Here is a 72,089-nt window from a genome sequence, read left to right as displayed (position 1 = left end):
CTTCTCATAGAGGTCATGCCACTTCCGCTGCCTAGGAGCTGGCCGGTTGCCTCCAGCAGGCCAAACACCCGTCCTGGCATATGTCACCCGTCCTGGCATATGTCCTAAGCCTGGCCATCCACTCATTGTCTCCGATAGCCTTGTGGCTCTTGGGCTTAGTACTCATCTAAAGACAACAAGGTCATGGACAACAATAAAAAAAAACACTGAGCATGCAATAATGAACAACAAGCTGTGACACTGCTGCAATAAATAAACACTTAATATGCCACTACATGTTACACTACGTACATGTAATATAAAGAACACATGATCCTGGTTTTTCATTCAAAAACGTCAGAAAAACGTGACTAGCGGTACGCTATTCAGCGAGCATTAGCGATTGTTAGCTATTCTGACAGAAGTTGGTGTTGTACAGCGAAAAGTAATATGCTTCACAACACGGGCATGTTGGAATAAACAGAAAATGCCTTCTAACTGTAATACATATTTTCAGTATTTACGATGATAGTGTCTTATCTCGTTATAACGTGATAGCGTTAAAACAAGATAGTGTCTTATTACATTATAACATAACGTGATAAGACACTGTGACGTTACAACGTGATAAGACACTATAGTAGTAAAACACCTATTTTGCATCTTTCTTTACTTACTTTTTTAGGTGTGTTTAATCCTTCGTGAGAATGAATGACTGGCTTTGACTCCGCTTTGACCCGAACCGTGAGGTATGGGCTCGCTACGTCATCCAATGTAGAATGGAAATGCGCGCCGCCATTGGCGCTGTCGAGCGTCGTCGCGCCGCGCGATTGGATGAAATCCAATCTTACATTGGACGGCGGCGTACGCGATAGGCCGAGGAGATTGGAATTGGACAGACTGTCGTGAGCCAGGTAGCGCCACAGAGACCTCGTGTCCGCCTGATGATGATACACTTGACCTGTACTTCCAGCATGAGCCTGTACCTGAACTTCCCGCATGCACCGAAAACCATGGTGCGACCGAGCGCCCTGATGGATACAGCAGAGTGGCGCAGCGGAAGCGTGCTGGGCCCATAACCCAGAGGTCGATGGATCGAAACCATCCTCTGCTAACGAGCACATCTTTAGGTTTCTGTCAAGTTTTATGCCGTCCTCTTCTAAGAAGCACAATCACTTTTTGACAAACTGCCAGAAGCTGCAGGAGGATCCTGGAAGTGCAGGTCAAGTATATCATCGCCACACTTACTCACATACAATGTGGCTGAGCACTTGGCTGAAATCCTGACACCACGGGTGGGAGACACACTACATCACTTCAAGCTGGAAAAACCTTCCCTTAACAGAGGTGGTGGACTCAGACATCATCTTTCTACAACATACAATGCAGCTTCCATCCATTCCCAGGAACTTTCACTCCAAGTCACATGTTCACAGCAAGAACAATGGGCTGTCCACCAGTCCCCCTCCTGTAATCTCAGACCCCGCTTACACATACACAGTATTTTGAAAAACGGGGACTTTTCCCTTCGTTCCTGCCTTTCATTTGCACATAACTGGAGTTTTTGCCTCTGAAAACGAATCTTTCCAAAAAACTCTGGCAAAAGTGGAGATTTTGGAAAACGGCGTATTCGCGTTTCAATGTGAACTGACAAAAACGGCAGTCGGCGCGTCAGTTGGTGCGACCTTTTTTTCTGTAGTACGGCTGCCAGAGTAGGCTGTAGTCTAGTAATGGAAGCATTCCGGGTAGCGTTTGCATTCCTCTTGGTGTCAGCACTTTTTACGTGTTTGCATTTGCAAATGCAGCTCCTCTTACTGTGTAGAGGAGCAGAGACATGTTAGGTCTCCAGGCTCAGCAACTTTGGATCAACTTTTGACTCAAATTGCCAGACTGCGACGAGGCTTCAGATTGGCCTGCACGGCTTTCTCCTTCTTCCTACACTGCCATTCACAGGCTCGGCGTGGTCGTGATCACTCTTGGGGACGCATTTATGCGTGGTAATGTTAACGGAAACTTTTTTGAAGACGATGATGTGTGCACGATGTTGTTTTGGAAAACGGAGGGAAGGAAATATTCGTTTTTCAAAATACCCGGCTATGTGTAAACGGGGTCTCATAGTCGTTAGCCAGTCGTTGGACACACCACACACAGCCAGTCAGACCGACGCTGGTAAGTATGAGGTAATTAGAGCCATTGTTTTATGAGTTCCACACAGACCCACCCACTGAGGTCCTCCACCACACAAACCTGCATTTACAGTACCAGGGGCACGAGGATTTTCCCAGTCCGCTTTGCTTGGTTTAGCCCGGGGAGGGGTGCTTAAGTGTGGGTGAACAGGTTGTAGCGGTGCGCAAGGTTGTGGTAGGGTTAGATGCCGGAAAGATGACAGGTATCAGTTAACTAACAGGTTACATCTTTAAACAGGAAGCGATGTCACAGGGACACTGGGCTGTGACGACTTAAGCGAGACACAGGCTGAGAATGAGGAAGAGCAGTTGTTCTCAGCTCTCAGTTATCTCTATCTCTGTGTTTTCATGTACAGATCACTGCGACAAAAGCTACCCGCCCAGCGTGGGGCTCGAACCCACGACTTTGCTTTAGAAAATACGCTCAGACTGCAGGTCTTAATGGCCAAATCGGATTTTTTTGGTGAGATCCGATTTTTTTTTTTGGCCTTTACAAAATAATATGCGACTGCTACCACTCTCCTGTGACACGGTTACCATTGTAACCTATAGTTACACAAGGTTGCCCTGGTGACCTAAATTGACACAAGGTTGCCAGGGTAACCTACAGAATATAGAATACTGTGATCAAAGTCAGAATATGATGAAATTCAGAATTCTGGGGTCAAAGTCGGTATTCTGAGATGAAAACAGAATTTCGAGGTCAAAGTCGGTATTCTGAACAAACAACAAACAATGAGTAACCACCGGGAGTATATCAATAATTAATTGTTTTAATGTATGAGTTATGTTTAATAAATGCTTTTCTCATGATGGATTAAGTACTTATTCATGGTTAATTAGGACTTAAAAAGATGTAGCTATTATAAAGTGCATTCACCCCATTTTTTTCATTTATACCATCTAACTATATAACTCTTCTGTTATTGTAAGTTCTTTTGGTGAAAGATTATTTTTTCCTTTGTTGTTGAATCCATCCATCCATCCATTATGTGAACCTGCTCTGTCCTGCAGTGCTGCCCTTGCAGCAATCACACTGATCAGTTACAGCTGTTTCTAACGTTGCATGTGAGGCGAATGTGACAACCTCTACACTCCGGCCATGGGGGCCGGAGCCTATCCCAGCTATCTACCGCTGAGAGGCAGGGTACACCCTGGACAGGTCACCAGCGGGTGTGGCCTCATGCTTTATGAATGTGTCATCATTAAAAAAGGTACGCGCATCTTTGAGCGTCCCTGGGTGGGCTCGAACCACCAACCTTTCGGTTAACAGCCGAACGCGCTGGCCGATTGCGCCACAGAGACCTCGTGTCCGCCTGATGATGATACACTTGACCTGTACTTCCAGCATGAGCCTGTACCTGAACTTCCCGCATGCACCGAAAACCATGGTGCGACCGAGCGCCCTGATGGATACAGCAGAGTGGCGCAGCGGAAGCGTGCTGGGCCCATAACCCAGAGGTCGATGGATCGAAACCATCCTCTGCTAACGAGCACATCTTTAGGTTTCTGTCAAGTTTTATGCCGTCCTCTTCTAAGAAGCACAATCACTTTTTGACAAACTGCCAGAAGCTGCAGGAGGATCCTGGAAGTGCAGGTCAAGTATATCATCGCCACACTTACTCACATACAATGTGGCTGAGCACTTGGCTGAAATCCTGACACCACGGGTGGGAGACACACTACATCACTTCAAGCTGGAAAAACCTTCCCTTAACAGAGGTGGTGGACTCAGACATCATCTTTCTACAACATACAATGCAGCTTCCATCCATTCCCAGGAACTTTCACTCCAAGTCACATGTTCACAGCAAGAACAATGGGCTGTCCACCAGTCCCCCTCCTGTAATCTCAGACCCCGCTTACACATACACAGTATTTTGAAAAACGGGGACTTTTCCCTTCGTTCCTGCCTTTCATTTGCACATAACTGGAGTTTTTGCCTCTGAAAACGAATCTTTCCAAAAAACTCTGGCAAAAGTGGAGATTTTGGAAAACGGCGTATTCGCGTTTCAATGTGAACTGACAAAAACGGCAGTCGGCGCGTCAGTTGGTGCGACCTTTTTTTCTGTAGTACGGCTGCCAGAGTAGGCTGTAGTCTAGTAATGGAAGCATTCCGGGTAGCGTTTGCATTCCTCTTGGTGTCAGCACTTTTTACGTGTTTGCATTTGCAAATGCAGCTCCTCTTACTGTGTAGAGGAGCAGAGACATGTTAGGTCTCCAGGCTCAGCAACTTTGGATCAACTTTTGACTCAAATTGCCAGACTGCGACGAGGCTTCAGATTGGCCTGCACGGCTTTCTCCTTCTTCCTACACTGCCATTCACAGGCTCGGCGTGGTCGTGATCACTCTTGGGGACGCATTTATGCGTGGTAATGTTAACGGAAACTTTTTTGAAGACGATGATGTGTGCACGATGTTGTTTTGGAAAACGGAGGGAAGGAAATATTCGTTTTTCAAAATACCCGGCTATGTGTAAACGGGGTCTCATAGTCGTTAGCCAGTCGTTGGACACACCACACACAGCCAGTCAGACCGACGCTGGTAAGTATGAGGTAATTAGAGCCATTGTTTTATGAGTTCCACACAGACCCACCCACTGAGGTCCTCCACCACACAAACCTGCATTTACAGTACCAGGGGCACGAGGATTTTCCCAGTCCGCTTTGCTTGGTTTAGCCCGGGGAGGGGTGCTTAAGTGTGGGTGAACAGGTTGTAGCGGTGCGCAAGGTTGTGGTAGGGTTAGATGCCGGAAAGATGACAGGTATCAGTTAACTAACAGGTTACATCTTTAAACAGGAAGCGATGTCACAGGGACACTGGGCTGTGACGACTTAAGCGAGACACAGGCTGAGAATGAGGAAGAGCAGTTGTTCTCAGCTCTCAGTTATCTCTATCTCTGTGTTTTCATGTACAGATCACTGCGACAAAAGCTACCCGCCCAGCGTGGGGCTCGAACCCACGACTTTGCTTTAGAAAATACGCTCAGACTGCAGGTCTTAATGGCCAAATCGGATTTTTTTGGTGAGATCCGATTTTTTTTTTTGGCCTTTACAAAATAATATGCGACTGCTACCACTCTCCTGTGACACGGTTACCATTGTAACCTATAGTTACACAAGGTTGCCCTGGTGACCTAAATTGACACAAGGTTGCCAGGGTAACCTACAGAATATAGAATACTGTGATCAAAGTCAGAATATGATGAAATTCAGAATTCTGGGGTCAAAGTCGGTATTCTGAGATGAAAACAGAATTTCGAGGTCAAAGTCGGTATTCTGAACAAACAACAAACAATGAGTAACCACCGGGAGTATATCAATAATTAATTGTTTTAATGTATGAGTTATGTTTAATAAATGCTTTTCTCATGATGGATTAAGTACTTATTCATGGTTAATTAGGACTTAAAAAGATGTAGCTATTATAAAGTGCATTCACCCCATTTTTTTCATTTATACCATCTAACTATATAACTCTTCTGTTATTGTAAGTTCTTTTGGTGAAAGATTATTTTTTCCTTTGTTGTTGAATCCATCCATCCATCCATTATGTGAACCTGCTCTGTCCTGCAGTGCTGCCCTTGCAGCAATCACACTGATCAGTTACAGCTGTTTCTAACGTTGCATGTGAGGCGAATGTGACAACCTCTACACTCCGGCCATGGGGGCCGGAGCCTATCCCAGCTATCTACCGCTGAGAGGCAGGGTACACCCTGGACAGGTCACCAGCGGGTGTGGCCTCATGCTTTATGAATGTGTCATCATTAAAAAAGGTACGCGCATCTTTGAGCGTCCCTGGGTGGGCTCGAACCACCAACCTTTCGGTTAACAGCCGAACGCGCTGGCCGATTGCGCCAAAGCTGGGGAACAATAGTCTGTCATGGGGGGGGAAGAAAGGAAAGAAGGGGGGAAGAAGGGGGAAGAAGGGGGAAGAGGGAAAAAGAAGGAAAAAATGAGGAAAAAATGAGGAAAAAGAAGGAAGAAGAGGAGAAAAATGAGAAAAAACGTGAGAGAAGGGAAGAGATGATTTTTATTTGGACATAAATGATTTTAAACCTGTTTTTCATTTTTATATTAATTTATGCTTCGACCCCAAGGTTCCCGGTTCGAGTCCCACAAACGCCAAATGTTAATGCATTAGATTTGGACTGATTTAAAAAAATGTGTAACTGGACATCACTTTAACACCGATTTTGCCGATTTATTAACCTTACGTTACTAATATATTGATATTTTTATGTCTGCATTTGTGGTGTGTGGTGAGATCCATCATCGCCCTCTACACGCCCACACAACAGCATTAAGCAAAGACTTCTCATGTACACAGCACTTAACAGACTCTAATCTCAACACAAAAACACACAGAAAACAATACATTACTCACTTTACCAAACTTTATTTATAGATGTCACAAGCATTTTACAGAGTAATAAATTATTATTTACAATTATTTACAAAAATAGGTCTGGCACAGTGCTGAGAGTATTTGTCCGAGTCCGGGTTATCTATGCCTCTCTCATATTATTTTTTTTGTTTCATGTTCTCCAGCCACTGCTCTTTTGGGACAGTCTCTACTTTCGGGCAGTAGACTGTCCCCTTGTACTGGCTGTGCCCCGTTTCTGCTGTTCTGTACTGTCCACACTTCTTACACGTGTTGTGCAGTACTTTACGCTGCAGTGTACGTGCAGGAGCAGCAGGAGTCACAGGGGCAGGAGGAGGACAGGCTGCGAAGGGGTTGACACCCAGGGCCTGTGGGGCAGCAATGATCACAGGCACCTGAGACCTCACTGGAGCCAGCATCACCAGCTGAGGGGCAAAGGAAGGGGATGGAGCAGGGAAGAGCTGGCGCTGGAAACGTGGCCTATCGGCCACAGGAGTTGCAGCAGCAGGTACCTTCCTCTTTACCTTTGCTGTGCCCACAGTGCTGCTAGGCAGGTGGTACTGATGAGCTGGGCCAGGGTGGGGGGGTGCAGATGCTGGGGGCACATTTGCATGGGGCAGAGGGTCAGCTGCCACAGACAAACGACTGGGGAGGTCCAGCCCCTGCATCAGTACCATACTGTCCTGCCTCTTCACCCTCTTGTTGTGCCACTGCACCAGAGTAGTGTGGTTAATGTCCACCAGCTGCATACTTGTCTGCTGCATGATAGCCCCATTACACAATATAAGCTGCCTTACTTTACGGTAATCCTCCAAGATGAGGTCCCATCTGGAAAATGTGCTTGTCCCCCTTTTCTTGGGACTACGGTGGATAGCACAGAGCCTAATGAAAATAATTTCCACTAGACGACAGCAATCTGGCCACTGAGCCAGTGGTGCAGTGGTGGTGAGCGCTTGTCGCTTCAAACTCTCCACCCCGGGTGTAAAGTCCTGTCTCTTCTTTGGCGACCTAAACCTGCCTGTATTCAGCCTGCTCTGGTGCCTGGCAGCAAACACCACCCTTTGCTTGTCGTAGTCCAGAAGGTTCTGCCACAACGCAACAATGGTGCTGACCTGAGAGAGAGCAGAATGACAACACAGGCACATGAGAAAAGAAAATATAAGTGTGGACATGTATGACAGGCGCAGAAGCACACACAAACATCTGACCTGCTGACTAGTGAGGGCTAGAGAGGACTGCTTCCTCAGCTCCACCAGATACTCTGCCAAGCTGTCAACCCTGTCTATGCCTGGCACACCAGCATCATCCACAGCCTGGGGGAAAAACAGAGATGAGAAATTTAAGAACCCAGAAAGCACAAATCACAGAATAATTTTTGTTAATAACAACTAATATTACTACATGTCAATGTGCTTTTACATACCGCAGATGCTGAGGATACATCAGGCCGTGGCATGGAGGTGGTAGGCTGGGATGAGATGGCAGTGGGCTGGGCAGCAGGCTGGGAGGACACATCCAGTGAGGAGGCGGCAGCAGGCTGGGAGGACACATCCAGTGGGGAGGCGGCAGCAGGCTGGGAGGACACATCCAGTGGGGAGGCGGCAGCAGGCTGGGAGGACACATCCAGTGAGGAGGCGGCAGCAGGCTGGGAGGACACATCCAGTGGGGAGGCGGCAGCAGGCTGGGAGGACACATCCAGTGAGGAGGCGGCAGCAGGCTGGGAGGACACATCCAGTGAGGAGGCGGCAGCAGGCTGGGAGGACACATCCAGTGGGGAGGCGGCAGCAGGCTGGGAGGACACATCCAGTGGGGAGGCGGCAGCAGGCTGGGAGGACACATCCAGTGAGGAGGCGGCAGCAGGCTGGGTGGAAAAACTCTGGCCATCAAAGAGACTCAACACAGTTAAATCAGATGTATCTCCAGGTGGATCTTCCTCAAAGCACTCATCTTCTTCCTCGCCCTCGTCCAAATCCTCCAGCATGTCCTCTGTCTCCTCTGAGTCAGGGTTGATCTGCAGGGGCTGTCCAGTCTGACTCAGCAGGTAGTCAACACCAAGCAGCTCTCCTATGGGAAAGACGAGTGGACACATGCATATGTGCACATACAGACACAAGCACGTCAGTTACTACAACAGTTTGCTAAACAAAAGTTGACAAAAGTGAAAGCCAACTAAACAAAAATAATATGTAGTCAAATAGCATACCAGTGTATTTGGAAGGGGGCCTGAAGGTTGACACAAAAGCCCGGCCAAACACCTTCATGCTGTTGGTGTTGACACAGTGCACCACATCCCCAGAGTAGGTCAAAAGAGACGATGGTCTGCTAGTGACTGCCGCAGCTGCCCGATCCTGATTCCATCTGTTTAGGCCTTCTAGGAGGTACAGCTGGAAATTCAGTGCATTTGCACTAGTACCTAGGAATACCAATTATGCTATCTTTTTGCCTACCTCATGATTACCAATGTTCTGTATTTTGATGCACTTTACATGTACACTGTGGCAATGCTTAATAAAACAAAATTTAAAAAAAAATATCTGTTTTTAGCTTTTTACATAGGAAAGACACCAACCTGGAATGAACCTGTTCAGGTGGCAATGAAAAGATTCCAGGGATGTGGACCCTCTGGCACAGCGATACCTGGTCAAGACCACACCGCCCTTTGTGGTGGTGCCTGTCTCTGTGTAGAGCTGCATCCCAGGAACATCCTGGATGCACTTCACATGGCGCTTTTGCACACACCAGATATGCTCCATGCGCACCTGGTCCAGTAGTGGCACGCCCATGAGATCCCGCCCCTTTGCGCCTCCTAGCTCCTGCAGCAGCCGCTCAATAAGCCCGATGGTAACTTCCTCACTGCGTGTCCTCCTGCGGCAGTACTGGCTTAGCTCTTTCTTACTGATCCTGGCATCCACCTGGGCATCAGTAAGAAGTAGTCCACTCTCCTGGTGAAGCTGCCCTCTCTTTGCCTGCCGCAACAGAGTGAGGTCACCTGCATCCCACTCAAAAATGCAAGCTGATAAGCAGCCCATGAAGGTTGGGTAGAGGGGATGGGCGTCTGTTGTACAGCCAACAGCCAGCCTCCTCATAAAATGCCAAATGTCCAGCCGTATGTGGAGGTCTGGCCACCCCCCAAACCTACTCTGTAGCTTGCTCGTCCCCTCATTCACACAGCAACCACAGTCCACATAAAGTAACACAGGGGGTGCTACTGCTGCCTGGGAATAGCGGGCCATCACACCAGCTACCATCCTGTCCAGGCCTGGACCCTCCTGCACGGTTAGCACACTGTTAAGTATTTGGCCAACTTCATTTCCAATGGAGGTCAACCAGAGACCGGTTCCCCTGCCATAGCCAGCCAGCTTTTTTGTGATCTGAAATTTGACAACAGTAATGTTGAAAATTCAGCAATTTGTACAAACATGTATATGAAATAAGTAATCTGAACTTTTAGTTATTTTACTTCAAAATGTTTTGATAGACCAAATTTGAAGAATATCACATTACATGGGTTACATGTCTATCAGCTACAGATTATTACCTTTTTGGTTGAATCCATTTTTAATATGGAGCCAAACGTTGAAGTGATGCTGGCCTTGATGTGGTCCAGGCGAGAGAGGATGTCCCTGCCATACACGGACAGCAACCAGCGACTGCTTGGCACATCAATGGGATCTGGGGGCTCCTGGCACACCACAGGGAAGAGGCTTGGCCGATCCACAAAATCAGCACACTCACCCAGATAATGTGCCAACCTGGACAACCATTCCTCCCCATGATTCTCTTTGAGCTGTTTGACCACGCGTGCTGGACTGTTGCCAAGAGTGCGGTCACGCAACAGCCGAATCACACGGATGTCACAGGAATACCTGAAAATGCATATTATTGCTGTGGTTAATTACACATTAATAAAAAAGTAATTTAGGTACTTTAAGTCTTGTGGGGACTGTGTCTTTGTGTGTGTGTGTGTGTGTGTGTGTGCTTGAGAGATGTGTGTGTCCCATACACACGAGTGTAATTACCATAATAGCAACAAAAGTGTCATAGTGGGGGATTGTATGTGGCTGTATATTAGGGCTATACATGTGTAAGTGTCATAGTGATGGGCTGGGGGCTTATGTGAGCATATGTGTCACCATCTTTGAATACTGTTGTACTCACTTGCAGGTCAGGATCAGCCGGAACATCTTCTGATGTGGCACATCTAACTGGTTCCGGACAGTCTGGCTGGTCGACAGGTAATTTAGAGAACACACAGTGCACCTGAGTGTCTCTGTTATCAACAGGTAATACCTGTCAATGTCCAGGACCTTACGAGCCCGTTTATGGACACCGGCCCCTGTCAGCTGCTTCCCACAGCGAGGACAGTTCACCCTCACCTTCCACAGGTGGTATGGCATCCAGACCATCAGCCGATGGGTGAAGAAGCGGTCTGGTGTTGGGGCTTGATGGTAGATTAAGGCTGGGACAGGAGGCTCATACCACAGCTTTAAATCTGGCCTCAGTTTACCAGAGTGAAAAAGGGTGCTGGAAATCCACCTCTGGTCCTGGACAGGGATGGTTTTCTTCATTTCTCCTGGCAACCAAAATGAAGCTGGAGCTCCAGCAGAAGCTGACTGAAGCCCTTCTGACTCGGTCTATTTAAAAGGCAACCACAAAATATTAAGATAAGCTACAGAAGGTACTACCGAACCAATGAATAAAAACTGTTGTACTTACAAGGGGTACTGCCATGGTGGTGTTCACAGCAGGGCCGAGACTCCTTTTGGTAGACGTGCTCACAGAGGATGGAGAGGGACAGGTGGCCCTCATAGAGGAAGGAGTGGGACAGGTAGACCTCACAGGAGAGGGAGCGGTAGACCTCACAGAGGATGGAGAGGGACAGGTAGACCTCACAGAGGATGGAGAGGGACAGGTAGACCTCACAGAGGATGGAGAGGGACAGGTAGACCTCACAGAGGATGGAGAGGGACAGGTAGACCTCACAGAGGATGGAGAGGGACAGGTAGACCTCACAGAGGATGGAGAGGGAGAGGTAGACCTCACAGAGGATGGAGAGGGGCTGGGTGTCTTCCTAGTCACTAAGTTGGGCTTTAATTCAGCAGAGTGCACCCCACCAAAACGTGATTTAGTGAACTGAAGAGAAAAAATGTTCATTTTAATGATGGAACAAATTAAAAATACCAATACAAAAGCATTCATATTCACCATTGCCAAACTTGGAGGGGGCCGCAGGAATGACCGTGGGGCAGCAGCTGTTGTACCAGGGTCTGAGGAGGAGGCCATAGACTGCTGGGCTGCAGCAGGGGACTGAGTGGCAGGCTGGTACAGCAATATGATAGGACACGTGATGTAACAGACACAGCATTGCAGTAGACATGTTACACAGGATTAATCAGAAAGCAATCTCACCTTAGTAGTGTGGAATCCACAGTTACAGGCCACAGACTCTCCAAAGAGACTGGTCTGCCCACGGACCTGCATGGGGCATTTCTCAATCTAAAGGATTGGAAATCACATCATCATTTAACCTCAATAATCTTGTAGTTTATTCTATTGTGTTATTTTCATAAAGAGTATTTTTGATGTTTTCTGTGTGTATTGGAAGTAATTGTCACGCATCACATCTGGGAGACAGTTAACAATAGGCAGGATAAGCAACACCTCCTCAACCACTAGGGGTAGGAAATAGGCCCAGGTTTCTAGACGCTTTGTGACAGCATAACAAAGGAATGTATATTGGCTTGATCAATGGGGGTAGACAACAAAAGGTTAGCATATGGTGATCAAGGCAGATTCTTCATCCATTTACCACATTACCTTCTCATAGAGGTCATGCCACTTCCGCTGCCTAGGAGCTGGCCGGTTGCCTCCAGCAGGCCAAACACCCGTCCTGGCATATGTCCTAAGCCTGGCCATCCACTCATTGTCTCCGATAGCCTTGTGGCTCTTGGGCTTAGTACTCATCTAAAGACAACAAGGTCATGGACAACAATAAAAAAAAACACTGAGCATGCAATAATGAACAACAAGCTGTGACACTGCTGCAATAAATAAACACTTAATATGCCACTACATGTTACACTACGTACGTGTAATATAAAGAACACATGATCCTGGTTTTTCATTCAAAAACGTCAGAAAAACGTGACTAGCGGTACGCTATTCAGCGAGCATTAGCGATTGTTAGCTATTCTGACAGAAGTTGGTGTTGTACAGCGAAAAGTAATATGCTTCACAACACGGGCATGTTGGAATAAACAGAAAATGCCTTCTAACTGTAATACATATTTTCAGTATTTACGATGATAGTGTCTTATCTCGTTATAACGTGATAGCGTTAAAACAAGATAGTGTCTTATTACATTATAACATAACGTGATAAGACACTGTGACGTTACAACGTGATAAGACACTATAGTAGTAAAACACCTATTTTGCATCTTTCTTTACTTACTTTTTTAGGTGTGTTTAATCCTTCGTGAGAATGAATGACTGGCTTTGACTCCGCTTTGACCCGAACCGTGAGGTATGGGCTCGCTACGTCATCCAATGTAGAATGGAAATGCGCGCCGCCATTGGCGCTGTCGAGCGTCGTCGCGCCGCGCGATTGGATGAAATCCAATCTTACATTGGACGGCGGCGTACGCGATAGGCCGAGGAGATTGGAATTGGACAGACTGTCGTGAGCCAGGTAGCGCCACAGAGACCTCGTGTCCGCCTGATGATGATACACTTGACCTGTACTTCCAGCATGAGCCTGTACCTGAACTTCCCGCATGCACCGAAAACCATGGTGCGACCGAGCGCCCTGATGGATACAGCAGAGTGGCGCAGCGGAAGCGTGCTGGGCCCATAACCCAGAGGTCGATGGATCGAAACCATCCTCTGCTAACGAGCACATCTTTAGGTTTCTGTCAAGTTTTATGCCGTCCTCTTCTAAGAAGCACAATCACTTTTTGACAAACTGCCAGAAGCTGCAGGAGGATCCTGGAAGTGCAGGTCAAGTATATCATCGCCACACTTACTCACATACAATGTGGCTGAGCACTTGGCTGAAATCCTGACACCACGGGTGGGAGACACACTACATCACTTCAAGCTGGAAAAACCTTCCCTTAACAGAGGTGGTGGACTCAGACATCATCTTTCTACAACATACAATGCAGCTTCCATCCATTCCCAGGAACTTTCACTCCAAGTCACATGTTCACAGCAAGAACAATGGGCTGTCCACCAGTCCCCCTCCTGTAATCTCAGACCCCGCTTACACATACACAGTATTTTGAAAAACGGGGACTTTTCCCTTCGTTCCTGCCTTTCATTTGCACATAACTGGAGTTTTTGCCTCTGAAAACGAATCTTTCCAAAAAACTCTGGCAAAAGTGGAGATTTTGGAAAACGGCGTATTCGCGTTTCAATGTGAACTGACAAAAGCGGCAGTCGGCGCGTCAGTTGGTGCGACCTTTTTTTCTGTAGTACGGCTGCCAGAGTAGGCTGTAGTCTAGTAATGGAAGCATTCCGGGTAGCGTTTGCATTCCTCTTGGTGTCAGCACTTTTTACGTGTTTGCATTTGCAAATGCAGCTCCTCTTACTGTGTAGAGGAGCAGAGACATGTTAGGTCTCCAGGCTCAGCAACTTTGGATCAACTTTTGACTCAAATTGCCAGACTGCGACGAGGCTTCAGATTGGCCTGCACGGCTTTCTCCTTCTTCCTACACTGCCATTCACAGGCTCGGCGTGGTCGTGATCACTCTTGGGGACGCATTTATGCGTGGTAATGTTAACGGAAACTTTTTTGAAGACGATGATGTGTGCACGATGTTGTTTTGGAAAACGGAGGGAAGGAAATATTCGTTTTTCAAAATACCCGGCTATGTGTAAACGGGGTCTCATAGTCGTTAGCCAGTCGTTGGACACACCACACACAGCCAGTCAGACCGACGCTGGTAAGTATGAGGTAATTAGAGCCATTGTTTTATGAGTTCCACACAGACCCACCCACTGAGGTCCTCCACCACACAAACCTGCATTTACAGTACCAGGGGCACGAGGATTTTCCCAGTCCGCTTTGCTTGGTTTAGCCCGGGGAGGGGTGCTTAAGTGTGGGTGAACAGGTTGTAGCGGTGCGCAAGGTTGTGGTAGGGTTAGATGCCGGAAAGATGACAGGTATCAGTTAACTAACAGGTTACATCTTTAAACAGGAAGCGATGTCACAGGGACACTGGGCTGTGACGACTTAAGCGAGACACAGGCTGAGAATGAGGAAGAGCAGTTGTTCTCAGCTCTCAGTTATCTCTATCTCTGTGTTTTCATGTACAGATCACTGCGACAAAAGCTACCCGCCCAGCGTGGGGCTCGAACCCACGACTTTGCTTTAGAAAATACGCTCAGACTGCAGGTCTTAATGGCCAAATCGGATTTTTTTGGTGAGATCCGATTTTTTTTTTTGGCCTTTACAAAATAATATGCGACTGCTACCACTCTCCTGTGACACGGTTACCATTGTAACCTATAGTTACACAAGGTTGCCCTGGTGACCTAAATTGACACAAGGTTGCCAGGGTAACCTACAGAATATAGAATACTGTGATCAAAGTCAGAATATGATGAAATTCAGAATTCTGGGGTCAAAGTCGGTATTCTGAGATGAAAACAGAATTTCGAGGTCAAAGTCGGTATTCTGAACAAACAACAAACAATGAGTAACCACCGGGAGTATATCAATAATTAATTGTTTTAATGTATGAGTTATGTTTAATAAATGCTTTTCTCATGATGGATTAAGTACTTATTCATGGTTAATTAGGACTTAAAAAGATGTAGCTATTATAAAGTGCATTCACCCCATTTTTTTCATTTATACCATCTAACTATATAACTCTTCTGTTATTGTAAGTTCTTTTGGTGAAAGATTATTTTTTCCTTTGTTGTTGAATCCATCCATCCATCCATTATGTGAACCTGCTCTGTCCTGCAGTGCTGCCCTTGCAGCAATCACACTGATCAGTTACAGCTGTTTCTAACGTTGCATGTGAGGCGAATGTGACAACCTCTACACTCCGGCCATGGGGGCCGGAGCCTATCCCAGCTATCTACCGCTGAGAGGCAGGGTACACCCTGGACAGGTCACCAGCGGGTGTGGCCTCATGCTTTATGAATGTGTCATCATTAAAAAAGGTACGCGCATCTTTGAGCGTCCCTGGGTGGGCTCGAACCACCAACCTTTCGGTTAACAGCCGAACGCGCTGGCCGATTGCGCCAAAGCTGGGGAACAATAGTCTGTCATGGGGGGGGAAGAAAGGAAAGAAGGGGGGAAGAAGGGGGAAGAAGGGGGAAGAGGGAAAAAGAAGGAAAAAATGAGGAAAAAATGAGGAAAAAGAAGGAAGAAGAGGAGAAAAATGAGAAAAAACGTGAGAGAAGGGAAGAGATGATTTTTATTTGGACATAAATGATTTTAAACCTGTTTTTCATTTTTATATTAATTTATGCTTCGACCCCAAGGTTCCCGGTTCGAGTCCCACAAACGCCAAATGTTAATGCATTAGATTTGGACTGATTTAAAAAAATGTGTAACTGGACATCACTTTAACACCGATTTTGCCGATTTATTAACCTTACGTTACTAATATATTGATATTTTTATGTCTGCATTTGTGGTGTGTGGTGAGATCCATCATCGCCCTCTACACGCCCACACAACAGCATTAAGCAAAGACTTCTCATGTACACAGCACTTAACAGACTCTAATCTCAACACAAAAACACACAGAAAACAATACATTACTCACTTTACCAAACTTTATTTATAGATGTCACAAGCATTTTACAGAGTAATAAATTATTATCTACAATTATTTACAAAAATAGGTCTGGCACAGTGCTGAGAGTATTTGTCCGAGTCCGGGTTATCTATGCCTCTCTCATATTATTTTTTTTGTTTCATGTTCTCCAGCCACTGCTCTTTTGGGACAGTCTCTACTTTCGGGCAGTAGACTGTCCCCTTGTACTGGCTGTGCCCCGTTTCTGCTGTTCTGTACTGTCCACACTTCTTACACGTGTTGTGCAGTACTTTACGCTGCAGTGTACGTGCAGGAGCAGCAGGAGTCACAGGGGCAGGAGGAGGACAGGCTGCGAAGGGGTTGACACCCAGGGCCTGTGGGGCAGCAATGATCACAGGCACCTGAGACCTCACTGGAGCCAGCATCACCAGCTGAGGGGCAAAGGAAGGGGATGGAGCAGGGAAGAGCTGGCGCTGGAAACGTGGCCTATCGGCCACAGGAGTTGCAGCAGCAGGTACCTTCCTCTTTACCTTTGCTGTGCCCACAGTGCTGCTAGGCAGGTGGTACTGATGAGCTGGGCCAGGGTGGGGGGGTGCAGATGCTGGGGGCACATTTGCATGGGGCAGAGGGTCAGCTGCCACAGACAAACGACTGGGGAGGTCCAGCCCCTGCATCAGTACCATACTGTCCTGCCTCTTCACCCTCTTGTTGTGCCACTGCACCAGAGTAGTGTGGTTAATGTCCACCAGCTGCATACTTGTCTGCTGCATGATAGCCCCATTACACAATATAAGCTGCCTTACTTTACGGTAATCCTCCAAGATGAGGTCCCATCTGGAAAATGTGCTTGTCCCCCTTTTCTTGGGACTACGGTGGATAGCACAGAGCCTAATGAAAATAATTTCCACTAGACGACAGCAATCTGGCCACTGAGCCAGTGGTGCAGTGGTGGTGAGCGCTTGTCGCTTCAAACTCTCCACCCCGGGTGTAAAGTCCTGTCTCTTCTTTGGCGACCTAAACCTGCCTGTATTCAGCCTGCTCTGGTGCCTGGCAGCAAACACCACCCTTTGCTTGTCGTAGTCCAGAAGGTTCTGCCACAACGCAACAATGGTGCTGACCTGAGAGAGAGCAGAATGACAACACAGGCACATGAGAAAAGAAAATATAAGTGTGGACATGTATGACAGGCGCAGAAGCACACACAAACATCTGACCTGCTGACTAGTGAGGGCTAGAGAGGACTGCTTCCTCAGCTCCACCAGATACTCTGCCAAGCTGTCAACCCTGTCTATGCCTGGCACACCAGCATCATCCACAGCCTGGGGGAAAAACAGAGATGAGAAATTTAAGAACCCAGAAAGCACAAATCACAGAATAATTTTTGTTAATAACAACTAATATTACTACATGTCAATGTGCTTTTACATACCGCAGATGCTGAGGATACATCAGGCCGTGGCATGGAGGTGGTAGGCTGGGATGAGATGGCAGTGGGCTGGGCAGCAGGCTGGGAGGACACATCCAGTGAGGAGGCGGCAGCAGGCTGGGAGGACACATCCAGTGGGGAGGCGGCAGCAGGCTGGGAGGACACATCCAGTGGGGAGGCGGCAGCAGGCTGGGAGGACACATCCAGTGAGGAGGCGGCAGCAGGCTGGGAGGACACATCCAGTGGGGAGGCGGCAGCAGGCTGGGAGGACACATCCAGTGAGGAGGCGGCAGCAGGCTGGGAGGACACATCCAGTGAGGAGGCGGCAGCAGGCTGGGAGGACACATCCAGTGGGGAGGCGGCAGCAGGCTGGGAGGACACATCCAGTGGGGAGGCGGCAGCAGGCTGGGAGGACACATCCAGTGAGGAGGCGGCAGCAGGCTGGGTGGAAAAACTCTGGCCATCAAAGAGACTCAACACAGTTAAATCAGATGTATCTCCAGGTGGATCTTCCTCAAAGCACTCATCTTCTTCCTCGCCCTCGTCCAAATCCTCCAGCATGTCCTCTGTCTCCTCTGAGTCAGGGTTGATCTGCAGGGGCTGTCCAGTCTGACTCAGCAGGTAGTCAACACCAAGCAGCTCTCCTATGGGAAAGACGAGTGGACACATGCATATGTGCACATACAGACACAAGCACGTCAGTTACTACAACAGTTTGCTAAACAAAAGTTGACAAAAGTGAAAGCCAACTAAACAAAAATAATATGTAGTCAAATAGCATACCAGTGTATTTGGAAGGGGGCCTGAAGGTTGACACAAAAGCCCGGCCAAACACCTTCATGCTGTTGGTGTTGACACAGTGCACCACATCCCCAGAGTAGGTCAAAAGAGACGATGGTCTGCTAGTGACTGCCGCAGCTGCCCGATCCTGATTCCATCTGTTTAGGCCTTCTAGGAGGTACAGCTGGAAATTCAGTGCATTTGCACTAGTACCTTTAGTACCTTTTTGCCTACCTCATGATTACCAATGTTCTGTATTTTGATGCACTTTACATGTACACTGTGGCAATGCTTAATAAAACAAAATTTAAAAAAAAATATCTGTTTTTAGCTTTTTACATAGGAAAGACACCAACCTGGAATGAACCTGTTCAGGTGGCAATGAAAAGATTCCAGGGATGTGGACCCTCTGGCACAGCGATACCTGGTCAAGACCACACCGCCCTTTGTGGTGGTGCCTGTCTCTGTGTAGAGCTGCATCCCAGGAACATCCTGGATGCACTTCACATGGCGCTTTTGCACACACCAGATATGCTCCATGCGCACCTGGTCCAGTAGTGGCACGCCCATGAGATCCCGCCCCTTTGCGCCTCCTAGCTCCTGCAGCAGCCGCTCAATAAGCCCGATGGTAACTTCCTCACTGCGTGTCCTCCTGCGGCAGTACTGGCTTAGCTCTTTCTTACTGATCCTGGCATCCACCTGGGCATCAGTAAGAAGTAGTCCACTCTCCTGGTGAAGCTGCCCTCTCTTTGCCTGCCGCAACAGAGTGAGGTCACCTGCATCCCACTCAAAAATGCAAGCTGATAAGCAGCCCATGAAGGTTGGGTAGAGGGGATGGGCGTCTGTTGTACAGCCAACAGCCAGCCTCCTCATAAAATGCCAAATGTCCAGCCGTATGTGGAGGTCTGGCCACCCCCCAAACCTACTCTGTAGCTTGCTCGTCCCCTCATTCACACAGCAACCACAGTCCACATAAAGTAACACAGGGGGTGCTACTGCTGCCTGGGAATAGCGGGCCATCACACCAGCTACCATCCTGTCCAGGCCTGGACCCTCCTGCACGGTTAGCACACTGTTAAGTATTTGGCCAACTTCATTTCCAATGGAGGTCAACCAGAGACCGGTTCCCCTGCCATAGCCAGCCAGCTTTTTTGTGATCTGAAATTTGACAACAGTAATGTTGAAAATTCAGCAATTTGTACAAACATGTATATGAAATAAGTAATCTGAACTTTTAGTTATTTTACTTCAAAATGTTTTGATAGACAAAATTTGAAGAATATCACATTACATGGGTTACATGTCTATCAGCTACAGATTATTACCTTTTTGGTTGAATCCATTTTTAATATGGAGCCAAACGTTGAAGTGATGCTGGCCTTGATGTGGTCCAGGCGAGAGAGGATGTCCCTGCCATACACGGACAGCAACCAGCGACTGCTTGGCACATCAATGGGATCTGGGGGCTCCTGGCACACCACAGGGAAGAGGCTTGGCCGATCCACAAAATCAGCACACTCACCCAGATAATGTGCCAACCTGGACAACCATTCCTCCCCATGATTCTCTTTGAGCTGTTTGACCACGCGTGCTGGACTGTTGCCAAGAGTGCGGTCACGCAACAGCCGAATCACACGGATGTCACAGGAATACCTGAAAATGCATATTATTGCTGTGGTTAATTACACATTAATAAAAAAGTAATTTAGGTACTTTAAGTCTTGTGGGGACTGTGTCTTTGTGTGTGTGTGTGTGTGTGTGTGTGCTTGAGAGATGTGTGTGTCCCATACACACGAGTGTAATTACCATAATAGCAACAAAAGTGTCATAGTGGGGGATTGTATGTGGCTGTATATTAGGGCTATACATGTGTAAGTGTCATAGTGATGGGCTGGGGGCTTATGTGAGCATATGTGTCACCATCTTTGAATACTGTTGTACTCACTTGCAGGTCAGGATCAGCCGGAACATCTTCTGATGTGGCACATCTAACTGGTTCCGGACAGTCTGGCTGGTCGACAGGTAATTTAGAGAACACACAGTGCACCTGAGTGTCTCTGTTATCAACAGGTAATACCTGTCAATGTCCAGGACCTTACGAGCCCGTTTATGGACACCGGCCCCTGTCAGCTGCTTCCCACAGCGAGGACAGTTCACCCTCACCTTCCACAGGTGGTATGGCATCCAGACCATCAGCCGATGGGTGAAGAAGCGGTCTGGTGTTGGGGCTTGATGGTAGATTAAGGCTGGGACAGGAGGCTCATACCACAGCTTTAAATCTGGCCTCAGTTTACCAGAGTGAAAAAGGGTGCTGGAAATCCACCTCTGGTCCTGGACAGGGATGGTTTTCTTCATTTCTCCTGGCAACCAAAATGAAGCTGGAGCTCCAGCAGAAGCTGACTGAAGCCCTTCTGACTCGGTCTATTTAAAAGGCAACCACAAAATATTAAGATAAGCTACAGAAGGTACTACCGAACCAATGAATAAAAACTGTTGTACTTACAAGGGGTACTGCCATGGTGGTGTTCACAGCAGGGCCGAGACTCCTTTTGGTAGACGTGCTCACAGAGGATGGAGAGGGACAGGTGGCCCTCATAGAGGAAGGAGTGGGACAGGTAGACCTCACAGGAGAGGGAGCGGTAGACCTCACAGAGGATGGAGAGGGACAGGTAGACCTCACAGAGGATGGAGAGGGACAGGTAGACCTCACAGAGGATGGAGAGGGACAGGTAGACCTCACAGAGGATGGAGAGGGACAGGTAGACCTCACAGAGGATGGAGAGGGACAGGTAGACCTCACAGAGGATGGAGAGGGACAGGTAGACCTCACAGAGGATGGAGAGGGACAGGTAGACCTCACAGAGGATGGAGAGGGAGAGGTAGACCTCACAGAGGATGGAGAGGGGCTGGGTGTCTTCCTAGTCACTAAGTTGGGCTTTAATTCAGCAGAGTGCACCCCACCAAAACGTGATTTAGTGAACTGAAGAGAAAAAATGTTCATTTTAATGATGGAACAAATTAAAAATACCAATACAAAAGCATTCATATTCACCATTGCCAAACTTGGAGGGGGCCGCAGGAATGACCGTGGGGCAGCAGCTGTTGTACCAGGGTCTGAGGAGGAGGCCATAGACTGCTGGGCTGCAGCAGGGGACTGAGTGGCAGGCTGGTACAGCAATATGATAGGACACGTGATGTAACAGACACAGCATTGCAGTAGACATGTTACACAGGATTAATCAGAAAGCAATCTCACCTTAGTAGTGTGGAATCCACAGTTACAGGCCACAGACTCTCCAAAGAGACTGGTCTGCCCACGGACCTGCATGGGGCATTTCTCAATCTAAAGGATTGGAAATCACATCATCATTTAACCTCAATAATCTTGTAGTTTATTCTATTGTGTTATTTTCATAAAGAGTATTTTTGATGTTTTCTGTGTGTATTGGAAGTAATTGTCACGCATCACATCTGGGAGACAGTTAACAATAGGCAGGATAAGCAACACCTCCTCAACCACTAGGGGTAGGAAATAGGCCCAGGTTTCTAGACGCTTTGTGACAGCATAACAAAGGAATGTATATTGGCTTGATCAATGGGGGTAGACAACAAAAGGTTAGCATATGGTGATCAAGGCAGATTCTTCATCCATTTACCACATTACCTTCTCATAGAGGTCATGCCACTTCCGCTGCCTAGGAGCTGGCCGGTTGCCTCCAGCAGGCCAAACACCCGTCCTGGCATATGTCCTAAGCCTGGCCATCCACTCATTGTCTCCGATAGCCTTGTGGCTCTTGGGCTTAGTACTCATCTAAAGACAACAAGGTCATGGACAACAATAAAAAAAAACACTGAGCATGCAATAATGAACAACAAGCTGTGACACTGCTGCAATAAATAAACACTTAATATGCCACTACATGTTACACTACGTACGTGTAATATAAAGAACACATGATCCTGGTTTTTCATTCAAAAACGTCAGAAAAACGTGACTAGCGGTACGCTATTCAGCGAGCATTAGCGATTGTTAGCTATTCTGACAGAAGTTGGTGTTGTACAGCGAAAAGTAATATGCTTCACAACACGGGCATGTTGGAATAAACAGAAAATGCCTTCTAACTGTAATACATATTTTCAGTATTTACGATGATAGTGTCTTATCTCGTTATAACGTGATAGCGTTAAAACAAGATAGTGTCTTATTACATTATAACATAACGTGATAAGACACTGTGACGTTACAACGTGATAAGACACTATAGTAGTAAAACACCTATTTTGCATCTTTCTTTACTTACTTTTTTAGGTGTGTTTAATCCTTCGTGAGAATGAATGACTGGCTTTGACTCCGCTTTGACCCGAACCGTGAGGTATGGGCTCGCTACGTCATCCAATGTAGAATGGAAATGCGCGCCGCCATTGGCGCTGTCGAGCGTCGTCGCGCCGCGCGATTGGATGAAATCCAATCTTACATTGGACGGCGGCGTACGCGATAGGCCGAGGAGATTGGAATTGGACAGACTGTCGTGAGCCAGGTAGCGCCACAGAGACCTCGTGTCCGCCTGATGATGATACACTTGACCTGTACTTCCAGCATGAGCCTGTACCTGAACTTCCCGCATGCACCGAAAACCATGGTGCGACCGAGCGCCCTGATGGATACAGCAGAGTGGCGCAGCGGAAGCGTGCTGGGCCCATAACCCAGAGGTCGATGGATCGAAACCATCCTCTGCTAACGAGCACATCTTTAGGTTTCTGTCAAGTTTTATGCCGTCCTCTTCTAAGAAGCACAATCACTTTTTGACAAACTGCCAGAAGCTGCAGGAGGATCCTGGAAGTGCAGGTCAAGTATATCATCGCCACACTTACTCACATACAATGTGGCTGAGCACTTGGCTGAAATCCTGACACCACGGGTGGGAGACACACTACATCACTTCAAGCTGGAAAAACCTTCCCTTAACAGAGGTGGTGGACTCAGACATCATCTTTCTACAACATACAATGCAGCTTCCATCCATTCCCAGGAACTTTCACTCCAAGTCACATGTTCACAGCAAGAACAATGGGCTGTCCACCAGTCCCCCTCCTGTAATCTCAGACCCCGCTTACACATACACAGTATTTTGAAAAACGGGGACTTTTCCCTTCGTTCCTGCCTTTCATTTGCACATAACTGGAGTTTTTGCCTCTGAAAACGAATCTTTCCAAAAAACTCTGGCAAAAGTGGAGATTTTGGAAAACGGCGTATTCGCGTTTCAATGTGAACTGACAAAAGCGGCAGTCGGCGCGTCAGTTGGTGCGACCTTTTTTTCTGTAGTACGGCTGCCAGAGTAGGCTGTAGTCTAGTAATGGAAGCATTCCGGGTAGCGTTTGCATTCCTCTTGGTGTCAGCACTTTTTACGTGTTTGCATTTGCAAATGCAGCTCCTCTTACTGTGTAGAGGAGCAGAGACATGTTAGGTCTCCAGGCTCAGCAACTTTGGATCAACTTTTGACTCAAATTGCCAGACTGCGACGAGGCTTCAGATTGGCCTGCACGGCTTTCTCCTTCTTCCTACACTGCCATTCACAGGCTCGGCGTGGTCGTGATCACTCTTGGGGACGCATTTATGCGTGGTAATGTTAACGGAAACTTTTTTGAAGACGATGATGTGTGCACGATGTTGTTTTGGAAAACGGAGGGAAGGAAATATTCGTTTTTCAAAATACCCGGCTATGTGTAAACGGGGTCTCATAGTCGTTAGCCAGTCGTTGGACACACCACACACAGCCAGTCAGACCGACGCTGGTAAGTATGAGGTAATTAGAGCCATTGTTTTATGAGTTCCACACAGACCCACCCACTGAGGTCCTCCACCACACAAACCTGCATTTACAGTACCAGGGGCACGAGGATTTTCCCAGTCCGCTTTGCTTGGTTTAGCCCGGGGAGGGGTGCTTAAGTGTGGGTGAACAGGTTGTAGCGGTGCGCAAGGTTGTGGTAGGGTTAGATGCCGGAAAGATGACAGGTATCAGTTAACTAACAGGTTACATCTTTAAACAGGAAGCGATGTCACAGGGACACTGGGCTGTGACGACTTAAGCGAGACACAGGCTGAGAATGAGGAAGAGCAGTTGTTCTCAGCTCTCAGTTATCTCTATCTCTGTGTTTTCATGTACAGATCACTGCGACAAAAGCTACCCGCCCAGCGTGGGGCTCGAACCCACGACTTTGCTTTAGAAAATACGCTCAGACTGCAGGTCTTAATGGCCAAATCGGATTTTTTTGGTGAGATCCGATTTTTTTTTTTGGCCTTTACAAAATAATATGCGACTGCTACCACTCTCCTGTGACACGGTTACCATTGTAACCTATAGTTACACAAGGTTGCCCTGGTGACCTAAATTGACACAAGGTTGCCAGGGTAACCTACAGAATATAGAATACTGTGATCAAAGTCAGAATATGATGAAATTCAGAATTCTGGGGTCAAAGTCGGTATTCTGAGATGAAAACAGAATTTCGAGGTCAAAGTCGGTATTCTGAACAAACAACAAACAATGAGTAACCACCGGGAGTATATCAATAATTAATTGTTTTAATGTATGAGTTATGTTTAATAAATGCTTTTCTCATGATGGATTAAGTACTTATTCATGGTTAATTAGGACTTAAAAAGATGTAGCTATTATAAAGTGCATTCACCCCATTTTTTTCATTTATACCATCTAACTATATAACTCTTCTGTTATTGTAAGTTCTTTTGGTGAAAGATTATTTTTTCCTTTGTTGTTGAATCCATCCATCCATCCATTATGTGAACCTGCTCTGTCCTGCAGTGCTGCCCTTGCAGCAATCACACTGATCAGTTACAGCTGTTTCTAATGTTGCATGTGAGGCGAATGTGACAACCTCTACACTCCGGCCATGGGGGCCGGAGCCTATCCCAGCTATCTACCGCTGAGAGGCAGGGTACACCCTGGACAGGTCACCAGCGGGTGTGGCCTCATGCTTTATGAATGTGTCATCATTAAAAAAGGTACGCGCATCTTTGAGCGTCCCTGGGTGGGCTCGAACCACCAACCTTTCGGTTAACAGCCGAACGCGCTGGCCGATTGCGCCAAAGCTGGGGAACAATAGTCTGTCATGGGGGGGGAAGAAAGGAAAGAAGGGGGGAAGAAGGGGGAAGAAGGGGGAAGAGGGAAAAAGAAGGAAAAAATGAGGAAAAAATGAGGAAAAAGAAGGAAGAAGAGGAGAAAAATGAGAAAAAACGTGAGAGAAGGGAAGAGATGATTTTTATTTGGACATAAATGATTTTAAACCTGTTTTTCATTTTTATATTAATTTATGCTTCGACCCCAAGGTTCCCGGTTCGAGTCCCACAAACGCCAAATGTTAATGCATTAGATTTGGACTGATTTAAAAAAATGTGTAACTGGACATCACTTTAACACCGATTTTGCCGATTTATTAACCTTACGTTACTAATATATTGATATTTTTATGTCTGCATTTGTGGTGTGTGGTGAGATCCATCATCGCCCTCTACACGCCCACACAACAGCATTAAGCAAAGACTTCTCATGTACACAGCACTTAACAGACTCTAATCTCAACACAAAAACACACAGAAAACAATACATTACTCACTTTACCAAACTTTATTTATAGATGTCACAAGCATTTTACAGAGTAATAAATTATTATTTACAATTATTTACAAAAATAGGTCTGGCACAGTGCTGAGAGTATTTGTCCGAGTCCGGGTTATCTATGCCTCTCTCATATTATTTTTTTTGTTTCATGTTCTCCAGCCACTGCTCTTTTGGGACAGTCTCTACTTTCGGGCAGTAGACTGTCCCCTTGTACTGGCTGTGCCCCGTTTCTGCTGTTCTGTACTGTCCACACTTCTTACACGTGTTGTGCAGTACTTTACGCTGCAGTGTACGTGCAGGAGCAGCAGGAGTCACAGGGGCAGGAGGAGGACAGGCTGCGAAGGGGTTGACACCCAGGGCCTGTGGGGCAGCAATGATCACAGGCACCTGAGACCTCACTGGAGCCAGCATCACCAGCTGAGGGGCAAAGGAAGGGGATGGAGCAGGGAAGAGCTGGCGCTGGAAACGTGGCCTATCGGCCACAGGAGTTGCAGCAGCAGGTACCTTCCTCTTTACCTTTGCTGTGCCCACAGTGCTGCTAGGCAGGTGGTACTGATGAGCTGGGCCAGGGTGGGGGGGTGCAGATGCTGGGGGCACATTTGCATGGGGCAGAGGGTCAGCTGCCACAGACAAACGACTGGGGAGGTCCAGCCCCTGCATCAGTACCATACTGTCCTGCCTCTTCACCCTCTTGTTGTGCCACTGCACCAGAGTAGTGTGGTTAATGTCCACCAGCTGCATACTTGTCTGCTGCATGATAGCCCCATTACACAATATAAGCTGCCTTACTTTACGGTAATCCTCCAAGATGAGGTCCCATCTGGAAAATGTGCTTGTCCCCCTTTTCTTGGGACTACGGTGGATAGCACAGAGCCTAATGAAAATAATTTCCACTAGACGACAGCAATCTGGCCACTGAGCCAGTGGTGCAGTGGTGGTGAGCGCTTGTCGCTTCAAACTCTCCACCCCGGGTGTAAAGTCCTGTCTCTTCTTTGGCGACCTAAACCTGCCTGTATTCAGCCTGCTCTGGTGCCTGGCAGCAAACACCACCCTTTGCTTGTCGTAGTCCAGAAGGTTCTGCCACAACGCAACAATGGTGCTGACCTGAGAGAGAGCAGAATGACAACACAGGCACATGAGAAAAGAAAATATAAGTGTGGACATGTATGACAGGCGCAGAAGCACACACAAACATCTGACCTGCTGACTAGTGAGGGCTAGAGAGGACTGCTTCCTCAGCTCCACCAGATACTCTGCCAAGCTGTCAACCCTGTCTATGCCTGGCACACCAGCATCATCCACAGCCTGGGGGAAAAACAGAGATGAGAAATTTAAGAACCCAGAAAGCACAAATCACAGAATAATTTTTGTTAATAACAACTAATATTACTACATGTCAATGTGCTTTTACATACCGCAGATGCTGAGGATACATCAGGCCGTGGCATGGAGGTGGTAGGCTGGGATGAGATGGCAGTGGGCTGGGCAGCAGGCTGGGAGGACACATCCAGTGAGGAGGCGGCAGCAGGCTGGGAGGACACATCCAGTGGGGAGGCGGCAGCAGGCTGGGAGGACACATCCAGTGGGGAGGCGGCAGCAGGCTGGGAGGACACATCCAGTGAGGAGGCGGCAGCAGGCTGGGAGGACACATCCAGTGGGGAGGCGGCAGCAGGCTGGGAGGACACATCCAGTGAGGAGGCGGCAGCAGGCTGGGAGGACACATCCAGTGAGGAGGCGGCAGCAGGCTGGGAGGACACATCCAGTGGGGAGGCGGCAGCAGGCTGGGAGGACACATCCAGTGGGGAGGCGGCAGCAGGCTGGGAGGACACATCCAGTGAGGAGGCGGCAGCAGGCTGGGTGGAAAAACTCTGGCCATCAAAGAGACTCAACACAGTTAAATCAGATGTATCTCCAGGTGGATCTTCCTCAAAGCCCTCATCTTCTTCCTCGCCCTCGTCCAAATCCTCCAGCATGTCCTCTGTCTCCTCTGAGTCAGGGTTGATCTGCAGGGGCTGTCCAGTCTGACTCAGCAGGTAGTCAACACCAAGCAGCTCTCCTATGGGAAAGACGAGTGGACACATGCATATGTGCACATACAGACACAAGCACGTCAGTTACTACAACAGTTTGCTAAACAAAAGTTGACAAAAGTGAAAGCCAACTAAACAAAAATAATATGTAGTCAAATAGCATACCAGTGTATTTGGAAGGGGGCCTGAAGGTTGACACAAAAGCCCGGCCAAACACCTTCATGCTGTTGGTGTTGACACAGTGCACCACATCCCCAGAGTAGGTCAAAAGAGACGATGGTCTGCTAGTGACTGCCGCAGCTGCCCGATCCTGATTCCATCTGTTTAGGCCTTCTAGGAGGTACAGCTGGAAATTCAGTGCATTTGCACTAGTACCTTTAGTACCTTTTTGCCTACCTCATGATTACCAATGTTCTGTATTTTGATGCACTTTACATGTACACTGTGGCAATGCTTAATAAAACAAAATTTAAAAAAAAATATCTGTTTTTAGCTTTTTACATAGGAAAGACACCAACCTGGAATGAACCTGTTCAGGTGGCAATGAAAAGATTCCAGGGATGTGGACCCTCTGGCACAGCGATACCTGGTCAAGACCACACCGCCCTTTGTGGTGGTGCCTGTCTCTGTGTAGAGCTGCATCCCAGGAACATCCTGGATGCACTTCACATGGCGCTTTTGCACACACCAGATATGCTCCATGCGCACCTGGTCCAGTAGTGGCACGCCCATGAGATCCCGCCCCTTTGCGCCTCCTAGCTCCTGCAGCAGCCGCTCAATAAGCCCGATGGTAACTTCCTCACTGCGTGTCCTCCTGCGGCAGTACTGGCTTAGCTCTTTCTTACTGATCCTGGCATCCACCTGGGCATCAGTAAGAAGTAGTCCACTCTCCTGGTGAAGCTGCCCTCTCTTTGCCTGCCGCAACAGAGTGAGGTCACCTGCATCCCACTCAAAAATGCAAGCTGATAAGCAGCCCATGAAGGTTGGGTAGAGGGGATGGGCGTCTGTTGTACAGCCAACAGCCAGCCTCCTCATAAAATGCCAAATGTCCAGCCGTATGTGGAGGTCTGGCCACCCCCCAAACCTACTCTGTAGCTTGCTCGTCCCCTCATTCACACAGCAACCACAGTCCACATAAAGTAACACAGGGGGTGCTACTGCTGCCTGGGAATAGCGGGCCATCACACCAGCTACCATCCTGTCCAGGCCTGGACCCTCCTGCACGGTTAGCACACTGTTAAGTATTTGGCCAACTTCATTTCCAATGGAGGTCAACCAGAGACCGGTTCCCCTGCCATAGCCAGCCAGCTTTTTTGTGATCTGAAATTTGACAACAGTAATGTTGAAAATTCAGCAATTTGTACAAACATGTATATGAAATAAGTAATCTGAACTTTTAGTTATTTTACTTCAAAATGTTTTGATAGACCAAATTTGAAGAATATCACATTACATGGGTTACATGTCTATCAGCTACAGATTATTACCTTTTTGGTTGAATCCATTTTTAATATGGAGCCAAACGTTGAAGTGATGCTGGCCTTGATGTGGTCCAGGCGAGAGAGGATGTCCCTGCCATACACGGACAGCAACCAGCGACTGCTTGGCACATCAATGGGATCTGGGGGCTCCTGGCACACCACAGGGAAGAGGCTTGGCCGATCCACAAAATCAGCACACTCACCCAGATAATGTGCCAACCTGGACAACCATTCCTCCCCATGATTCTCTTTGAGCTGTTTGACCACGCGTGCTGGACTGTTGCCAAGAGTGCGGTCACGCAACAGCCGAATCACACGGATGTCACAGGAATACCTGAAAATGCATATTATTGCTGTGGTTAATTACACATTAATAAAAAAGTAATTTAGGTACTTTAAGTCTTGTGGGGACTGTGTCTTTGTGTGTGTGTGTGTGTGTGTGTGCTTGAGAGATGTGTGTGTCCCATACACACGAGTGTAATTACCATAATAGCAACAAAAGTGTCATAGTGGGGGATTGTATGTGGCTGTATATTAGGGCTATACATGTGTAAGTGTCATAGTGATGGGCTGGGGGCTTATGTGAGCATATGTGTCACCATCTTTGAATACTGTTGTACTCACTTGCAGGTCAGGATCAGCCGGAACATCTTCTGATGTGGCACATCTAACTGGTTCCGGACAGTCTGGCTGGTCGACAGGTAATTTAGAGAACACACAGTGCACCTGAGTGTCTCTGTTATCAACAGGTAATACCTGTCAATGTCCAGGACCTTACGAGCCCGTTTATGGACACCGGCCCCTGTCAGCTGCTTCCCACAGCGAGGACAGTTCACCCTCACCTTCCACAGGTGGTATGGCATCCAGACCATCAGCCGATGGGTGAAGAAGCGGTCTGGTGTTGGGGCTTGATGGTAGATTAAGGCTGGGACAGGAGGCTCATACCACAGCTTTAAATCTGGCCTCAGTTTACCAGAGTGAAAAAGGGTGCTGGAAATCCACCTCTGGTCCTGGACAGGGATGGTTTTCTTCATTTCTCCTGGCAACCAAAATGAAGCTGGAGCTCCAGCAGAAGCTGACTGAAGCCCTTCTGACTCGGTCTATTTAAAAGGCAACCACAAAATATTAAGATAAGCTACAGAAGGTACTACCGAACCAATGAATAAAAACTGTTGTACTTACAAGGGGTACTGCCATGGTGGTGTTCACAGCAGGGCCGAGACTCCTTTTGGTAGACGTGCTCACAGAGGATGGAGAGGGACAGGTGGCCCTCATAGAGGAAGGAGTGGGACAGGTAGACCTCACAGGAGAGGGAGCGGTAGACCTCACAGAGGATGGAGAGGGACAGGTAGACCTCACAGAGGACGGAGAGGGACAGGTAGACCTCACAGAGGATGGAGAGGGACAGGTAGACCTCACAGAGGATGGAGAGGGACAGGTAGACCTCACAGAGGATGGAGAGGGAGAGGTAGACCTCACAGAGGATGGAGAGGGGCTGGGTGTCTTCCTAGTCACTAAGTTGGGCTTTAATTCAGCAGAGTGCACCCCACCAAAACGTGATTTAGTGAACTGAAGAGAAAAAATGTTCATTTTAATGATGGAACAAATTAAAAATACCAATACAAAAGCATTCATATTCACCATTGCCAAACTTGGAGGGGGCCGCAGGAATGACCGTGGGGCAGCAGCTGTTGTACCAGGGTCTGAGGAGGAGGCCATAGACTGCTGGGCTGCAGCAGGGGACTGAGTGGCAGGCTGGTACAGCAATATGATAGGACACGTGATGTAACAGACACAGCATTGCAGTAGACATGTTACACAGGATTAATCAGAAAGCAATCTCACCTTAGTAGTGTGGAATCCACAGTTACAGGCCACAGACTCTCCAAAGAGACTGGTCTGCCCACGGACCTGCATGGGGCATTTCTCAATCTAAAGGATTGGAAATCACATCATCATTTAACCTCAATAATCTTGTAGTTTATTCTATTGTGTTATTTTCATAAAGAGTATTTTTGATGTTTTCTGTGTGTATTGGAAGTAATTGTCACGCATCACATCTGGGAGACAGTTAACAATAGGCAGGATAAGCAACACCTCCTCAACCACTAGGGGTAGGAAATAGGCCCAGGTTTCTAGACGCTTTGTGACAGCATAACAAAGGAATGTATATTGGCTTGATCAATGGGGGTAGACAACAAAAGGTTAGCATATGGTGATCAAGGCAGATTCTTCATCCATTTACCACATTACCTTCTCATAGAGGTCATGCCACTTCCGCTGCCTAGGAGCTGGCCTGTTGCCTCCAGCAGGCCAAACACCCGTCCTGGCATATGTCCTAAGCCTGGCCATCCACTCATTGTCTCCGATAGCCTTGTGGCTCTTGGGCTTAGTACTCATCTAAAGACAACAAGGTCATGGACAACAATAAAAAAAAACACTGAGCATGCAATAATGAACAACAAGCTGTGACACTGCTGCAATAAATAAACACTTAATATGCCACTACATGTTACACTACGTACGTGTAATATAAAGAACACATGATCCTGGTTTTTCATTCAAAAACGTCAGAAAAACGTGACTAGCGGTACGCTATTCAGCGAGCATTAGCGATTGTTAGCTATTCTGACAGAAGTTGGTGTTGTACAGCGAAAAGTAATATGCTTCACAACACGGGCATGTTGGAATAAACAGAAAATGCCTTCTAACTGTAATACATATTTTCAGTATTTACGATGATAGTGTCTTATCTCGTTATAACGTGATAGCGTTAAAACAAGATAGTGTCTTATTACATTATAACATAACGTGATAAGACACTGTGACGTTACAACGTGATAAGACACTATAGTAGTAAAACACCTATTTTGCATCTTTCTTTACTTACTTTTTTAGGTGTGTTTAATCCTTCGTGAGAATGAATGACTGGCTTTGACTCCGCTTTGACCCGAACCGTGAGGTATGGGCTCGCTACGTCATCCAATGTAGAATGGAAATGCGCGCCGCCATTGGCGCTGTCGAGCGTCGTCGCGCCGCGCGATTGGATGAAATCCAATCTTACATTGGACGGCGGCGTACGCGATAGGCCGAGGAGATTGGAATTGGACAGACTGTCGTGAGCCAGGTAGCGCCACAGAGACCTCGTGTCCGCCTGATGATGATACACTTGACCTGTACTTCCAGCATGAGCCTGTACCTGAACTTCCCGCATGCACCGAAAACCATGGTGCGACCGAGCGCCCTGATGGATACAGCAGAGTGGCGCAGCGGAAGCGTGCTGGGCCCATAACCCAGAGGTCGATGGATCGAAACCATCCTCTGCTAACGAGCACATCTTTAGGTTTCTGTCAAGTTTTATGCCGTCCTCTTCTAAGAAGCACAATCACTTTTTGACAAACTGCCAGAAGCTGCAGGAGGATCCTGGAAGTGCAGGTCAAGTATATCATCGCCACACTTACTCACATACAATGTGGCTGAGCACTTGGCTGAAATCCTGACACCACGGGTGGGAGACACACTACATCACTTCAAGCTGGAAAAACCTTCCCTTAACAGAGGTGGTGGACTCAGACATCATCTTTCTACAACATACAATGCAGCTTCCATCCATTCCCAGGAACTTTCACTCCAAGTCACATGTTCACAGCAAGAACAATGGGCTGTCCACCAGTCCCCCTCCTGTAATCTCAGACCCCGCTTACACATACACAGTATTTTGAAAAACGGGGACTTTTCCCTTCGTTCCTGCCTTTCATTTGCACATAACTGGAGTTTTTGCCTCTGAAAACGAATCTTTCCAAAAAACTCTGGCAAAAGTGGAGATTTTGGAAAACGGCGTATTCGCGTTTCAATGTGAACTGACAAAAGCGGCAGTCGGCGCGTCAGTTGGTGCGACCTTTTTTTCTGTAGTACGGCTGCCAGAGTAGGCTGTAGTCTAGTAATGGAAGCATTCCGGGTAGCGTTTGCATTCCTCTTGGTGTCAGCACTTTTTACGTGTTTGCATTTGCAAATGCAGCTCCTCTTACTGTGTAGAGGAGCAGAGACATGTTAGGTCTCCAGGCTCAGCAACTTTGGATCAACTTTTGACTCAAATTGCCAGACTGCGACGAGGCTTCAGATTGGCCTGCACGGCTTTCTCCTTCTTCCTACACTGCCATTCACAGGCTCGGCGTGGTCGTGATCACTCTTGGGGACGCATTTATGCGTGGTAATGTTAACGGAAACTTTTTTGAAGACGATGATGTGTGCACGATGTTGTTTTGGAAAACGGAGGGAAGGAAATATTCGTTTTTCAAAATACCCGGCTATGTGTAAACGGGGTCTCATAGTCGTTAGCCAGTCGTTGGACACACCACACACAGCCAGTCAGACCGACGCTGGTAAGTATGAGGTAATTAGAGCCATTGTTTTATGAGTTCCACACAGACCCACCCACTGAGGTCCTCCACCACACAAACCTGCATTTACAGTACCAGGGGCACGAGGATTTTCCCAGTCCGCTTTGCTTGGTTTAGCCCGGGGAGGGGTGCTTAAGTGTGGGTGAACAGGTTGTAGCGGTGCGCAAGGTTGTGGTAGGGTTAGATGCCGGAAAGATGACAGGTATCAGTTAACTAACAGGTTACATCTTTAAACAGGAAGCGATGTCACAGGGACACTGGGCTGTGACGACTTAAGCGAGACACAGGCTGAGAATGAGGAAGAGCAGTTGTTCTCAGCTCTCAGTTATCTCTATCTCTGTGTTTTCATGTACAGATCACTGCGACAAAAGCTACCCGCCCAGCGTGGGGCTCGAACCCACGACTTTGCTTTAGAAAATACGCTCAGACTGCAGGTCTTAATGGCCAAATCGGATTTTTTTGGTGAGATCCGATTTTTTTTTTTGGCCTTTACAAAATAATATGCGACTGCTACCACTCTCCTGTGACACGGTTACCATTGTAACCTATAGTTACACAAGGTTGCCCTGGTGACCTAAATTGACACAAGGTTGCCAGGGTAACCTACAGAATATAGAATACTGTGATCAAAGTCAGAATATGATGAAATTCAGAATTCTGGGGTCAAAGTCGGTATTCTGAGATGAAAACAGAATTTCGAGGTCAAAGTCGGTATTCTGAACAAACAACAAACAATGAGTAACCACCGGGAGTATATCAATAATTAATTGTTTTAATGTATGAGTTATGTTTAATAAATGCTTTTCTCATGATGGATTAAGTACTTATTCATGGTTAATTAGGACTTAAAAAGATGTAGCTATTATAAAGTGCATTCACCCCATTTTTTTCATTTATACCATCTAACTATATAACTCTTCTGTTATTGTAAGTTCTTTTGGTGAAAGATTATTTTTTCCTTTGTTGTTGAATCCATCCATCCATCCATTATGTGAACCTGCTCTGTCCTGCAGTGCTGCCCTTGCAGCAATCACACTGATCAGTTACAGCTGTTTCTAATGTTGCATGTGAGGCGAATGTGACAACCTCTACACTCCGGCCATGGGGGCCGGAGCCTATCCCAGCTATCTACCGCTGAGAGGCAGGGTACACCCTGGACAGGTCACCAGCGGGTGTGGCCTCATGCTTTATGAATGTGTCATCATTAAAAAAGGTACGCGCATCTTTGAGCGTCCCTGGGTGGGCTCGAACCACCAACCTTTCGGTTAACAGCCGAACGCGCTGGCCGATTGCGCCACAGAGACCTCGTGTCCGCCTGATGATGATACACTTGACCTGTACTTCCAGCATGAGCCTGTACCTGAACTTCCCGCATGCACCGAAAACCATGGTGCGACCGAGCGCCCTGATGGATACAGCAGAGTGGCGCAGCGGAAGCGTGCTGGGCCCATAACCCAGAGGTCGATGGATCGAAACCATCCTCTGCTAACGAGCACATCTTTAGGTTTCTGTCAAGTTTTATGCCGTCCTCTTCTAAGAAGCACAATCACTTTTTGACAAACTGCCAGAAGCTGCAGGAGGATCCTGGAAGTGCAGGTCAAGTATATCATCGCCACACTTACTCACATACAATGTGGCTGAGCACTTGGCTGAAATCCTGACACCACGGGTGGGAGACACACTACATCACTTCAAGCTGGAAAAACCTTCCCTTAACAGAGGTGGTGGACTCAGACATCATCTTTCTACAACATACAATGCAGCTTCCATCCATTCCCAGGAACTTTCACTCCAAGTCACATGTTCACAGCAAGAACAATGGGCTGTCCACCAGTCCCCCTCCTGTAATCTCAGACCCCGCTTACACATACACAGTATTTTGAAAAACGGGGACTTTTCCCTTCGTTCCTGCCTTTCATTTGCACATAACTGGAGTTTTTGCCTCTGAAAACGAATCTTTCCAAAAAACTCTGGCAAAAGTGGAGATTTTGGAAAACGGCGTATTCGCGTTTCAATGTGAACTGACAAAAACGGCAGTCGGCGCGTCAGTTGGTGCGACCTTTTTTTCTGTAGTACGGCTGCCAGAGTAGGCTGTAGTCTAGTAATGGAAGCATTCCGGGTAGCGTTTGCATTCCTCTTGGTGTCAGCACTTTTTACGTGTTTGCATTTGCAAATGCAGCTCCTCTTACTGTGTAGAGGAGCAGAGACATGTTAGGTCTCCAGGCTCAGCAACTTTGGATCAACTTTTGACTCAAATTGCCAGACTGCGACGAGGCTTCAGATTGGCCTGCACGGCTTTCTCCTTCTTCCTACACTGCCATTCACAGGCTCGGCGTGGTCGTGATCACTCTTGGGGACGCATTTATGCGTGGTAATGTTAACGGAAACTTTTTTGAAGACGATGATGTGTGCACGATGTTGTTTTGGAAAACGGAGGGAAGGAAATATTCGTTTTTCAAAATACCCGGCTATGTGTAAACGGGGTCTCATAGTCGTTAGCCAGTCGTTGGACACACCACACACAGCCAGTCAGACCGACGCTGGTAAGTATGAGGTAATTAGAGCCATTGTTTTATGAGTTCCACACAGACCCACCCACTGAGGTCCTCCACCACACAAACCTGCATTTACAGTACCAGGGGCACGAGGATTTTCCCAGTCCGCTTTGCTTGGTTTAGCCCGGGGAGGGGTGCTTAAGTGTGGGTGAACAGGTTGTAGCGGTGCGCAAGGTTGTGGTAGGGTTAGATGCCGGAAAGATGACAGGTATCAGTTAACTAACAGGTTACATCTTTAAACAGGAAGCGATGTCACAGGGACACTGGGCTGTGACGACTTAAGCGAGACACAGGCTGAGAATGAGGAAGAGCAGTTGTTCTCAGCTCTCAGTTATCTCTATCTCTGTGTTTTCATGTACAGATCACTGCGACAAAAGCTACCCGCCCAGCGTGGGGCTCGAACCCACGACTTTGCTTTAGAAAATACGCTCAGACTGCAGGTCTTAATGGCCAAATCGGATTTTTTTGGTGAGATCCGATTTTTTTTTTTGGCCTTTACAAAATAATATGCGACTGCTACCACTCTCCTGTGACACGGTTACCATTGTAACCTATAGTTACACAAGGTTGCCCTGGTGACCTAAATTGACACAAGGTTGCCAGGGTAACCTACAGAATATAGAATACTGTGATCAAAGTCAGAATATGATGAAATTCAGAATTCTGGGGTCAAAGTCGGTATTCTGAGATGAAAACAGAATTTCGAGGTCAAAGTCGGTATTCTGAACAAACAACAAACAATGAGTAACCACCGGGAGTATATCAATAATTAATTGTTTTAATGTATGAGTTATGTTTAATAAATGCTTTTCTCATGATGGATTAAGTACTTATTCATGGTTAATTAGGACTTAAAAAGATGTAGCTATTATGAAGTGCATTCACCCCATTTTTTTCATTTATACCATCTAACTATATAACTCTTCTGTTATTGTAAGTTCATTTGGTGAAAGATTATTTTTTCCTTTGTTGTTGAATCCATCCATCCATCCATTATGTGAACCTGCTCTGTCCTGCAGTGCTGCCCTTGCAGCAATCACACTGATCAGTTACAGCTGTTTCTAATGTTGCATGCCACACTACTCTAGAAACGCCCAGAGGAGGAGGTCGCAGGCGGAGCGGAGTGAGGGAGTTTTGGAGGGAAAGAGCGTTGTTTGAATGAGGATAATCTGTGCCTCTTTTTCGTTTTTTCGTTGGACTAATTAAAGTTTTCGTTAGGAACAGTGTTTTCCTTCGCTCCCCGCAGTCGGCGGACTGTTGGGGAGTAGTTTTTTGTTCGTTTTTCGTTTTATTTTTCTGCCCTCCATAATTTGGAGGGAAAAAGACTGGAATGATGGACAACACGGAAATAGGACCACGGAAAGGAGCCCCCGATAAACCCTTGGATAATGGACAAAATAGAAGGGCAACAATGTTGAGAAAAGAAGTAAAGGATGGACAATCAAATGAGGATAAGGTAAGAGAAAGAACAGAAAATGATGAAAGAAGGATGGTCGGGAAGAGGGCAGACGGCCAGGAAAAAAAGAGGTTGGAGTCACAGAAGGAAGGGAAAAAAGAAAAGGAAATTAGTTATGAGAAAGATTTAACAGTTCAGGTTGAATTAAAGGGAGAAGAGATTGTTTCGCCGGTGGAACTAATACGGTGCATCAGACTTATGTGTGGGAATATTTGTGCCTGCCGAGGCACCGCGGCAAATAAGTATGAAATAACAATGGGGAGCCAGGCGGGTAAAAATAAATTGATCGACGGGTTTAAGATTGGAAACACAACAGTAGAAGGGAAGGAAATAAGCAACGACGAATTGGTTGTGTCTTTTCTGGGTCTGCCCGCTTATGTACCAGATGAAGAGATTTTAGAAAAACTAGAATCATGGCGTGTGTCAGCGGTGTCGCCCATAAAGCGTCGTATGTGGCCGGGGACGAGGGTGGCGGATGGGACGAGGTTTGTTAAGGTAAAATTCAATGAAACAGTGCAGTCACTACCTTATTCTGCAAGGTTCAGTACAGCAGCAGGGCCGGAATTTTTTCGGGTCATTCACGACCGGCAGGTCCGCGTATGTAGGATCTGCATACAGCCCGGCCACATCGTGAGGGATTGCCCAGAATTTTTTTGCAATAAATGTGGGGTCCAGGGGCATTATGCCAGGGAATGCACCAAAAGACTGGAAAAATGTCAAATTTGTTTTAATAAAATGGACAGTTGCATATGCGCTGAAAATAGCAGTGAGGAAGAAATAAACATTTATATAGAAAGGGATGATGAGTCTTGTATGGAGGAGGACGAGGCCCAGGAGGATGGGGCAGAGGAGGCTGCAGCCTGTATGGCGGAGACAGAGAAGGGCCAAGGCTGTCTACCAGCACGGCCGACGGAGCAAGAAGCGGGTGGGCTCACACATGCGCTCCCGGCAAGGGAGGGAGCTCAAAAAACGGGCTCTGCTCCTGAGAGGGCGGGGGGGGCGAGTGAAGCAGGCCCTGCCCTGGATCCTGTAGCATTTGGGAAAATGAGCGCGCCCGGAAGGGGTGGCGCAGGGATCAGTGCGTTGGCAGCCGTGGATGGGGGGGAGGCGAAGAGCCCTGCCCGGAGGCTGCCAGGTGGTGAAGAGGCTCTGTCACTAGGATCCAGCCTGGATGACGTTTCTCTATATGCCGGCTCCCAGGAGCTTGAGCAAAGCACCATAAAAGATGGTTTTGTGAAGCCCACCCTTCGCTCCAGTAAGTCTCTGCTGGCTGAAAAAGCCAGGGCAAGAGAAGCCGTCTCTGTGCCCACCTTTCTGGGACATAGGGTGATCTCCTCCGACTCTGACCTGGAGAGAGAGGCAGGGCAAAAATTATATAAGAAAAAGATGCAGGAAGCAAAGCAGAATAGGCACGCTAGGAAAAAGAAGTAATACTGTTACATTAAGGTCTGCCTCCATCTTACTTCTAGCCATGATCACTATCACATCTTTAAACATTTCTGGAGCAAGGACAATAGAAAAAATACAGGACATAACAAACAACATACACACGGATATTCTCTGTATGCAGGAAGTAAGGTGGAGCGCAGACCTATTAAAGGAAGTAAAGAAAATGTGGAGAGGAGAAATATTTTATGCCCCTGGACCCTCTCTGGCAGCGGGCGCTGCTGTGCTGATCAAACCGGGCCTTCCTCACGATGTGGCCTGCGTGCACACCGACGGCGGGGGCCGGTTGGTCGTGGTGGACCTGAAAGAGGGCAGTAAGGATTTAAGATTAATTAATATATATGGAAACAATGATGAAAAGGGAAGGAAAGATTTAATAAGGGAAAAACTAAGCAAATGGGTATCGAGGAATTGCATCATAATTGGGGATTTTAATATAATAATGGCAACAGAGGATACGGTAAATATAAATAATAACAAATTAAAGAGTGACATGAGCAGACAAGAATTACTAAAATTAATGTCGGAATATAACTTAATAGATTTATGGAGAGTGCTAAACCCGAGAGGTCGTGACTACTCCAGGAGACAGCTGGTGAGGGGGAAGCTGAGACAATCCCGAATAGATTTGGTACTGGCGTCTCCTGGAGTAGTCACAGAGGTGGACACCGTTGATTACATGCCTAATAGGTGGAGCGATCATTCCCTGCTTCAGGTTCGCACGAGAGGAGCGGGCAGGCCCAGAAACGGAGGTCTGTGGGTTTTAAACAATAAAATCTTAGAAAATGAAAATTTTAAAATAAAGATTAATTCTTTTCTAAACGAAATAAAATATGAAATAACGGAAACCGAAGATTTATTGAAATGGTGGGAGGGGGTAAAAAATAGGATAAAAAAACTCTGCATAAACGAAAGTAAAAAGAGAAAGTGGCAGGAAAAACAGGAAGAGAACGAATTATTAGAAATAATAAAAATTGAAACGAAAAAAATAGAAGAAAATCCGGATCGAAACACAATCATACTTGCAACAGCGCAGGCAAAATTGCACAATTTAACGGCTAACAAATGCAAAGCAGCAGCAATAAGAGCAAAAGCAAAATATCTAGTGGAAGGAGAAAAATCAACAAGTTACTTTCTGGGGTTGGAAAAACGAAAACAGGAAAACTCTTTCATAAAATCGGTAGTAAACAGTGAGGGAGAAATAATAACGGATCTGGGAGGGATTTTAGAAACGGCGCAGAATTTCTATGGCAAATTATTTCAAACTGAAGAAACAGATCAGGACGAAAGGGAAAAAAACATAAATTACCTGGAGAAAAAGTTAGACGAAGCAGACAGGGCCTTCTGTGACTCCGACCTGACAATACAACAAATCACAACAGCCATAAAATCATTAAATACGGGGAAAAGCCCAGGATGGGACAGACTGACAGCTGAATTTTACCAAGCTTTCAGTCCAAACTTGGCCCCCATCCTGGGCCGCGTTTTCAACGAAATAGAAAGAAGGAAAACAACAACGGGGAATTTTGCAAAAGGGATAATAACATTAGTGTATAAAAAGAAAGGGGATAAAAACAAACTAGAAAACTACAGACCAATAAGTCTTTTAAATAGGGATTTTAAAATAATTGCGAAAATCTTAGCAAACAGGCTGAAAAGGGTTATTGAGGAGGTGGTGGGTGAGACACAGGCATATGGCGTGCCGGGCAGAGACATTTCTGACTCTGTCCTGGCCGTCAGATGCCTGGTCAAACACATGTGCACAACGGGGGGTTTTTTATTGAGTGTAGATTTTGAAAAAGCTTTTGACCGTGTGGAGCACACCTTTCTATGGCGAGTCCTAGAGAGGCTGGGCTTTGGAGAGCGGTACATTAACTGGATCAAAACACTGTACAGCGGAGCCACCAGCTGCGTCAAAATAAACGGCACGTGCACAAGTGCGTTTCCGCTGAGCAGATCGATCAGACAGGGCTGTCCGCTGTCTGCCATGCTCTTCACCCTGGTGACAGAGCCTCTGGCGGAAGCGGTCAGACGGAATGTAAATATTAGAGGGATTAGAGTGGGAGAGTCTGCGTGCTGCAAGATTGTGCAGTACACAGACGACACAAATATCACGGTGGTAGATAAAGATAGTGTTAATGAGGTGATGGGCATGATAGATTCGTTTTGTAAAGCATCGGGTGCAAAAATGAATATTAATAAAACACAAATAATGATGTGTGGGGGAGCACAAAGCATACACAACACATGGGGGTTTCAAAATGCGGGAGAGGAAATAAAGATATTGGGGGTGTGGGTGGGGAAAGATGAAGGGAGAGCAAATCAAAAAAATTGGGACATTTTAACAGGGAAAATCAAGAACATAATTAACCTGTGGAAGCAGAGACAGCTGGGGATAAAAGGAAAAATAACTGTAATAAATTCACTAATGATGTCCACTGTAAACCATGTCCTGGCTGTCTGTCCTCTGTCCCCGCAGCAGGAGAGCAACATTAACAAAGCCATCGGCAGCTTCCTGTGGAGGTCTAACATGAACCAGGTCGCCCATGACGTCATGATCCAGCCCGAGGACAGGGGCGGTCTGAGACTAATAGACATCGGATCCAGGAAAAAAGCTTTAAGGATCAAAATAATCAAAAAACTCTTAGAAAACAATAACCTCATCTGGAAAAATTATATTGCAAAGGATCTGTGTCTCGGACCGCCCTTGGACCTGTGGGCACTCTGCCAGAGGCGTTCACCAAGGAGTGTAGGAGTGGTGGACCCTCTGGCGGAGGAGATCATGACGGCGTGGGCTGAGCTGAGGCCTCTGCTGGAAGCAAGGGTCGACGGTGTCCTCCAGGCAGCGGCGCAGCCCCTCTTTGACAACCCAGATGTTACCTGGGGAGGGAGGGAGGTGGTCTGCGCCGCCATGGAACGAGCTGGTTTAGTCCGGCTTGGGGACATTGTCGACCCGGCCGGTGGCATAGAAGCTGCGGGGATCCTGGCCATCCTAAGGAGGGAGAAAATAGTTTTTAGAAAAGGAAAAATTCTGGATGTGTGTGATAAACTGGCTGCCTCTGTCCCTCGGCGCTGGTTACGGTTGCTGAGGGGGGGGAGGCAGCCAGGAACAACTAACCGACTCTCTTGTGAGTTTTATACTCGACAGGACCAGAAAAGTCTACAAGACATCACCACAAAAGGGCTATACAACATCTTCACACGGAACAAGAGGAGACCACCAGCGGCTGACCAGGCGTGGAGGAGAGTTTTCCCTGGCCTCCGGGGGGACAGGATCTGGGCCACACTCAGGGGCGGCGTGGCCCCTGGGAATGTCCTCACAATGGATTTCAGACTAAGGCACAGAAAGATACACCCGGGAATAGTGCTACACCAAATAAACAAAGAGGCATTCAGCAGGGGCTGCGCCGTCTGTGGGGCAGCCGAGGAGACTTTGGAACACCTCTTCCTTGACTGCCCCGCCATCGGCGCCACCCTGAGGAGGCTCAGAGACCTACTGGAGGCCAGGGCGAACGGCTACTGGGAGCAGGAGGAGGAATGGAGACTGTTCTTGCTGTTCGGGGAAAAAAACAAAAACAAGAAAGGACAAACAATAAGAAACACGGCAGGACTTTTTGCAAGGCATGCAATATACACATCCAGAAACACACACAGGAAATCTAACAACCCAGTCGCACCATGGGGGGTGTTCAAAAGCACTTTTCAATTGTATATACGCACCATGGTGATGTGGGACAAGGGAAAGGTGAAGGAAGCACTCTTGGAGGGGCATAGTTTATTTCATTTGGAAGAGGGTGTAGTATACTTTAATTTTTGAAGATTTTGTTTTTTCTATTTCCTGTTTTAGTTTAATTTTTGAACTTGAGATAAAAGAATAAGAGTTTTCTGTTTAGTATATTTTGAATGTTTCTTTTTGTTAAATTGAAATAATGGTATATCATGGTTTGACTTTTCTGTAAATATTTTAAGGAAATTTTTGATAATAAAAGATAAAAAAAAAAAAAAAACAACTAGCAGACCAACTGCTTCCTCTCTGTTCTGCCACCTTTGTGTGCGCGTCTCCCGCTGATTACCTGCCCTGCCCTAACGTGCTTCACCTGTGTCTGATTGTCTCCCCTGACCTTGCGTGACCCCAGTGAATGGTAAAGACAGGCTCTGCGGCCTTAACATGACTTGTCTCTGTGTGTGTGTGTGTGCGTGTGCGTGTGTGTGTGTGTACATACGTGTGTACAGGTATGTTCAGCACAGAGTTAGGTCAGGCAGTGCTGTGTGTCTTCACCTGTTTGACCCGGACTTGCAGGACTGGAAACATGGCCTGACCACCTGTGGGAATTTCTGCCCACTGCAGCAGCTCTCTGCTTATTTATATTAACTCTGACTGTGACAGTGATTCACGCGTGACACAGATCTATGCACGATACAGATCTTGTAGTATACTTTAATTTTTGAAGATTTTGTTTTTTCTATTTCCTGTTTTAGTTTAATTTTTGAACTTGAGATAAAAGAATAAGAGTTTTCTGTTTAGTATATTTTGAATGTTTCTTTTTGTTAAATTGAAATAATGGTATATCATGGTTTGACTTTTCTGTAAATATTTTAAGGAAATTTTTGATAATAAAAGATAAAAAAAAAAAAAAAAACAACTAGCAGACCAACTGCTTCCTCTCTGTTCTGCCACCTTTGTGTGCGCGTCTCCCGCTGATTACCTGCCCTGCCCTAACGTGCTTCACCTGTGTCTGATTGTCTCCCCTGACCTTGCGTGACCCCAGTGAATGGTAAAGACAGGCTCTGCGGCCTTAACATGACTTGTCTCTGTGTGTGTGTGTGTGCGTGTGTGTGTGTGTACATACGTGTGTACAGGTATGTTCAGCACAGAGTTAGGTCAGGCAGTGCTGTGTGTCTTCACCTGTTTGACCCGGACTTGCAGGACTGGAAACATGGCCTGACCACCTGTGGGAATTTCTGCCCACTGCAGCAGCTCTCTGCTTATTTATATTAACTCTGACTGTGACAGTGATTCACGCGTGACACAGATCTATGCACGATACAGATCTGTGCATTGCACAGATGTATGCATGCATATCATGACGACATCACACCACAGTAAGGACACTGTTTGAGGTCACGACTCTGACATCACATTAAATAATGTCATCAAGATCATCTTATACATGTCATGAAGGAACCTGACTGAGAAAAGGAAATAGGATATTGTGACTCACATGCACGCACACAACCATGCATACATTCACACGTGCACACAGGTCTCGGTTAAGACCCTACAGGTAAGCACGGACAGGGAATGGTAAAGACAGGCACTGCGGCCTTGACAAGATTTGTCTGTGTGTGTGCAAGGTGTGTGCCCAGGTAAAGTGCGGCTTCCCCGGTGAGCTGCCAGCTGTCCCTCCCTTCTGGTCCTCCGGCAGACTACCAGGGGCCCCAGAAATACAAACAAACAAACACGAACAAAGCATAAACTCCTGGCCCCCTTCTCAGCAGCACCAGGGGCGTGACGCTGCATTTACAGTACCAGGGGCACGAGGATTTTCCCAGTGCGGTTTGCTTGGTTTAGCCCGGGGAAGGGTGCTTAAGTGCGGGTGAACAGGTTGTAGCGGTGCGCAAGGTTGTGGTAGGGTTAGATGCAGGAAAGATGACAGGTATCAGTTAACTAACAGGTTACATCTTTAAACAGGAAGCGATGTCACAGGGACACTGGGCTGTGACGACTTAAGCGAGACACAGGCTGAGAATGAGGAAGAGGAGTTGTTCTCAGCTCTCAGTTATCTCTATCTCTGTGTTTTTATGTGCAGATGACTGCGACAAAAGCCATGCGCCCAACGTGGGGCTCGAACCCACGACCCTGAGATTAAGAGTCTCATGCTCTACCGACTGAGCTAGCCGGGCAAGGCGAAGTGCAGAAACCTTGGAGGTGACGGTCACATGACCATTCAGAGAGCGACCGTGATAACCCCTACACTACAGAAACGCACATCCTAATTGCTTTAGAAAATATGTTCAGACTGCAGGTCTTAAGACTCTGTTCTGCGGCATGTAAAGCCGACACCAGCGGCTATAGTTAAGTGCATCCCGGGGGCCAGAGCGGGCGACATAGAGGGTAGCCTGAAGCTGCTGGCGAGAGATAAGCATAAATACAGTAGGATTATAATTCACGTCGGTGTTAATGACACCCGGCTTCGCCAGTCAGAGGTCACTAAAGTTAATATTGAGTCGGTGTGTAATTTAGCTAAAACCATGTCGGACTCCGTAGCGTTCTCTGGTCCCCTCCCAAATCTGACCAGTGATGACATGTTTAGCCGCATGTCCTCGCTCCGTCGCTGGCTGTCATGGTGGTGTCCAGAAAATAACGTGGCCTTTATAGATAACTGGGAAACTTTCTGGGGGAAACCTGGCCTTATTAGGAGAGACGGCATCCATCCCACCCAGGGTGGTGCAGCTCTGATTTCTAGCAACATAGCCAAGTTTATTAGACCAACCTGACAACCCAGGGTCGAGGCCAGGAGGCAGAGTCGCTGTCCTACACACCTCTCTGCTGCTTCTGGAGGACTGCCGCCCTCAGTTAGAAACACATTAAACACAAATACACATAGAAACACTAAGCTTAATAATGTTATTGAAGTGGTGACGGTCACACGTCCTCCCACAGTTCATCAAGCACACAAGTTAAGATATATTAATCATAATAACCTCATAAAAATACACACTAACACACACAAACACATAGAACAAGGTAATAGAACACTCAGGTGTGGATTGTTTAACATACGATCCCTACACTCTAAGTCGCTCTTAGTTAATGATCTAATTATTGATCATCACACTGATATACTTTGTCTCACTGAGACTTGGTTACAGGGTGAAGAATATGTTGCTTTAAATGAATCAACTCCGTCCTGTTATATTAACTGTCATGTTCCTAGAGTTACAGGTCGCGGAGGAGGAGTGGCAGCAATCTACCGCTCCAGTCTTCAGATGAATCCTAAACCTAAGTCTACTCATACTTCTTTTGAGAGTCTCACTCTCAGCCTGTCTCACGGAAGCTGGAAGAAGTCAGAATTTGTTTTACTCGTCGTAGTGTATCGTCCACCTGCTGCTGCTTATTCAGAGTTCCTGCTGGAGTTTTCAGACTTCTTATCAAGTTTAGTGCTTAGCACAGATAAAGTCATTATAGTGGGTGACTTTAACATTCATATGGACGTCGACTCTGACAGTCTGAAGATTGCCTTCAACTCACTCTTGGATTCAGTTGGGTTCTCTCAGTTAGTAAATGAACCCACACACTGTCACAGTCACACCCTCGACCTGGTTCTCACCTACGGCCTGGAAGCTGAGAACCTGCTAGTGTGGTCTCAAAATCCTGTTCTTTCAGATCACTCATTAATAACTTTTGACTTCTCTCTTTCAGACCTACCAGCACCTAAGGAAAAGGTCTACTACAGCAGATGTCTGTCTGAAGACGCCGTAAAGCAGTTTAGGACAGCAATCCTACCAGTACTCCCCACAGTCCCAAGTACTGATGGGGGTACCAACTTAAATGTTACTCCTGCAGAGCTGGACCGCTTTGTCAACAACACTGCAGACACACTACACTCAGTCTTAAACAGGATTGCTCCACTGAAGAAGAAGAAAACTACAAACCAGAAGAGGCTAGCTCCGTGGTACAACTCAAACATCCGATCACTGAAACGGATTACACGTAGGATGGAGAGGATGTGGCAGTCCTCTAAATCAGATGACTCCCAGAGGGCCTGGAGAGACAGTCTGCTGACGTATAAGAAGGCCCTTCGTAAAGCCAGGACAAAGTCAGAATATGATGAAATTCGGAATTCTGAGGTCAAAGTCAGTATTCCGAGATGAAAACAGAATTTCAAAGTCAAAGTCATTATTTTGAGATGAAAGCCACAAGTATGAACAAACAATGAGTAACCACCGGGAGTACATCATTAATTAATTATTTTAATGTATGAGTTATGTTTAATAAATGCTTTTCTTATGATGGATTAAGTACTTATTCATGGTTAATTAGGACTTAAAAAGATGTAGCTATTATAAAGTGCATTCATCCCATTTTTTTATTTATACCATCTAACTATGTAGCTCTTCTGTTGTTGTAAGTTCTTTTTGTGAAAGATTTTTTTTTTTTTTTAGGTTGTAGTGAATCAGGTGGCCCACGACGTCATGATCCAGCCCGAGGAAAGGGGCGGTCTGAGACGCAAGAAAAAAAGCACTACGAATAAAATTGGTCAAAAAACTAATAGACAGAAACAATAATGCAGCATGGAAACAAGCAATAACACAGGATCTGGGTTTCGGGCCGCCCCTGGGGATCTGGGCACTCTGCCAGAGGAGGCTGCCAAAGAGTAGAGCGGGAATGGACCCTCTGGCGGAGGAGATCATGACGGCGTGGGCCGAGGTGAGACCTCTGCTGGAGGCCAGGGTCGACGGCATCCTACAGGCGATCGCGCAGCCCTTCTTTAACAACCCAGAAGTTACCTGGGGAGGGAAAGAGGTGGTTTGCGCGGCCCTGGAACGAGCTGGAGTAGTCCGGCTCAGGGATGTTGTCGACCCAACCGGTGGCTTTGAAGCTGCGGGGACCCTGGCCAGCTTGAGGGAGAGGAAAGTAAGATTCAACAAAAATGTTATCATTGATGTGTTTGATAAGCTGGCTGCTGCTGTTCCCCGGCGCTGGAAGGGCGGGGAGGACCTACAGGAAACAACAACTCGGCAGCTGTATGAGACGTTCATCAAAAGGAGAAGAAGACCACCGGCAGCTGACCGAGCATGGAGGGAGGTCTTCCCCGCCCTGCGAGGGGACAGGATCTGGGCCACGCTCAGGAGTGGCGCGGCCCCGGGAAACGTCCTGACGACGGACTTCAGAGCACGGCACCGAAGACTACATCCCGGTGTCGTGCTCCACCAAATTGACGGGGCGTTGGAGAGGGGCTGCGCCACATGCGGGGCAGCCGCGGAGACATTGGAACACCTTTTCCTCGACTGCCCCGCCATCAACAACTTCCTGGGCTGGCTCAGACGAACTCTGGAGGAGAGGGCACACGGGAAATGGAGAACAGAGGAAGACTGGAAGCTATTCACACTGTTTGGAGACAACGTCAATAACAAAGGACAAAAAATAAGAAACACAGCCGGACTTTTTGCAAAACACACCATATACACCATCAGAAATGCACGCAGGAAGGGAAACACTGGGTTGGAACTAAAAGGGTTTTTCACTCACAACTTCCAGATGTACATAGGCACGATGGTGAAGGGGCTAAAGGGGAAAAAGAGAGATGCACTGTTAGATGGGCATAGTTTGTTTTATGAAGAGGGTGGTAGGGTGTATTTTAATTTTTAGGAAAATATTTTTGTTGTTGTTGTGGTTAAAGAAGAGTTAGAAGTTAGAAGAGAGATAATTTTGTGTCTATTGTGATTTGTGATGTGTTGATTTTTTATGTATATATTTTAATGAACATTTTGATAATAAAAGATAAAAAAAAAAAAGAGACGCCCGATCTCGTCTGATCTCGGAAGCTAAGCAGAGTCGGGCCTGGTTAGTACTTGGATGGGAGACCGCCTGGGAATCCCGGGTGCTGTGAGCTTTTCTATCTTTGGACAATTGAGGACGTTAGGTTCCTTCCTGCCTTTGATCTCCGAATTCTGGGCCTTTGGTAACCACGGTAACCGCGTCTGACATACACTTAGACGCTCTCCCCACCATTACCTGCTAACCAACATCTTCACTTTTGGTCTTTGATGGGCAAAAAGAAGCAAGACGTGCATAAAATACATCCTGACTGATACCAAAGCAGGTGACGAAAACTACAGAAGACAGGCTACACTCAAAAAAGCCGGATTGTGTGTCTGCTAAATTAATCAAATTATAACATGTAGCTTCTACCATATATAGTTATGTTTTGTGGTTGAGCATGATTAAGTTATGCTATTTTAGCATGATGTGCAATAACTTTACGTTTGCTAAATTCAGTCATGCTGACAGAACCTAATGCTTTTGGGGTAAGAGAGCAAATCGCATGTACAACTCCAGAACAGAAGGTGGCAGTAGTGTGCGAGCAGGGAGTGCATGTACAAACTGGCGAGGTTGCAGAAGAAGACAGACTGGCAGCACATGGAAGAGGAAGGAAGGCGTACACTCGTGGAAGGCGGTAAATTGAAAATAAACCACTGCACAGAAACGTTAATGTCAACTTATTATCTGTCAGCTTTATGATTTTGAGCGATTAATTTCGTTGCCGAATGTTTTCGTAGTTACGGTGAACAGATGTCCTCTTTTGGCCGGACATGTCTTCTTTTTGAGACCTATAAATATGGCCAGGCGGAATTTCAAAATCCGGGATTTTGTTTGGTTACAGGCTGCCAGTCCGACATTGACGTGTAATTGTGTCAGCATTTCCATTTTTTATTAAACGTCCCTGCACTGTAACGGTTTTTTTCCTTTGTCGGGGTGGCGGCACCCATTTTCTTCAACATTCCGCCATTCTGACACACAAGGTAATTGTTACAAATGCGCGGGCCTACTAGAATGACCTATCAGCCACTGTATTTCACATCCACTAAGGACATGGTGAAGTTCACAGCACAGTGCTGCATTCTTGTCAGAGCTGTGATGTTAGTTATCTTAATGAAATACTAGACAATACATCTCCTGTACATTTACGGCTTAACCTGCTAGTTTACACTTAGACGATGCTGGGTTTGGAATAATTTTGCTGTGATCTACACAGTTTCAAATCTCTTGTGGGCTTGTGTATTCTTCACTATCCCAGAGTTGTGCTGTGAAAAAACGTGCTTTATTTTTGTGGATTGTATTTTAAACAAGTTTCATCGACCCATGTTACTTTTTGTCATCATACCTAAATAAAGGTGCCAACAATATGCAAAGACTTTAATTCCTCTGTAATGAGTCATTTAAAACGTTAATTTTGAGGCACTGTGTGTTTTCTTTTTTGGCATGTTAGTGTTGAGGGCCAATGAAGCTCATTTTCTTTTTTTCATACTGTCACCATGTCATTGGTGTATTTGAACATGCAATACATTTATTTAACATTTACTTGCTCTCTCTCTCTCTCTCGTCATCACAGAAATTCATGACGAAGTTTGTTGGGTCACTCACCTCAACTGCCACCCCTTCGCAAAAGTCTCCCAGAAAAAGTGGTCATCTGCCAGTGACAGGTTTGAGTGTAGATAAGTAAGGAAGACATGAAAAGGAAAAGCTGATGTATCCAGATAGGCTTGGCTAAGAAGTTCTGCAAGGAGTGCAGTGTGTGTTTTCAGAGTAGGAATGCACTTCTCAAACATATAAGACTAATGCACCGCAATAGGCTACGCTACTTGTGCCTGTATTCAAATTGCCCATGTAATTTCAAGACACTGAATGCCTTGCACATCCACATATCAAGAGTTCATCCCAAACCTGATACTCATAAGCCTCTGGAATTGACAACATTTAGTTGTCCATTGTGTGCCTGTTGTAGTCTTTCTACTGAAAGAGATTTTTTCTCACATTTGGGTATTCCTTTCAAGAGCCATGAAACTGTTGCCTGTGTTTTCAGGGATTGCAGTTACAAAACGAATATCCACGGAAAATATCACTCTCACAAAAACAGGAAACACAAGCCCCATACGCTAAATGATTTCAAACCAGGTATAGTGACTACAACTGGGGTCTCTCAAGAGTTGTCTTAGAATGCAGAGCAAGATGCACTTAGTTTGGATTATTCTGCAATGGAAATAAACAGTGCATTTCCAAGTGAAGATGTGGATTTAAGTAAGACTCTACCTGACACAATTCAGCAAAATATAGCTACAGCTTTATTCAAACTTGAGCATTTTGCTCATGTGCCAGCCACAAAAATGGATGAGTTTCTCAAGGAACTACACTTTTTATTAAGCTGAGGTGAATTACTGCCCCTCCTACCCATCAGGTGAATCAGCCGAGACACTTGAAAAGATAAGGGAGACTCTTATGTTGGAAGCTACGAAAAGGAACAATGAGGACACAGTGGCAGCAATGATGACCAAGACCTTTGCTCATAGAAGGCAAGAAGTTATTCGAGATGCACCCATGATTGCAGTTTTTAAAACCAGATGGCCAGCTCTCTTCCGTGTGCATGAGGTAAATGATTAGAGTTGTTCAATTCAAAAACAAGCACAAACAAACACAGTTTGGAATTATTTTTTTGTGGTGATTTCTTTGCTCTTGTATCATATTGTTTCAAGCCTTTTTTTCACCTTTGCCACAAGACATAATTTATAAGTATTGTGCTTCTGTGGATTAGCAATGCAGCTAATGTGTAGCACCCAAAAAAATGTTTCCAAACTATTTTTCCAAGATTTGGTGGGAAACTATAATTGTTAAATTAACGCATTGATATTTCTCTGTACCCATTATCAAGTTATGTGCTGAGTTCAAGAGGATAACAACGGTTGGTTTGCTGCCAAAGTTCTTTTCCGAGCTGGATGGTTACTCATCAAAACTGCTCCAGGTCTTTGGCAAGAAGGGTGGTGTGCAGGGAAGAAAGATAAAAAGTATCCTGATACCAATGACACAGGTAAAACAAAGGGGACACACTGCCAAACACATCACTGTAATGTTGACATTTTAAACGGAAATATAATGGGGAGAAGAGTAGAAGTAACGTCACATCACATTTAGTCTCCCTGTTGTTTAAAATTGTTCTTCTCATGTTTTTGTTTCCTGGCATACATCGTGCGGCCCAAATGCTCAGACTGACAGCATTGATGTGAAAAGAGGTCTACCTGAACGAAGAGCCGGACAAAGTGGTGAAAGAACGCCTGGTATGTAATTTACCTTTAATTATCTAGATCTCATAGATCACACATTATGTGGATTAAATGGCTGCTTTGTATTAGCCATGTGCCCCATTTTTTAATCTGTATGATATTGTTGTATTCATTTACTTATATTTTTTCTTTTTTCAGGACTGTGATGTTGACAACGGTCAAGCTGAAATGGAGACGGTCTTTGGTGTATTTGTGATTCGCAGAGAAGGTGCAGACCTTGATGATGGTCCAGAGGATGTTATCATCATTTTGGAGGGGGTAGAAGTCCTCAACAACCTTGGTAATGTGCCAGTGGCAAATGCAATGCTGGTCACTTTAGTTTATGCGCTCAATCTCAGCTACCCTCCAGAGTGGAAATACACTTTTGAAGCTCTGCAGAAGCTCATCATGGGGCTTGATGGACAGAGATTGTCTAAGAAACTGCAGGTGCTAAAAACCCTACTTGCATGTTAATATTTTAACTGTTGCATACAGTGACATTACATGCCCATGGATGTAAAATGTTACATTACCAGCACGGTTGTTTATTTTCTGTTTGTTTTTATTGCTCTTAAGATTTTTTTGCTCAATAATTTTTGAAAATGTGCACACTCTTTAATTTGGACTTCAACAGGCGTCCTCATTATGCCACTGTTTTTGCACTGACGCTTATCATTTTCACGTTTTGACTGCTTGGACTTTGTATGGAAACATTTTTTTATGTTCAAACGGGAGCATATGTATATACATATATGTATCATCTGATCACAGACTGACTACAAGTGCATGCAAGTTCACAAGGCCCACTAGCCCAGCATGTAATTTATTTTTCATGTTAAAAGAATGTCTAGATGACAATTTAACATAATTACTATGTTATCAAACCTGTTACAAGGTCATGTTACATGTTACAAGGTCTTAGCAGAGACTCGGCCCAGTTCATATGTGTACTAAAAAAAATAAATAAATAATTGAAGGCAACTAATTCTTCTAATCTAATTTGTAATGAACAACTTGTAGCTGATCCTGTAGAAGCCACAATGGACCTGACTTAGGACAAACACGTGTACTCAAAAAAAACATTTGTTAGGTGAACATAATATGTATAATTATATTCTATTATAACATGCTAATTTGGCATAAATATGTATTGTTGAGTGATCATTTTAAATATAGTTGTACCTACCCGATTAAATTGGGTCACCCACACTTTAATCAAACATGTTGAACTAACATAAAAGTTATGATGGATAAACCCATTCTAATTAAGTTGAAATAACCTTTAAAAGTTATGTTGGATTTACCCCTTGTAATTAAGTCACAGTAACACAAACGCATTATGTTGACCCAGCATATTTATGTTTATGTCGCACAACAAAACAATTTCTTGCTAAATTAGCATGTTATAATTGGATGGAAATACTTTCCATAATTTTTTTATGTTCCCCCAACAAATGATTTTTTTGAGTGTACAAAAGCTACAAAGGTTGTTCATTGGCTACAAAGGCTACGGCAGATGCGGTTGGGACGCGCACACGCGTCTAAGAAAAGAAGCAAAGCTGACAGAGAGCGTTTTTTTCTTTCCATTTTTCTTTAAACATCTGCTCATCACTGCAACACAATGACCTCGACGGTACCAGGGGCACGAGGATTTTCCCGGCACGGTTTGCTTGGTTTAGCCCGGGGAGGGGCGATTAAGGGTGGGTGAACAGGTTGTGGAGGTGCGCAAGGTGGCAGTGGGGTTCGTGGGAGGATGCGTGGGTGAGCAGGAGAGTGTGGGCATTGTTGGAAGGCAGTGTGCAGGGCAAAGCTAACAGAGAGCGTTCCTACATCTTCTTATCGGAGCAAAACAGCGACGCGTCAGAGTCACAGCGTGACCACGCCTGTATGACGCGCATAAAAGCACATCGCAGCTGAGGAGAAAGCAGCTCACGGCCATACTGCTCTGGAGACGTCCAGAGGAGGTCGCAGGCGGAGCGGAGTGAGGGAGTTTTGGAGGGAAAACTTATTACATTTCTTGTGCTTTATTTTGGATTTTTTCGTTCTGGTTTGAACTTTTTTCGTTAAAGGACCCCACAGTCAAACTGACTGTTGGGGAGTAGTTTTTTGTTTAAAAACATTTTTATTTTTTGTATCGCTTTGGACGGGAGGGAAATCACCCGACAAAGCAGGATGGATAACACGGATAAAGAAAACAGGACTGGAAGAATGGCAAACCGAACGGAAAACGGACAGAAAGAGAAGGAAAAAACGAATGAGCAGGTAGGTACTGAAAAAGACACAAGACAAGTGAACGAAAGAATGAATGGAAGAGAGGGAGAAATGGCCGGGAGGGGGGCAGACAGCCACAAAGCCACGGGGTCGGAGTCGCAGAGAGAGGGAGAGAAGGATAAAATAATTAACTATGAAAAGGATCTAACCGTTCAAGTAGAACTAAAAGGGGAAGAAATAGTCTCGCCAATAGAATTGATCAGAGTGGTGAGACTGATGTGTGGAAATATATGTGCATGTAGAAGCATGGGGAAAGACAAGTACGAAATCACGATGGGAAGTCATGCAGGGAAATCAAAATTGGTTGATGGCTTTAAAATAGGAAACACAGTGGTGGAGGAAAGGAGATAAATAATAATGAACTGGTGGTGTCGTTTCTGGGTCTGCCTGTGTATATCTCTGACGAGGAGATCCTGGAGAAGTTGGAGACGTGGCGTGTATCGGCGGTGTCCCCCATAAAGCACCGTATGTGGCCGGGGACAAGGGTAGCTGATGGGACTCGGTTCGTGAAAGTTAGGTTTAACGAGGATGTGCAGTCTTTGCCATATTCAGCCAAATTTAATACGGCAGGGGGAGCTGAGTTTTTTCGAGTAATACATGACCGGCAGGTCCGAGTCTGCCGGATTTGTATCCAGCCGGGTCACATTGTGAGGGACTGCCCGGAATTCCTGTACAATAAGTGTGGGGTCCAGGGGCATTATGCGAGGGAATGTACAAAAAAGATTGAAAAATGCAGGGTATGTTATAACAGGATGGAAAGGTGTATATGTGTGGAGGGAAGTGAGGAAGAAAATGAAATGGATGAAAGGAATGATGAGTCCAACACAGAGGAGGACGAGGACCAGGAAGCAGAGACTGGGGCGGAGCCAATGGCCCTGACAGAAGAGCCAGCTGTGAGCGAGGCAGGTGGAGAGACAGAGGCACTCCCTGTGAGGGAGGGAGCTCTGAGGGCGGGCTCTGCTCCGGAGAGGGCGAGGGGAGCTCAAAAAAAGGGTTCTGCCTTGGATCTCGAGGACAATGAAGAAATGTGCACGCCTGGGCCAGGTAGTGCAGAGATCAGTGCGGCGGCAGCTGTGGATGGGGGGGCGAAGTTCCCTGCCCGGAGGCTGTCGCGGAGACGGCAGGAGCTGGTGCTCGGCTCGAGTCTAGATGACGCAGACGTCGGCACCGGCTCCCAGCTAGAAGCCTCTCCAATGTCTGTCGAACCCACCTGTCGCTCCAGCGCCTTCCTGCTGGCTGAAAAAGCCAGGGAAAGAGAGGCTGCCCCTGTCTCTGCTTTTCTGGGTCGAAAAGATCTTACCTCTGACTCTGACCTGGAAAGAGAAGCAGGGAAAAAGTTACATAGGAGGAAAAGCGCAAGAAATAAAACGGGGCAAATACAAAAGGAAAAAGATTTTAAAAAAAGATCATAATAAAGGGAAGATTCCACCTTACTTCTTGCAATGCTTAATATCACATCTTTAAACATAGCAGGGGTAAAAGCAATAGAAAAAATAACAGGGATTCTACAAACCATTCATACGGACATACTGTGCTTGCAAGAAGTAAGGTGGAATCAACAAAAAGAAGAGCATGCAAGAAAAACATGGGGAGGGGGTTTCTTTTTTGCCCCTGGACCCCAGCTAACAGCAGGCACGGCGGTCCTGGTAAGACCGGGCCTCCCTCACAATGTGACCTGCGTACATGCCGGCGACGAGGGCCGGCTGGTGGTGATTGATTTGGAATTAAATAAAAAAATAATTAGTATTATTAATATATATAGTAGTAATAATGAAATGGAGAGGAAAGATCTTTATAGAAATAAATTAGTACAATGGATAACAGAATATAGTATAGTAATAGGAGACTTTAACACAATATTAACAAATAATGATATAGCGCATGGAAACATACGCAACGATATAAGTAGGAATGAATTATATGATATAATGGCTAAAAATAATTTAATAGACATCTGGAGAATCCTCAACCCGGGAGTCCGTGACTACTCCAGGAGACAGCTAGTAAAGGGAAAACTAAAACAAACTCGTATTGATCTGGCTCTGGTGTCTCCTGGAGTGGTCACGGACGTGGACGCCGTCGGGTACACGCCAAACGGATGGAGCGACCACTCTCTTCTCCGGGTGACTCTGGGGAAGGCAGGCAGACTCAGAAACAGGGGGGTATGGGTTTTAAACAACGAAATATTGGAGAGGGAAAATTTTAAAGATAAAATGCATAATTATTTAGAGGGTGTTAAAAACGAAATGGAGGGGACGGAAAATCTATTAGTATGGTGGGAGGGAGTTAAAAGTCAAATAAAAAAAATGTGCATCAGGGAATGTAAAAGAAAAAAATGGGAGGAAAACGAAGAAGAAAGAGAATTGATAGAAATTATTAAAACAGAAACGGAAAAAATTACAAAAGATCCAGGGAGGGGGACGGGGATTTTAGCAGCGGCGCAAGGAAAACTTCACAATATAACCATTCAAAAGTGCAAAGCAGCGGCAATCAGAGCTAAAACAAAGTATTTAGTAGAAGGGGAAAAATCAACGAGTTAATTCCTGGGGCTAGAAAAACAAAAACAGGGGAGGGCATACATCCATTCGTTAATAAACAGTGAGGGAGGGCAGGAAATACACCTAGAGGGGATTTTAAAAACAGCGCAAGCTTTTTATGGTGCACTTTATAAAAGCGAAGAAACTGATTTAGAAGAAATGGGAAAACACATAGAATATTTAGAGAAAAAATTAGATGCAACGGACAGAGATTTCTGCGACTCCGACCTCACTTCACAGCAAATTATGGACGCAATAAAAGCTTTAAATACAAGGAAAAGCCCAGGGTGGGACGGGTTAACGGCCGAGTTCTACCAGGTGTTCGGCCGTTGCCTTGCTCCCATCCTGGGACAAGTATTCAGATACATAGAACGAAAACAGGAGGTCACAGAGGGTTTTGCGAAGGGGATAATCACACTGGTGTACAAAAAGAAGGGAGATAGGGATAGGTTAGAAAATTATAGACCAATTAGTTTACTAAACACGGATTATAAAATAGTAGCACGGGTGTTAGCGAATAGGCTTAAATTAGTAATAGAAGAGGTGGTGGGAGACACTCAGGCATATGGCGTGCCAGGTAGAGACATAGCTGACTCGATCCTGGCCGTCAGATGCCTGATTAAGCACATGAGCACAACCACCGGGTATGTAATTAGTGTCGATTTTGAAAAGGCGTTTGACCGCGTGGAACACTCCTTTCTGTGGCGAGTCATGGAAAGAATGGGTTTCGGAGAGCGGTACATAAACTGGATAAAGATTCTGTACAAAGGAGCCACGAGCTGTGTCAAGATAAATGGCACATGCACCGGTGCGCTTCCGTTGAGCAGGTCTATCCGACAGGGCTGTCCGCTGTCTGCCATGCTCTTCACTCTAGTGACTGAGCCCCTGGCGGCAGCGGTCGCTCGTAATGTAAATATTAGAGGGATTAGTATAGGTGAGTCCGCGTGCTGCAAAATTGTGCAGTACGCGGATGACACAAACATCATAGTTAAGGATAGGGATAGCGTTAGTGAGGTGGTGGGAACGATTAGAAAGTATTGTAAAGCATCGGGTGCAAAAATGAATGTAAATAAGTCACAGATTATGATGTGTGGGGAGGCACAGAGCACGAGTAACACGTGGGGGTTTAAAGAAGCAGAGGGGGAACTGAAGGTGTTAGGGGTGTGGTGTGGAAAAGATGAGGTGAGGGCCAACGAAAAAAGCTGGAAAATTTTAACAAAAAAAATAAAAAACATCATCAACACATGGAAACAAAGGCAACTGGGAATAAGAGGAAAAATAACAGTAATCAACTCACTTATCATGTCAACACTAAATCACACACTGGCTGTCTGTCCCCTGTCCCCGCAGCAGGAATCCAACATCAACAGAGCCATCGGTGGCTTCCTGTGGAGGTCCACGACGTCATGATCCAGCCCGAGGAAAGGGGCGGTCTGAGACTCGTTTCAATTAACGCAAGAAAAAAAGCACTACGAATAAAATTGGTCAAAAAACTAATAGACAGAAACAATAATGCAGCATGGAAACAAGCAATAACACAGGATCTGGATCTCGGGCCGCCCCTGGGGATCTGGGCACTCTGCCAGAGGAGGCTGCCAAAGAGTAGAGCGGGAATGGACCCTCTGGCGGAGGAGATCATGACGGCGTGGGCTGAGGTGAGACCTCTGCTGGAGGCCAGGGTCGACGGCATCCTACAGGCGATCGCGCAGCCCCTCTTTAACAACCCAGAAGTTACCTGGGGAGGGAAAGAGGTGGTTTGCGCGGCCCTGGAACGAGCTGGAGTAGTCCGGCTCGGGGATGTTGTCGACCCAACCGGTGGCTTTGAAGCTGCGGGGACCCTGGCCAGCTTGAGGGAGAGGAAAGTAAGATTCAACAAAAATGTTATCATTGATGTGTTTGATAAGCTGGCTGCTGCTGTTCCCCGGCGCTGGATAAGGGCGCTGGGGAACAGGAGACAGCCAGCCGAGGCTGGCGAAACGTGTGCCTTCTCCTCTGTGCAGGGCGGGGAGGACCTACAGGAAACAACAACTCGGCAGCTGTATGAGACGTTCATCAAAAGGAGAAGAAGACCACCGGCAGCTGACCGAGCATGGAGGGAGGTCTTCCCCGCCCTGCGAGGGGACAGGATCTGGGCCACGCTCAGGAGTGGCGCGGCCCCGGGAAACGTCCTGACGACGGACTTCAGAGCACGGCACCGAAGACTACATCCCGGTGTCGTGCTCCACCAAATAGACGTTGGAGAGGGGCTGCGCCACATGCGGGGCAGCCGCGGAGACATTGGAACACCTTTTCCTCGACTGCCCCGCCATCAACAACTTCCTGGGCTGGCTCAGACGAACTCTGGAGGAGAGGGCACACGGGAAATGGAGAACAGAGGAAGACTGGAAGCTATTCACACTGTTTGGAGACAACGTCAATAACAAAGGACAAAAAATAAGAAACACAGCCGGACTTTTTGCAAAACACACCATATACACCATCAGAAATGCACGCAGGAAGGGAAACACTGGGTTGGAACTAAAAGGGTTTTTCACTCACAACTTCCAGATGTACATAAGCACGATGGTGAAGGGGCTTAAGGGGAAAAAGAGAGATGCACTGTTAGATGGGCATAGTTTGTTTTATGAAGAGGGTGGTAGGGTGTATTTTAATTTTTAGGAAAATATTTTTGTTGTTGTGGTTAAAGGAGAGTTAGAAGTTAGAAGAGAGATAATTTTGTGTCTATTGTGATTTGTGATGTGTTGATTTTTTATGTATATATTTTAATGAACATTTTGATAATAAAAGATAATAAAAAAAAAGACCATTACGGAAATGTCTCACTTGAGGCTCTATGTCTCACGACGGCCGAGATGCTAACCCTAGCTCTCCATTAGGGTTAGGGTTTCACAGTTAGGAAGGTCACAGAGTTGTGGTTCAAAGTTCAATGCATTCGGCTGACTGAGACCATTACGGAAATGTCTTACTTGAGGCTCTATGTCTCACGACGGCCGAGATGCTAACCCTAGCTCTGCATTAGGGTTAGGGTTTCACAGTTAGGAAGGTCACAGAGTTGTGGTTCAAAGTTCAATGCATTCGGCTGACTGAGACCATTACGGAAATGTCTTACTTGAGGCTCTATGTCTCACGACGGCCGAGATGCTAACCCTAGCTCTGCATTAGGGTTAGGGTTTCACAGTTAGGAAGGTCACAGAGTTGTGGTTCAAAGTTCAATGCATTCGGCTGACTGAGACCATTACGGAAATGTCTTACTTGAGGCTCTATGTCTCACGACGGCCGAGATGCTAACCCTAGCTCTGCATTAGGGTTAGGGTTTCACAGTTAGGAAGGTCACAGAGTTGTGGTTCAAAGTTCAATGCATTCGGCTGACTGAGACCATTACGGAAATGTCTTACTTGAGGCTCTATGTCTCACGACGGCCGAGATGCTAACCCTAGCTCTGCATTAGGGTTAGGGTTTCACAGTTAGGAAGGTCACAGAGTTGTGGTTCAAAGTTCAATGCATTCGGCTGACTGAGACCATTACGGAAATGTCTTACTTGAGGCTCTATGTCTCACGACGGCCGAGATGCTAACCCTAGCTCTGCATTAGGGTTAGGGTTTCACAGTTAGGAAGGTCACAGAGTTGTGGTTCAAAGTTCAATGCATTCGGCTGACTGAGACCATTACGGAAATGTCTTACTTGAGGCTCTATGTCTCACGACGGCCGAGATGCTAACCCTAGCTCTGCATTAGGGTTAGGGTTTCACAGTTAGGAAGGTCACAGAGTTGTGGTTCAAAGTTCAATGCATTCGGCTGACTGAGACCATTACGGAAATGTCTTACTTGAGGCTCTATGTCTCACGACGGCCGAGATGCTAACCCTAGGTCTGCATTAGGGTTAGGGTTTCACAGTTAGGAAGGTCACAGAGTTGTGGTTCAAAGTTCAATGCATTCGGCTCACTGAGACCATTACGGAAATGTCTCACTTGAGGCTCTATGTCTCACGACGGCCGAGATGCTAACCCTAGCTCTGCATTAGGGTTAGGGTTTCACAGTTAGGAAGGTCACAGAGTTGTGGTTCAAAGTTCAATGCATTCGGCTCACTGAGACCATTACGGAAATGTCTCACTTGAGGCTCTATGTCTCACGACGGCCGAGATGCTAACCCTAGCTCTCCATTAGGGTTAGGGTTTCACAGTTAGGAAGGTCACAGAGTTGTGGTTCAAAGTTCAATGCATTCGGCTGACTGAGACCATTACGGAAATGTCTTACTTGAGGCTCTATGTCTCACGACGGCCGAGATGCTAACCCTAGCTCTGCATTAGGGTTAGGGTTTCACAGTTAGGAAGGTCACAGAGTTGTGGTTCAAAGTTCAATGCATTCGGCTGACTGAGACCATTACGGAAATGTCTTACTTGAGGCTCTATGTCTCACGACGGCCGAGATGCTAACCCTAGCTCTGCATTAGGGTTAGGGTTTCACAGTTAGGAAGGTCACAGAGTTGTGGTTCAAAGTTCAATGCATTCGGCTGACTGAGACCATTACGGAAATGTCTTACTTGAGGCTCTATGTCTCACGACGGCCGAGATGCTAACCCTAGCTCTGCATTAGGGTTAGGGTTTCACAGTTAGGAAGGTCACAGAGTTGTGGTTCAAAGTTCAATGCATTCGGCTGACTGAGACCATTACGGAAATGTCTTACTTGAGGCTCTATGTCTCACGACGGCCGAGATGCTAACCCTAGCTCTGCATTAGGGTTAGGGTTTCACAGTTAGGAAGGTCACAGAGTTGTGGTTCAAAGTTCAATGCATTCGGCTGACTGAGACCATTACGGAAATGTCTTACTTGAGGCTCTATGTCTCACGACGGCCGAGATGCTAACCCTAGCTCTGCATTAGGGTTAGGGTTTCACAGTTAGGAAGGTCACAGAGTTGTGGTTCAAAGTTCAATGCATTCGGCTGACTGAGACCATTACGGAAATGTCTTACTTGAGGCTCTATGTCTCACGACGGCCGAGATGCTAACCCTAGCTCTGCATTAGGGTTAGGGTTTCACAGTTAGGAAGGTCACAGAGTTGTGGTTCAAAGTTCAATGCATTCGGCTGACTGAGACCATTACGGAAATGTCTCACTTGAGGCTCTATGTCTCACGACGGCCGAGATGCTAACCCTAGCTCTGCATTAGGGTTAGGGTTTCACAGTTAGGAAGGTCACAGAGTTGTGGTTCAAAGTTCAATGCATTCGGCTCACTGAGACCATTACGGAAATGTCTTACTTGAGGCTCTATGTCTCACGACGGCCGAGATGCTAACCCTAGCTCTGCATTAGGGTTAGGGTTTCACAGTTAGGAAGGTCACAGAGTTGTGGTTCAAAGTTCAATGCATTCGGCTCACTGAGACCATTACGGAAATGTCTCACTTGAGGCTCTATGTCTCACGACGGCCGAGATGCTAACCCTAGCTCTCCATTAGGGTTAGGGTTTCACAGTTAGGAAGGTCACAGAGTTGTGGTTCAAAGTTCAATGCATTCGGCTCACTGAGACCATTACGGAAATGTCTCACTTGAGGCTCTATGTCTCACGACGGCCGAGATGCTAACCCTAGCTCTGCATTAGGGTTAGGGTTTCACAGTTAGGAAGGTCACAGAGTTGTGGTTCAAAGTTCAATGCATTCGGCTGACTGAGACCATTACGGAAATGTCTCACTTGAAATGTCTCACTTGAGGCTCTATGTCTCACGACGGCCGAGATGCTAACCCTAGCTCTGCATTAGGGTTAGGGTTTCACAGTTAGGAAGGTCACAGAGTTGTGGTTCAAAGTTCAATGCATTCGGCTCACTGAGACCATTACGGAAATGTCTCACTTGAGGCTCTATGTCTCACGACGGCCGAGATGCTAACCCTAGCTCTGCATTAGGGTTAGGGTTTCACAGTTATAGGAAGGTCACAGAGTTGTGGTTCAAAGTTCAATGCACTCGGCTCACTGAGACCATTACGGAAATGTCTCACTTGAGGCTCTATGTCTCACGACGGCCGAGATGCTAACCCTAGCTCTGCATTAGGGTTAGGGTTTCACAGTTAGGAAGGTCACAGAGTTGTGGTTCAAAGTTCAATGCATTCGGCTCACTGAGACCATTACGGAAATGTCTCACTTGAGGCTCTATGTCTCACGACGGCCGAGATGCTAACCCTAGCTCTGCATTAGGGTTAGGGTTTCACAGTTAGGAAGGTCACAGAGTTGTGGTTCAAAGTTCAATGCATTCGGCTCACTGAGACCATTACGGAAATGTCTCACTTGAGGCTCTATGTCTCACGACGGCCGAGATGCTAACCCTAGCTCTGCATTAGGGTTAGGGTTTCACAGTTAGGAAGGTCACAGAGTTGTGGTTCAAAGTTCAATGCATTCGGCTCACTGAGACCATTACGGAAATGTCTCACTTGAGGCTCTATGTCTCACGACGGCCGAGATGCTAACCCTAGCTCTGCATTAGGGTTAGGGTTTCACAGTTAGGAAGGTCACAGAGTTGTGGTTCAAAGTTCAATGCATTCGGCTCACTGAGACCATTACGGAAATGTCTCACTTGAGGCTCTATGTCTCACGACGGCCGAGATGCTAACCCTAGCTCTGCATTAGGGTTAGGGTTTCACAGTTAGGAAGGTCACAGAGTTGTGGTTCAAAGTTCAATGCATTCGGCTGACTGAGACCATTACGGAAATGTCTCACTTGAGGCTCTATGTCTCACGACGGCCGAGATGCTAACCCTAGCTCTGTATTAGGGTTAGGGTTTCACAGTTAGGAAGGTCACAGAGTTGTGGTTCAAATTTCAATGCATTCGGCTCACTGAGACCATTACGGAAATGTCTCACTTGAGGCGCTATGTTATTATATTACTCATATTTTTATTATTACTTATGAAGTTGTTTGCTTCATTTGGGTTCATCATTGGAAACGCAAACGCATTTAGTTCAGATAAGGGTGCTCCCTGTGGTTCATACTACCTCACATCAGAACCTTGTCAGCTCACATTCAATTCAATCTCAAACCACTAATTGGTTTCAACCCAGATCAGGTGTATTTCTCCTTCTGTTGATTCTCTCTTGGAATCCCTCTTCGCTTAGCGTTTGGCTTTCTTAGAGTAGGCCTCCCATTCCTTCAATCCCTTTAGAAGTCACCATCTCAGAACTAGTACTCCATCTAACCACAAGCTGTCGTAATGCCCTAAATGCAGTGCTGCATGTTCAGTAGTCATAGCCTGCACTAATTTCTCCTGTCCTTTTTCAATCTGTGAGTGGTTATTTACAGGTCCATCCCATTCATATCCTCAAGTCCCTCGGTTATCACAGGAATCTCTCCCTCTCTCAGGGAACTGGTTTTATGCTCACTTCATCACAACCTCTTGTCAGATCCCCATTATCCCCTAATCATTATTCGGGTCATTCCTTTAGAATAGGTGCTACTACTTCAGCAGCAACTCAGTGGCTCCGGTTCATGCAAGGCCTGCAAGGCATGCAAGCTATCACAGCAGTTGGTTCTTTTCATGCAGGCTAATGCAGGCATATAACTAACTAATAAGCTTCTCTCGCTGAGATGATGCACTTTTTGTAGACACTAACATATTTAGTAGTGTTTCAGCTCATTTTAGCAAAATAATGACTCAATTGAGCTGTTTCATCATATTTACTCAGTTGCAGCTGATTTTTTATTGTTCTGACTTGTATTTATCACATATGCACAAAATAAGCTTCTCTCGCTGAGATTACGCACCTTTGGAAAAAGGAACATATTTAGTAGTGTTTTAGCTCATTTTAGCAATATTATGTCTGAATCGAGCTGTTTTCATCATATTTACTGTGCTTTCACTCAGTTGCAGCTTATTATTTTAGTGTTGTGACCTTTATTTATCACAGATGCACAAAAGGAGCCTCTCTCGCTAAAAAAAAATGCACCTTTGGACACACCGACATATTTAGTTGTGTTTCAGCTCATTTTAGTAAAAAGTTTGACTCACTTGGGCTGCTTCATCATATTTACTCAGTTGCAGCTGATTTTTCATTGTTCTAACTTGTATTTATCACATATGCACAAAATAAGCTTGTCTCGCTGAGATTATGCATGATTATGGAGCTGTTTTTAACATATTTACTGTGCTTTCACTCAGGTGCAGCTGATTTTTCATTGTTCGGACAATATGCACAAAATAAGCTTCTCTCGCTGAGATTATGCACTTTTTATAGACACTAACATATTTAGTAGTGTTTCAGCACATTTTAGCAAAATAATGACTCAATTGAGCTGTTTCATCATATTTACTCAGTTGCAGCTGATTTTTTATTGTTCTGACTTGTATTTATCACATATGCACAAAGGAGCCTCTCTCGCTAACAAAATGCACCTTTGGACACACCAACATATTTAGTTGTGTTTCAGCTCATTTTAGCAATATTGTGACTGAATTTGAGCTGTTTCTAACAATTTTATTGTTCTGACTTGTATTTATCACATATGCACAATATAAGCTTCTCTCGCTGAGATTATGCACTTTTTGTAGACACTAACATATTTAGTAGTGTTTCAGTCATTTTAGCAAAATAATGACTCAATTGAGCTGTTTGTAACATATTTATTGTGTTTTCACTCAGGTGCAGCTGATGTTTTTAGTATTTTGACCTGTATTTATCACATATGCACAAAATATGCCTCTCTCGCTGAGGTAATGCACCTTTGGACACACCAACATATTTAGTTGTGTTTCAGCTCATTTTAGCAATATTGTGACTGAATTTGAGCTGTTTCTAACAATTTTATTGTTCTGACTTGTATTTATCACATATGCACAAAATATGCCTCTCTCGCTGAGATAATGCACCTTTGGACACACCAACATATTTAGTTGTCTTTCAGCTCATTTTAGCAAAATAGTGACTCAATTGAGCTGTTTCATCATGTTTACTGTGCTTTCACTCAGTTGCAGCTTATTATTTTAGTGTTGTGACCTTTATTTATCACATATGCACAAAAAGGAGCCTCTCTCGCTAAAAAAATGCACCTTTGGACACACCGACATATTTAGTTGTGTTTCAGCTAATTTTAGCAATATTATGACTGAATCGAGCTGTTTTCATCGTATTTACTGTGCTTTCACTAAGTGGCAGCTGATTTTATTTAGTATTTTGACCTGTATTTATCACATATGCACAAAATATGCCTCTCTCGCTGAGATAATGCACCTTTGGACACACCAACATATTTAGTTGTGTTTCAGCTCATTTTAGCAATATTATGACTGAATTTGAGCTGTTTATAACAGTTATTGTACATTCACTCAGTTGCAACTGATTTTTTATTGTTCTGACTTGTATTTATCACATATGCACAAAATGAGCTTCTCTCGCTGAGATAATGCACCTTTGACACACTAACATATTTAGTAGTGTTTCAGTTCATTTTAGCAAAATAATGACTCAATTGAGCTGTTTGTAACATATTTATTGTGTTTTCACTCAGGTGCAGCTGATGTTTTTAGTATTTTGACCTGTATTTATCACATATGCACAAAATATGCCTCTCTCGCTGAGGTAATGCACCTTTGGACACACCAACATATTTAGTTGTGTTTCAGCTCATTTTAGCAATATTGTGACTGAATTTGAGCTGTTTCTAACAATTTTATTGTTCTGACTTGTATTTATCACATATGCACAATATAAGCTTCTCTCGCTGGAACTGAGTGCTTTCACTCAGTTCCAGCTGATTTTTTATTGTTCTGACTTGTATTTATCACATATGCACAAAATATGCCTCTCTCGCTGAGATAATGCACCTTTGGACACACCAACATATTTAGTTGTCTTTCAGCTCATTTTAGCAAAATAGTGACTCAATTGAGCTGTTTCATCATGTTTACTGTGCTTTCACTCAGTTGCAGCTTATTATTTTAGTGTTGTGACCTTTATTTATCACATATGCACAAAAAGGAGCCTCTCTCGCTAAAAAAATGCACCTTTGGACACACCGACATATTTAGTTGTGTTTCAGCTCATTTTAGCAATATTATGACTGAATCGAGCTGTTTTCATCGTATTTAGTGTGCTTTCACTAAGTGGCAGCTGATTTTATTTAGTATTTTGACCTGTATTTATCACATATGCACAAAATATGCCTCTCTCGCTGAGATAATGCACCTTTGGACACACCAACATATTTAGTTGTGTTTCAGCTCATTTTAGCAATATTATGACTGAATTTGAGCTGTTTATAACAGTTATTGTACATTCACTCAGTTGCAACTGATTTTTTATTGTTCTGACTTGTATTTATCACATATGCACAAAATGAGCTTCTCTCGCTGAGATAATGCACCTTTGACACACTAACATATTTAGTAGTGTTTCAGTTCATTTTAGCAAAATAATGACTCAATTGAGCTGTTTGTAACATATTTATTGTGTTTTCACTCAGGTGCAGCTGATGTTTTTAGTATTTTGACCTGTATTTATCACATATGCACAAAATATGCCTCTCTCGCTGAGGTAATGCACCTTTGGACACACCAACATATTTAGTTGTGTTTCAGCTCATTTTAGCAATATTGTGACTGAATTTGAGCTGTTTCTAACAATTTTAGTGTTCTGACTTGTATTTATCACATATGCACAATATAAGCTTCTCTCGCTGGAACTGAGTGCTTTCACTCAGTTCCAGCTGATTTTTTATTGTTCTGACTTGTATTTATCACATATGCACAAAATATGCCTCTCTCGCTGAGATAATGCACCTTTGGACACACCAACATATTTAGTTGTCTTTCAGCTCATTTTAGCAAAATAGTGACTCAATTGAGCTGTTTCATCATGTTTACTGTGCTTTCACTCAGTTGCAGCTTATTATTTTAGTGTTGTGACCTTTATTTATCACATATGCACAAAAAGGAGCCTCTCTCGCTAAAGAAAATGCACCTTTGGACACACCGACATATTTAGTTGTGTTTCAGCTCATTTTAGCAATATTATGACTGAATCGAGCTGTTTTCATCGTATTTACTGTGCTTTCACTAAGTGGCAGCTGATTTTATTTAGTATTTTGACCTGTATTTATCACATATGCACAAAATATGCCTCTCTCGCTGAGATAATGCACCTTTGGACACACCAACATATTTAGTTGTGTTTCAGCTCATTTTAGCAATATTATGACTGAATTTGAGCTGTTTATAACAGTTATTGTACATTCACTCAGTTGCAACTGATTTTTTATTGTTCTGACTTGTATTTATCACATATGCACAAAATGAGCTTCTCTCGCTGAGATAATGCACCTTTGACACACTAACATATTTAGTAGTGTTTCAGTTCATTTTAGCAAAATAATGACTCAATTGAGCTGTTTGTAACATATTTATTGTGTTTTCACTCAGGTGCAGCTGATGTTTTTAGTATTTTGACCTGTATTTATCACATATGCACAAAATATGCCTCTCTCGCTGAGGTAATGCACCTTTGGACACACCAACATATTTAGTTGTGTTTCAGCTCATTTTAGCAATATTGTGACTGAATTTGAGCTGTTTCTAACAATTTTAGTGTTCTGACTTGTATTTATCACATATGCACAATATAAGCTTCTCTCGCTGGAACTGAGTGCTTTCACTCAGTTCCAGCTGATTTTTTATTGTTCTGACTTGTATTTATCACATATGCACAAAATATGCCTCTCTCGCTGAGATAATGCACCTTTGGACACACCAACATATTTAGTTGTCTTTCAGCTCATTTTAGCAAAATAGTGACTCAATTGAGCTGTTTCATCATGTTTACTGTGCTTTCACTCAGTTGCAGCTTATTATTTTAGTGTTGTGACCTTTATTTATCACATATGCACAAAAAGGAGCCTCTCTCGCTAAAAAAAATGCACCTTTGGACACACCGACATATTTAGTTGTGTTTCAGCTCATTTTAGCAATATTATGACTGAATCGAGCTGTTTTCATCGTATTTAGTGTGCTTTCACTAAGTGGCAGCTGATTTTATTTAGTATTTTGACCTGTATTTATCACATATGCACAAAATATGCCTCTCTCGCTGAGATAATGCACCTTTGGACACACCAACATATTTAGTTGTGTTTCAGCTCATTTTAGCAATATTATGACTGAATTTGAGCTGTTTATAACAGTTATTGTACATTCACTCAGTTGCAACTGATTTTTTATTGTTCTGACTTGTATTTATCACATATGCACAAAATGAGCTTCTCTCGCTGAGATAATGCACCTTTGACACACTAACATATTTAGTAGTGTTTCAGTTCATTTTAGCAAAATAATGACTCAATTGAGCTGTTTGTAACATATTTATTGTGTTTTCACTCAGGTGCAGCTGATGTTTTTAGTATTTTGACCTGTATTTATCACATATGCACAAAATATGCCTCTCTCGCTGAGGTAATGCACCTTTGGACACACCAACATATTTAGTTGTGTTTCAGCTCATTTTAGCAATATTGTGACTGAATTTGAGCTGTTTCTAACAATTTTATTGTTCTGACTTGTATTTATCACATATGCACAATATAAGCTTCTCTCGCTGGAACTGAGTGCTTTCACTCAGTTCCAGCTGATTTTTTATTGTTCTGACTTGTATTTATCACATATGCACAAAATATGCCTCTCTCGCTGAGATAATGCACCTTTGGACACACCAACATATTTAGTTGTCTTTCAGCTCATTTTAGCAAAATAGTGACTCAATTGAGCTGTTTCATCATGTTTACTGTGCTTTCACTCAGTTGCAGCTTATTATTTTAGTGTTGTGACCTTTATTTATCACATATGCACAAAAAGGAGCCTCTCTCGCTAAAAAAATGCACCTTTGGACACACCGACATATTTAGTTGTGTTTCAGCTCATTTTAGCAATATTATGACTGAATCGAGCTGTTTTCATCGTATTTAGTGTGCTTTCACTAAGTGGCAGCTGATTTTATTTAGTATTTTGACCTGTATTTATCACATATGCACAAAATATGCCTCTCTCGCTGAGATAATGCACCTTTGGACACACCAACATATTTAGTTGTGTTTCAGCTCATTTTAGCAATATTATGACTGAATTTGAGCTGTTTATAACAGTTATTGTACATTCACTCAGTTGCAACTGATTTGTTATTGTTCTGACTTGTATTTATCACATATGCACAAAATGAGCTTCTCTCGCTGAGATAATGCACCTTTGACACACTAACATATTCAGTAGTGTTTCAGTTCATTTTAGCAAAATAATGACTCAATTGAGCTGTTTGTAACATATTTATTGTGTTTTCACTCAGGTGCAGCTGATGTTTTTAGTATTTTGACCTGTATTTATCACATATGCACAAAATATGCCTCTCTCGCTGAGGTAATGCACCTTTGGACACACCAACATATTTAGTTGTGTTTCAGCTCATTTTAGCAATATTGTGACTGAATTTGAGCTGTTTCTAACAATTTTATTGTTCTGACTTGTATTTATCACATATGCACAATATAAGCTTCCTCTCGCTGGAACTGAGTGCTTTCACTCAGTTCCAGCTGATTTTTTATTGTTCTGACTTGTATTTATCACATATGCACAAAATATGCCTCTCTCGCTGAGATAATGCACCTTTGGACACACCAACATATTTAGTTGTCTTTCAGCTCATTTTAGCAAAATAGTGACTCAATTGAGCTGTTTCATCATGTTTACTGTGCTTTCACTCAGTTTGCAGCTTATTATTTTAGTGTTGTGACCTTTATTTATCACATATGCACAAAAAGGAGCCTCTCTCGCTAAAAAAATGCACCTTTGGACACACCGACATATTTAGTTGTGTTTCAGCTCATTTTAGCAATATTATGACTGAATCGAGCTGTTTTCATCGTATTTAGTGTGCTTTCACTAAGTGGCAGCTGATTTTATTTAGTATTTTGACCTGTATTTATCACATATGCACAAAATATGCCTCTCTCGCTGAGATAATGCACCTTTGGACACACCAACATATTTAGTTGTGTTTCAGCTCATTTTAGCAATATTATGACTGAATTTGAGCTGTTTATAACAGTTATTGTACATTCACTCAGTTGCAACTGATTTTTTATTGTTCTGACTTGTATTTATCACATATGCACAAAATGAGCTTCTCTCGCTGAGATAATGCACCTTTGACACACTAACATATTAGTAGTGTTTCAGTTCATTTTAGCAAAATAATGACTCAATTGAGCTGTTTGTAACATATTTATTGTGTTTTCACTCAGGTGCAGCTGATGTTTTTAGTATTTTGACCTGTATTTATCACATATGCACAAAATATGCCTCTCTCGCTGAGGTAATGCACCTTTGGACACACCAACATATTTAGTTGTGTTTCAGCTCATTTTAGCAATATTGTGACTGAATTTGAGCTGTTTCTAACAATTTTATTGTTCTGACTTGTATTTATCACATATGCACAATATAAGCTTCTCTCGCTGGAACTGAGTGCTTTCACTCAGTTCCAGCTGATTTTTTATTGTTCTGACTTGTATTTATCACATATGCACAAAATATGCCTCTCTCGCTGAGATAATGCACCTTTGGACACACCAACATATTTAGTTGTCTTTCAGCTCATTTTAGCAAAATAGTGACTCAATTGAGCTGTTTCATCATGTTTACTGTGCTTTCACTCAGTTGCAGCTTATTATTTTAGTGTTGTGACCTTTATTTATCACATATGCACAAAAAGGAGCCTCTCTCGCTAAAAAATGCACCTTTGGACACACCGACATATTTAGTTGTGTTTCAGCTCATTTTAGCAATATTATGACTGAATCGAGCTGTTTTCATCGTATTTAGTGTGCTTTCACTAAGTGGCAGCTGATTTTATTTAGTATTTTGACCTGTATTTATCACATATGCACAAAATATGCCTCTCTCGCTGAG

At 45.2% G+C, this 72,089-nt stretch overlaps 1 long non-coding RNA gene and 3 other non-coding genes across 4 annotated transcripts; 1 reads left to right on the top strand and 3 right to left on the bottom strand.

Annotated features, from left to right (window-relative positions):
* Positions 1-3,396: 3,396 nt before the first annotated feature.
* Positions 3,397-3,470, bottom strand: trnan-guu (transfer RNA asparagine (anticodon GUU)). Its single transcript has one exon. It is a non-coding gene; the product is annotated as a tRNA-Asn (tRNA).
* Positions 3,471-35,314: 31,844 nt separating this feature from the next.
* trnan-guu (transfer RNA asparagine (anticodon GUU)) lies at positions 35,315-35,388 on the bottom strand. The gene has a single exon. It is a non-coding gene; the product is annotated as a tRNA-Asn (tRNA).
* Positions 35,389-45,372: 9,984 nt separating this feature from the next.
* trnak-cuu (transfer RNA lysine (anticodon CUU)) lies at positions 45,373-45,445 on the bottom strand. The gene has a single exon. It is a non-coding gene; the product is annotated as a tRNA-Lys (tRNA).
* Positions 45,446-52,086: 6,641 nt separating this feature from the next.
* Positions 52,087-52,894, top strand: LOC114431144 (uncharacterized). Its single transcript, XR_003670046.1, has 3 exons — positions 52,087-52,128; positions 52,306-52,375; positions 52,520-52,894. It is a non-coding gene; the product is annotated as an uncharacterized LOC114431144 (long non-coding RNA).
* Positions 52,895-72,089: the final 19,195 nt, after the last annotated feature.

This window comes from Parambassis ranga, unplaced genomic scaffold (assembly GCF_900634625.1).
Source record: "Parambassis ranga unplaced genomic scaffold, fParRan2.1 scaffold_47_arrow_ctg1, whole genome shotgun sequence".
Classification (NCBI taxonomy): Eukaryota; Metazoa; Chordata; class Actinopteri; family Ambassidae; genus Parambassis; species Parambassis ranga.
The sequence above is the reverse complement of the archived record's forward strand: the minus strand, read 5'-3'. Positions and strand labels throughout refer to the sequence as shown.